Below are 72089 nucleotides of genomic sequence, written 5' to 3'. Positions count from 1 at the left end.
ACACTAACCGGATCTCTAACCCCAGCCCTCAACATAACCCTAACCCTAGGTCCAAGTGTAACCCTAACCGGATCTCTAACCCCAGCCCTCAACATAACCCTAACACTAGGTCCATTCGTAACCCTAACCGGATCTCTAACCCTAGCCCTCAACATAACCCTAACCCTAGGTCCAATTGTAACCCTAACCGGATCTCTAACCCCAGCCCTCAACATAACCCTAACCCTAGGTCCAATCGTAACCCTAACCGGATCTCTAACCCTAGCCCTCAACATAACCCAAACCCTAGGTCCAATTGTAACCCTAACCGGATCTGTAACCCCAGCCCTCAAAATAACCCTAACCCTAGGTCCAATCGTAACCCTAACCGGATCTCTAAACCTAGCCCTCAAGATAACCCTAACCCTAGGTCCAATCGTACCCTAACCGTCTCTCTAACCCTAGCCCTCAACATAAACCTAACCCTAGGTCCAATCGTAACCCTAACCGGATCTCTAACCCTAGCCCACAACATAACCCTAACCCTAGGTCCAATCGTACCCTAACCGTCTCTCTAAACCTAGCCCTCAACATAACCCTAACCCTAGGTCCAATCGTAACCCTAACCGTCTCTCTAAACCTAGCCCTCAACATAACCCTAACCCTAGGTCTAATCGTAACCCTAACTGGATCACTAACCCTAGCCCTCAACATAACCCTAACCCTAGGTCCAATCGTAACCCTAACCGGATCTCTAACCCTTGCCCTCAAGATAAACAGAACCCTAGGTCCAATAGTAACCCTAACCGGATGTCTAACCCTAGCTCTCAACATAACCCTAACCCTAGGTCCAATCGTAACCCTAACAGGATCTATAACCCTAGCTCTCAACATAACCCTAACCCTAGGTCCAATCGTAACTCTAACCGGATCTCTAGCCCTAGCCCTCAACATAATCCTAACCCTAGGTCCAATCGTAACCCTAACCGGATATAGAACCCTAGCCCTCAACATAACCCTAACCCTAGGTCCAATCGTAACCCTAACCGTATCTCTAACCCTAGCATTCTACATAACCCTATCCCTTGGTCCAATCGTAACCCTAACCGGATCTCTAAACCTAGCCCTCAACATAACCCAAACCCTAGCTCCAATCGTAACCCTAACCGGATCTCTAACCCTAGCCCTCAACATACCCCTAACCCTAGGTCCAATCGTAACCCTAACCGGATCTCTAAACCTTGCCCTCAAGATAAACCGAACCCTAGGTCCAATCGTAACCCTAACCGGATCTCTAACCCTAGACCTCAACATAACCCGAACACTAGATTCAATCGTAACCCTAACCGGATCTCTAGCCCTAGCCCTAAACCTAACCCTAACGCTAGGTCCAATCGTAACCCTAAACGGATCTCTAACCCTAGCCCTCAACATAACCCTAACCCTAGGTCCAATCGTAACCCTAACCGGACCTCTAACCCTAGTCCTCAACATAACCCTAACCCTAGGTCCAATCCTAACCCTAACCGGACCTCTAACCCTATCCCTCAACATAACCCTAACCCTAGGTCCAATCGTAACCCTAACCGGACCTCTAACCCTATCCCTCAACATAACCCTAACCCTAGGTCCAATCGTAACCCTAACCGGATCTCTAACCCCAGCCCTCAACATAACCCTAACCCTAGGTCCAATCGTAACCCTAACCGGATCTCTAACCCTAGCCCTCAACATAACCCTAACCCTAAGTCCAATCGTACCCTAACCGTCTCTCTAAACCTAGCCCTCAACATAATCCTAACCCTAGGTCCAATTGTAACCCTAACCGTCTCTCTAAACCTAGCCCTCAACATAACCCTAACACTAGGTCCAATCGTAACCCTAACCGGACCTCTAACACTATCCATCAACATAACCCTAACCCTAGGTCCAATCGCAACCCTGACCGGATCTCTAACCCTAGCCCTCAACATAACCCGAACCCTAGCTCCAATCGTAACCCTAACCGGATCTCTAACCCTAGTCCTCAACATAACCCTAACCCTTGGTCCAATCGTAACCCTAACTGGATCTCTAACCCTAGCCCTCAACATAACCCTAACCCTAGGTCCAATCGTAACCCTAACCGGATCTCTAACCCTTGCCCTCAAGATAAACAGAACCCTAGGTCCAATCGTAACCCTAACCGGATGTCTAACCATAGCCCTCAACATAACCCTAACCCTAGGTCCAATCGTAACCCTAACAGGATCTATAACCCTAGCTCTCAACATAACGCTAACCCTAGGTCCAATCGTAACTCTAACCGGATCTCTAGCCCTAGCCCTCAACATAATCCTAACCCTAGGTCCAATCGTAACCCTAACCGTCTCTCTAAACCTAGCCCTCAACATAACCCTAACCCTAGGTCCAATCGTAACCCTAACCGGATCTCTAACCCTAGCATTCTACATAACCCTATCCCTAGGTCCAATCGCAACCCTGACCGGATCTCTAACCCCAGCCCTCAAAATAACCCTAACCCTAGGTCCAATCGTAACCCTAACCGGATCTCTAACCCTAGTCCTCAACATAACCCTAACCCTTGGACCAATCGTAACCCTAACCGGATCTCTAACCCTAGCTCTCAACATAACCCTAACCCTAGGTCCAATCGTAACCCTAACAGGATCTATAACCCTAGCTCTCAACATAACCCTAACCCTAGGTCCAATCGTAAGTCTAACCGGATCTCTAGCCCTAGCCCTCAACATAATCCTAACCCTAGGTCCAATCGTAACCCTAACCGGATATAGAACCCTAGCCCTCAACATAACCCTAACCCTAGGTCCAATCGTAACCCTAACTGGATCTCTAACCCTAGCATTCTACATAACCCTATCCCTTGGTCCAATCGTAACCCTAACCGGATCTCTAACCCTAGACCTCAACATAACCCGAACACTAGATTCAATCGTAACCCTAACCGGATCTCTAGCCCTAGCCCTAAACATAACCCTAACGCTAGGTCCAATCGTAACCCTAACCGGATTTCTAACCCTAGCCCTCAACATAACCCTAACCCTAGGTCCAATCGTAACCCTAACCGGACCTCTAACCCTAGTCCTCAACATAACCCTAACCCTAGGTCCAATCGTAACCCTAACCGGACCTCTAACCCTATCCCTCAACATAACCCTAACCCTAGGTCCAATCGTAACCCTAACCGGACCTCTAACCCTATCCCTCAACATAACCCTAACCCTATGTCCAATCATAACCCTAACCGGATCTCTAACCCCAGCCCTCAACATAATCCTAACCCTAGGTCCAATCGTAACCCTAACCGAATCTCTAACCCTAGCCCTCAACATAACCCTAACCCTAAGTCCAATCGTACCCTAACCTTCTCTCTAAACCTAGCCCTCAACATAATCCTAACCCTAGGTCCAATTGTAACCCTAAGCGTCTCTCTAAACTTAGCCCTCAACATAACCCTAACACTAGGTCCAATCGTAACCCTAACCGGACCTCTAACACTATCCCTCAACATAACCCTAACCCTAGGTCCAATTGCAACCCTGACCGGATCTCTAACCCTAGCCCTCAACATAACCCGAACCCTAGCTCCAATCGTAACCCTAACCGGATCTCTAACCCTAGTCCTCAACATAACCCTAACCCTTGGTCCAATCGTAACCCTAACCGGATCTCTAACCCTAGCCCTCAACATAACCCTAACCCTAGGTCCAATCGTAACCCTAACCGGATCTCTAACCCTTGCCCTCAAGATAAACAGAACCCTAGGTGCAATCGTAACCCTAACCGGATGTCTAACCCTAGCTCTCAACATAACCGTAACCCTAGGTCCAATCGTAACCCTAACAGGATCTATAACCCTAGCTCTCAACATAACCCTAACCCTAGGTCCAATCGTAACTCTAACCGGATCTCTAGCCCTAGCCCTCAACATAATCCTAACCCTAGGTCCAATCGTAACCCTAACCGGATATAGAACCCTAGCCCTCAACATAACCCTAACCCTAGGTCCAATCGTAACCCTAACCGGATCTCTAACCCTAGCATTCTACATAACCCTATCCCTTGGTCCAATCGTAACCCTAACCGGATCTCTAAACCTAGCCCTCAACATAACAGTAACCCTAGCTCCAATCGTAACCCTAACCGGATCTCTAACCCTAGCCCTCAACATACCCCTAACCCTAGGTCCAATCGTAACCCTAACCGGATCTCTAACCCTAGCCCTCAACATAACCCTATCCCTAGGTCCAATCGTAACCCTAACCGGATCTCTAACCCTAGCCCTCAACATAACCCTAATCCTAGGTCCATCGTAACCCTAACCGGATCTCTAACCCTAGCCCTCAACATAACCCTAACCCTAGGTCCAATCGTAACCCTAACCGGATCTCTAACCCTAGCCCTCAACATACGCCTAACCCTAGATCCAATCGTAACCCTAACAGGATCTCTAACCCTAGCCCTCAACATAACCTTAACCCTAGGTCCAATCATAACCCTATCTGGATCTCTAACCCTAGCCCTCAACATAAACCTAACCCTAGGTCCAATCGTAACCCTAACCGGATCTCTAAACATAGCCCTCAACATAACCCTAACCCTAGGTCCAATTGTAACCCTAACTGGATCTCTAACCCTAGCCCTCAACATAACCCTAACCCTAGGTCCAATCGTAACCCTAACCGGATCTCTAACCCTAGCCCTCAACATAACCCTAATCCTAGGTCCATCGTAACCCTAACCGGATCTCTAACCCTAGCCCTCAACATAACCCTAACCCTAGGTCCAATCGTAACCCTAACCGGATCTCTAACCCTAGCCCTCAACATACGCCTAACCCTAGATCCAATCGTAACCCTAACAGGATCTCTAACCCTAGCCCTCAACATAACCTTAACCCTAGGTCCAATCATAACCCTATCTGGATCTCTAACCCTAGCCCTCAACATAAACCTAACCCTAGGTCCAATCGTAACCCTAACCGGATCTCTAAACATAGCCCTCAACATAACCCTAACCCTAGGTCCAATTGTAACCCTAACTGGATCTCTAACCCTAGCCCTCAACATAACCCTAACCCTAGGTCCAATCGTAACCCTAACCGGACCTCTAACCCTATCTCTCAACATAACCCTAACCCTAGGTCCAATCGTAACCCTAACCGGATCTCTAACCCTAGCCCTCAACATAACCCTAACCCTGGGTCCAATCGTAACCCTAACCGGATCTCTAACCCTAGCCCTCAACATAACCCTAACCCTAGGTCCAATTGTAACCCTAACGGGATCTCTAAACCCAGCCGTCAACATAACCCTAACCCTAGGTTCAATCGTAACCCTAACCGGATCTCTAACCCTAGCCCACAACATAACCCTAACCCTAGGTCCAATCGTACCCTAACCGTCTCTCTAAACCTAGCCCTCAACATAACCCTAACCCTAGGTCCAATCGTAACCCTAACCGGATCTCTAACCCTAGCCCTCAACACAAACCTAACCCTAGATCCAATCGTAACCCTAACCGGATCTCTAACCCTAGCCCTCAACATAACCCTAACCCTAGGTCCAATTGTAACACTAACCGGATCTCTAACCCCAGCCCTCAACATAACCCTAACCCTAGGTCCAATTGTAACCCTAACCGGATCTCTAACCCCAGCCCTCAACATAACCCTAACACTAGGTCCATTCGTAACCCTAACCGGATCTCTAACCCTAGCCCTCAACATAACCCTAACCCTAGGTCCAATTGTAACCCTAACCGGATCTCTAACCCCAGCCCTCAACATAACCCTAACCCTAGGTCCAATCGTAACCCTAACCGGATCTCTAACCCTAGCCCTCAACATAACCCAAACCCTAGGTCCAATTGTAACCCTAACCGGATCTGTAACCCCAGCCCTCAAAATAACCCTAACCCTAGGTCCAATCGTAACCCTAACCGGATCTCTAAACCTAGCCCTCAAGATAACCCTAACCTTAGGTCCAATCGTACCCTAACCGTCTCTCTAACCCTAGCCCTCAACATAAACCTAACCCTAGGTCCAATCGTAACCCTAACCGGATCTCTAACCCTAGCCCACAACATAACCCTAACCCTAGGTCCAATCGTACCCTAACCGTCTCTCTAAACCTAGCCCTCAACATAACCCTAACCCTAGGTCCAATCGTAACCCTAACCGTCTCTCTAAACCTAGCCCTCAACATAACCCTAACCCTAGGTCTAATCGTAACCCTAACTGGATCTCTAACCCTAGCCCTCAACATAACCCTAACCCTAGGTCCAATCAAAACCCTAACCGGATCTCTAACCCTTGCCCTCAAGATAAACAGAACCCTAGGTCCAATCGTAACCATAACCGGATGTCTAACCCTAGCTCTCAACATAACCCTAACCCTAGGTCCAATCGTAACCCTAACAGGATCTATAACCCTAGCTCTCAACATAACCCTAACCCTAGGTCCAATCGTAACCCTAACCGTCTCTCTAAACCTAGCCCTCAACATAACCCTAACCCTAGGGCCAATCGTAACCCTAACCGGATCTCTAACCCTAGAACTCAACATAATCCTAACCCTAGGTCCAATCGTAACCCTAACCGGATCTCTAACCCTAGCCCTCAACATAAACCTAACCCTAGATCCAATCGTAACCCTAACCGGATCTCTAACCCTAGCCCTCAACATAACCCTAACCCTAGGTCCAATTGTAACACTAACCGGATCTCTAACCCCAGCCCTCAACATAACCCTAACCCTAGGTCCAATCGTAACCCTAACCGGATCTCTAACCCTAGCCCTCAACATAACCCTAACCCTAGGTCCAATCGTAACCCTAACCGGATCTCTAACCCTAGCCCTCAACATACGCCTAACCCTAGATCCAATCGTAACCCTAACAGGATCTCTAACCCTAGCCCTCAACATAACCTTAACCCTAGGTCCAATCATAACCCTATCTGGATCTCTAACCCTAGCCCTCAACATAAACCTAACCCTAGGTCCAATCGTAACCCTAACCGGATCTCTAAACATAGCCCTCAACATAACCCTAACCCTAGGTCCAATTGTAACCCTAACTGGATCTCTAACCCTAGCCCTCAACATAACCCTAACCCTAGGTCCAATCGTAACCCTAACCGGACCTCTAACCCTAGTCCTCAACATAACCCTAACCCTAGGTCCAATCGTAACCCTAACCGGACCTCTAACCCTATCTCTCAACATAACCCTAACCCTAGGTCCAATCGTAACCCTAACCGGATCTCTAACCCTAGCCCTCAACATAACCCTAACCCTGGGTCCAATCGTAACCCTAACCGGATCTCTAACCCTAGCCCTCAACATAACCCTAACCCTAGGTCCAATTGTAACCCTAACGGGATCTCTAAACCCAGCCGTCAACATAACCCTAACCCTAGGTTCAATCGTAACCCTAACCGGATCTCTAACCCTAGCCCACAACATAACCCTAACCCTAGGTCCAATCGTACCCTAACCGTCTCTCTAAACCTAGCCCTCAACATAACCCTAACCCTAGGTCCAATCGTAACCCTAACCGGATCTCTAACCCTAGCCCTCAACACAAACCTAACCCTAGATCCAATCGTAACCCTAACCGGATCTCTAACCCTAGCCCTCAACATAACCCTAACCCTAGGTCCAATTGTAACACTAACCGGATCTCTAACCCCAGCCCTCAACATAACCCTAACCCTAGGTCCAATTGTAACCCTAACCGGATCTCTAACCCCAGCCCTCAACATAACCCTAACACTAGGTCCATTCGTAACCCTAACCGGATCTCTAACCCTAGCCCTCAACATAACCCTAACCCTAGGTCCAATTGTAACCCTAACCGGATCTCTAACCCCAGCCCTCAACATAACCCTAACCCTAGGTCCAATCGTAACCCTAACCGGATCTCTAACCCTAGCCCTCAACATAACCCAAACCCTAGGTCCAATTGTAACCCTAACCGGATCTGTAACCCCAGCCCTCAAAATAACCCTAACCCTAGGTCCAATCGTAACCCTAACCGGATCTCTAAACCTAGCCCTCAAGATAACCCTAACCTTAGGTCCAATCGTACCCTAACCGTCTCTCTAACCCTAGCCCTCAACATAAACCTAACCCTAGGTCCAATCGTAACCCTAACCGGATCTCTAACCCTAGCCCACAACATAACCCTAACCCTAGGTCCAATCGTACCCTAACCGTCTCTCTAAACCTAGCCCTCAACATAACCCTAACCCTAGGTCCAATCGTAACCCTAACCGTCTCTCTAAACCTAGCCCTCAACATAACCCTAACCCTAGGTCTAATCGTAACCCTAACTGGATCTCTAACCCTAGCCCTCAACATAACCCTAACCCTAGGTCCAATCAAAACCCTAACCGGATCTCTAACCCTTGCCCTCAAGATAAACAGAACCCTAGGTCCAATCGTAACCATAACCGGATGTCTAACCCTAGCTCTCAACATAACCCTAACCCTAGGTCCAATCGTAACCCTAACAGGATCTATAACCCTAGCTCTCAACATAACCCTAACCCTAGGTCCAATCGTAACTCTAACCGGATCTCTAGCCCTAGCCCTCAACATAATCCTAACCCTAGGTCCAATCGTAACCCTAACCGGATATAGAACCCTAGCCCTCAACATAACCCTAACCCTAGGTCCAATCGTAACCCTAACCGTATCTCTAACCCTAGCATTCTACATAACCCTATCCCTTGGTCCAATCGTAACCCTAACCGGATCTCTAAACCTAGCCCTCAACATAACCCAAACCCTAGCTCCAATCGTAACCCTAACCGGATCTCTAACCCTAGCCCTCAACATACCCCTAACCCTAGGTCCAATTGTAACCCTAACCGGATCTCTAAACCTTGCCCTCAAGATAAACCGAACCCTAGGTCCAATCGTAACCCTAACCGGATATCTAACCCTAGACCTCAACATAACCCGAACACTAGATTCAATCGTAACCCTAACCGGATCTCTAGCCCTAGCCCTAAACATAACCCTAACGCTAGGTCCAATCGTAACCCTAACCGGATCTCTAACCCTAGCCCTCAACATAACCCTAACCCTAGGTCCAATCGTAACCCTAACCGGACCTCTAACCCTAGTCCTCAACATAACCCTAACCCTAGGTCCAATCGTAACCCTAACCGGACCTCTAACCCTATCCCTCAACATAACCCTAACCCTAGGTCCAATCGTAACCCTAACCGGACCTCTAACCCTATCCCTCAACATAACCCTAACCCTAGGTCCAATCGTAACCCTAACCGGATCTCTAAGCCTAGCCCTCAACACAACCCTAACCCTAAGTCCAATCGTACCCTAACCGTCTCTCTAAACCTAGCCCTCAACATAATCCTAACCCTAGGTCCAATTGTAACCCTAACCGTGTCTCTAAACCTAGCCCTCAACATAACCCTAACACTAGGTCCAATCGTAACCCTAACCGGACCTCTAACACTATCCATCAACATAACCCTAACCCTAGGTCCAATCGCAACCCTGATCGGATCTCTAACCCTAGCGCTCAACATAACCCGAACCCTAGCTCCAATCGTAACCCTAACCGGATCTCTAACCCTAGTCCGCAACATAACCCTAACCCTTGGTCCAATCGTAACCCTAACCGGACCTCTAACCCTAGCCCTCAACATAACCCAAACCCTAGGTCCAATTGTAACCCTAACCGGATCTCTAACCCTAGCCCTCAAGATAACCCTAACCCTAGGTCCAATCGTACCCTAACCGTCTCTCTAACCCTAGCCCTCAACATAAACCTAACCCTAGGTCCAATCGTAACCCTAACCGGATCTCTAACCCTAGCCCACAACATAACCCTAACCCTAGGTCCAATCGTACCCTAACCGTCTCTCTAAACCTAGCCCTCAACATAACCCTAACCCTACGTCCAATCGTAACCCTAACCGTCTCTCTAAACCTAGCCCTCAACATAACCCTAACCCTAGGTCCAATCGTAACCCTAACTGGATCTCTAACCCTAGCCCTCAACATAACCCTAACCCTAGGTCCAATCGTAACCCTAACCGGACCTCTAACCCTAGTCCTCAACATAACCCTAACCCTAGATCCATTCGTAACCCTAACCGGACCTCTAACCCTATCCCTAAATATAACCCTAACCCTAGGTCCAATCGTACCCTAACCGGATCTCTAACCCTAGCCCTCAACATAATCCTAACCCTAGGTCCAATCGTAACCCTAACCGGATCTCTAACCCTAGCCCTCAACATAAACCTAACCCTAGATCCAATCGTAACCCTACCGGATCTCTAACCCTAGCCCTCAACATAACCCTAACCCTAGGTCCAATTGTAACACTAACCGGATCTCTAACCCCAGCCCTCAACATAACCCTAACCCTAGGTCCAATCGTAACCCTAACCGGATCTCTAACCCTAGCCCTCAACATAACCCTAACCCTAGGTCCAATCGTAACCCTAACCGGATCTCTAACCCTAGCCCTCAACATACGCCTAACCCTAGATCCAATCGTAACCCTAACAGGATCTCTAACCCTAGCCCTCAACATAACCTTAACCCTAGGTCCAATCATAACCCTAACTGGATCTCTAACCCTAGCCCTCAACATAAACCTAACCCTAGGTCCAATCGTAACCCTAACCGGATCTCTAAACATAGCCCTCAACATAACCCTAACCCTAGGTCCAATTGTAACCCTAACCGGATCTCTAACCCTAGCCCTCAACATAACCCTAACCCTAGGTCCAATCGTAACCCTAACCGGACCTCTAACCCTAGTCCTCAACATAACCCTAACCCTAGGTCCAATCGTAACCCTAACCGGACCTCTAACCCTATCTCTCAACATAACCCTAACCCTAGGTCCAATCGTAACCCTAACCGGATCTCTAACCCTAGCCCTCAACATAACCCTAACCCTAGGTCCAATCGTAACCCTAACCGGATCTCTAACCCTAGCCCTCAACATACGCCTAACCCTAGATCCAATCGTAGCCCTAACAGGATCTCTAACCCTAGCCCTCAACATAACCTTAACCCTAGGTCCAATCATAACCCTAACTGGATCTCTAACCCTAGCCCTCAACATAAACCTAACCCTAGGTCCAATCGTAACCCTAACCGGATCTCTAAACATAGCCCTCAACATAACCCTAACCCTAGGTCCAATTGTAACCCTAACCGGATCTCTAACCCTAGCCCTCAACATAACCCTAACCCTAGGTCCAATCGTAACCCTAACCGGACCTCTAACCCTAGTCCTCAACATAACCCTAACCCTAGGTCCAATCGTAACCCTAACCGGACCTCTAACCCTATCTCTCAACATAACCCTAACCCTAGGTCCAATCGTAACCCTAACTGGATCTCTAACCCTAGCATTCTACATAACCCTATCCCTTGGTCCAATCGTAACCCTAACCGGATCTCTAACCCTAGACCTCAACATAACCCGAACACTAGATTCAATCGTAACCCTAACCGGATCTCTAGCCCTAGCCCTAAACATAACCCTAACGCTAGGTCCAATCGTAACCCTAACCGGACCTCTAACCCTAGCCCTCAACATAACCCTAACCCTAGGTCCAATCGTAACCCTAACCGGATCTCTAACCCTAGCCCTCAACATAACCCTAACCCTAGGTCCAATCGTAACCCTAACCGGATCTCTAAACCTAGCCCTCAACATAATCCTAACCCTAGGTCCAATTGTAACCCTAACCGTCTCTCTAAACCTAGCCCTCAACATAATCCTAACACTAGGTCCAATCGTAACCCTAACCGGACCTCTAACCCTAGCCCTCAACATAACCCAAACCCTAGGTCCAATTGTAACCCTAACCGGATCTCTAACCCTAGCCCTCAAGATAACCCTAACCCTAGGTCCAATCGTACCCTAACCGTCTCTCTAACCCTAGCCCTCAACATAAACCTAACCCTAGGTCCAATCGTAACCCTAACCGGATCTCTAACCCTAGCCCACAACATAACCCTAACCCTAGGTCCAATCATACCCTAACCGTCTCTCTAAACCTAGCCCTCAACATAACCCTAACCCTAGGTCCAATCGTAACCCTAACCGTCTCTCTAAACCTAGCCCTCAACATAACCCTAACCCTAGGTCCAATCGTAACCCTAACTGGATCTCTAACCCTAGCCCTCAACATAACCCTAACCCTAGGTCCAATCGTAATCCTAACCGGACCTCTAACCCTAGTCCTCAACATAGCCCTAACCCTAGGTCCATTCGTAACCCTAACCGGACCTCTAACCCTATCCCTAAATATAACCCTAACCCTAGGTCCAATCGTACCCTAACCGGATCTCTAACCCTAGCCCTCAACATAATCCTAACCCTAGGTCCAATCGTAATCCTAACCGGATCTCTAACCCTAGCCCTCAACATAAACCTAACCCTAGATCAAATCGTAACCCTAACCGGATCTCTAACCCTAGCCCTCAACATAACCCTAACCCTAGGTCCAATTGTAACACTAACCGGATCTCTAACCCCAGCCCTCAACATAACCCTAACCCTAGGTCCAATCGTAACCCTAACCGGATCTCTAACCCTACCCTCAACATAACCCTAACCCTAGGTCCAATCGTAACCCTAACCGGATCTCTAACCTTAGCCCTCAACATACGCCTAACCCTAGATCCAATCGTAACCCTAACAGGATCTCTAACCCTAGCCCTCAACATAACCTTAACCCTAGGTCCAATCATAACCCTAACTGGATCTCTAACCCTAGCCCTCAACATAAACCTAACCCTAGGTCCAATCGTAACCCTAACCGGATCTCTAAACATAGCCCTCAACATAACCCTAACCCTAGGTTCAATTGTAACCCTAACCGGATCTCTAACCCTAGCCCTCAACATAACCCTAACCCTAGGTCCAATCGTAACCCTAACCGGACCTCTAACCCTAGTCCTCAACATAACCCTAACCCTAGGTCAAATCGTAACCCTAACCGGACCTCTAACCCTATCTCTCAACATAACCCTAACCCTAGGTCCAATCGTAACCCTAACCGGATCTCTAACCCTAGCCCTCAACATAACCCTAACCCTAGGTCCAATCGTAACCCTAACCGGACCTCTAACCCTAGTCCTCTACATAACCCTAACCCTAGGTCCAATCGTAACCCTAACCGGACCTCTAACCCTATCTCTCAACATAACCCTAACCCTAGGTCCAATCGTAACCCTAACCGGATCTCTAACCCTAGCCCTCAACATAACCCTAACCCTAGGTCCAATCGTAACCCTAACCGGATCTCTAACCCTAGCCCTCAACATACGCCTAACCCTAGATCCAATCGTAACCCTAACAGGATCTCTAACCCTAGCCCTCAACATAACCTTAACCCTAGGTCCAATCATAACCCTAACTGGATCTCTAACCCTAGCCCTCAACATAAACCTAACCCTAGGTCCAATCGTAACCCTAACCGGATCTCTAAACATAGCCCTCAACATAACCCTAACCCTAGGTCCAATTGTAACCCTAACCGGATCTCTAACCCTAGCCCTCAACATAACCCTAAGCCTAGGTCCAATCGTAACCCTAACCGGACCTCTAACCCTAGTCCTCAACATAACCCTAACCCTAGGTCCAATCGTAACCCTAACCGGACCTCTAACCCTATCTCTCAACATAACCCTAACCCTAGGTCCAATCGTAACCCTAACTGGATCTCTAACCCTAGCATTCTACATAACCCTATCCCTTGGTCCAATCGTAACCCTAACCGGATCTCTAACCCTAGACCTCAACATAACCCGAACACTAGATTCAATCGTAACCCTAACCGGATCTCTAGCCCTAGCCCTAAACATAACCCTAACGCTAGGTCCAATCGTAACCCTAACCGGACCTCTAACCCTAGCCCTCAACATAACCCTAACCCTAGGTCCAATCGTAACCCTAACCGGATCTCTAACCCTAGCCCTCAACATAACCCTAACCCTAGGTCCAATCGTAACCCTAACCGGATCTCTAAACCTAGCCCTCAACATAATCCTAACCCTAGGTCCAATTGTAACCCTAACCGTCTCTCTAAACCTAGCCCTCAACATAATCCTAACACTAGGTCCAATCGTAACCCTAACCGGACCTCTAACCCTAGCCCTCAACATAACCCAAACCCTAGGTCCAATTGTAACCCTAACCGGATCTCTAACCCTAGCCCTCAAGATAACCCTAACCCTAGGTCCAATCGTACCCTAACCGTCTCTCTAACCCTAGCCCTCAACATAAACCTAACCCTAGGTCCAATCGTAACCCTAACCGGATCTCTAACCCTAGCCCACAACATAACCCTAACCCTAGGTCCAATCGTACCCTAACCGTCTCTCTAAACCTAGCCCTCAACATAACCCTAACCCTAGGTCCAATCGTAACCCTAACCGTCTCTCTAAACCTAGCCCTCAACATAACCCTAACCCTAGGTCCAATCGTAACCCTAACTGGATCTCTAACCCTAGCCCTCAACATAACCCTAACCCTAGGTCCAATCGTAACCCTAACCGGACCTCTAACCCTAGTCCTCAACATAGCCCTAACCCTAGGTCCATTCGTAACCCTAACCGGACCTCTAACCCTATCCCTAAATATAACCCTAACCCTAGGTCCAATCGTACCCTAACCGGATCTCTAACCCTAGCCCTCAACATAATCCTAACCCTAGGTCCAATCGTAACCCTAACCGGATCTCTAACCCTAGCCCTCAACATAAACCTAACCCTAGATCCAATCGTAACCCTAACCGGATCTCTAACCCTAGCCCTCAACATAACCCTAACCCTAGGTCCAATTGTAACACTAACCGGATCTCTAACCCCAGCCCTCAACATAACCCTAACCCTAGGTCCAATCGTAACCCTAACCGGATCTCTAACCCTAGCCCTCAACATAACCCTAACCCTAGGTCCAATCGTAACCCTAACCGGATCTCTAACCTTAGCCCTCAACATACGCCTAACCCTAGATCCAATCGTAACCCTAACAGGATCTCTAACCCTAGCCCTCAACATAACCTTAACCCTAGGTCCAATCATAACCCTAACTGGATCTCTAACCCTAGCCCTCAACATAAACCTAACCCTAGGTCCAATCGTAACCCTAACCGGATCTCTAAACATAGCCCTCAACATAACCCTAACCCTAGGTCCAATTGTAACCCTAACCGGATCTCTAACCCTAGCCCTCAACATAACCCTAACCCTAGGTCCAATCGTAACCCTAACCGGACCTCTAACCCTAGTCCTCAACATAACCCTAACCCTAGGTCCAATCGTAACCCTAACCGGACCTCTAACCCTATCTCTCAACATAACCCTAACCCTAGGTCCAATCGTAACCCTAACCGGATCTCTAACCCTAGCCCTCAACATAACCCTAACCCTAGGTCCAATCGTAACCCTAACCGGATCTCTAACCCTAGCCCTCAACATACCTAACCCTAGGTCCAATCGTAACCCTAACCGGATCTCTAACCCTAGCCCTCAACATAACCCTAACCCTAGGTCCAATTGTAACCCTAACGGGATCTCTAAACCCAGCCGTCAACATAACCCTAACCCTAGGTTCAATCGTAACCCTAACCGGATCTCTAACCCTAGCCCACAACATAACCCTAACCCTAGATCCAATCGTAACCCTAACCGGATCTCTAACCCTAGCCCTCAACATAACCCTAACCCTAGGTCCAATTGTAACACTAACCGGATCTCTAACCCCAGCCCTCAACATAACCCTAACCCTAGGTCCAAGTGTAACCCTAACCGGATCTCTAACCCCAGCCCTCAACATAACCCTAACACTAGGTCCATTCGTAACCCTAACCGGATCTCTAACCCTAGCCCTCAACATAACCCTAACCCTAGGTCCAATTGTAACCCTAACCGGATCTCTAACCCCAGCCCTCAACATAACCCTAACCCTAGGTCCAATCGTAACCCTAACCGGATCTCTAACCCTAGCCCTCAACATAACCCAAACCCTAGGTCCAATTGTAACCCTAACCGGATCTGTAACCCCAGCCCTCAAAATAACCCTAACCCTAAGTCCAATCGTAACCCTAACCGGATCTCTAAACCTAGCCCTCAAGATAACCCTAACCCTAGGTCCAATCGTACCCTAACCGTCTCTCTAACCCTAGCCCTCAACATAAACCTAACCCTAGGTCCAATCGTAACCCTAACCGGATCTCTAACCCTAGCCCACAACATAACCCTAACCCTAGGTCCAATCGTACCCTAACCGTCTCTCTAAACCTAGCCCTCAACATAACCCTAACCCTAGGTCCAATCGTAACCCTAACCGTCTCTCTAAACCTAGCCCTCAACATAACCCTAACCCTAGGTCTAATCGTAACCCTAACTGGATCACTAACCCTAGCCCTCAACATAACCCTAACCCTAGGTCCAATCGTAACCCTAACCGGATCTCTAACCCTTGCCCTCAAGATAAACAGAACCCTAGGTCCAATAGTAACCCTAACCGGATGTCTAACCCTAGCTCTCAACATAACCCTAACCCTAGGTCCAATCGTAACCCTAACAGGATCTATAACCCTAGCTCTCAACATAACCCTAACCCTAGGTCCAATCGTAACTCTAACCGGATCTCTAGCCCTAGCCCTCAACATAATCCTAACCCTAGGTCCAATCGTAACCCTAACCGGATATAGAACCCTAGCCCTCAACATAACCCTAACCCTAGGTCCAATCGTAACCCTAACCGTATCTCTAACCCTAGCATTCTACATAACCCTATCCCTTGGTCCAATCGTAACCCTAAGCGGATCTCTAAACCTAGCCCTCAACATAACCCAAACCCTAGCTCCAATCGTAACCCTAACCGGATCTCTAACCCTAGCCCTCAACATACCCCTAACCCTAGGTCCAATCGTAACCCTAACCGGATCTCTAAACCTTGCCCTCAAGATAAACCGAACCCTAGGTCCAATCGTAACCCTAACCGGATCTCTAACCCTAGACCTCAACATAACCCGAACACTAGATTCAATCGTAACCCTAACCGGATCTCTAGCCCTAGCCCTAAACCTAACCCTAACGCTAGGTCCAATCGTAACCCTAAACGGATCTCTAACCCTAGCCCTCAACATAACCCTAACCCTAGGTCCAATCGTAACCCTAACCGGACCTCTAACCCTAGTCCTCAACATAACCCTAACCCTAGGTCCAATCCTAACCCTAACCGGACCTCTAACCCTATCCCTCAACATAACCCTAACCCTAGGTCCAATCGTAACCCTAACCGGACCTCTAACCCTATCCCTCAACATAACCCTAACCCTAGGTCCAATCGTAACCCTAACCGGATCTCTAACCCCAGCCCTCAACATAACCCTAACCCTAGGTCCAATCGTAACCCTAACCGGATCTCTAACCCTAGCCCTCAACATAACCCTAACCCTAAGTCCAATCGTACCCTAACCGTCTCTCTAAACCTAGCCCTCAACATAATCCTAACCCTAGGTCCAATTGTAACCCTAACCGTCTCTCTAAACCTAGCCCTCAACATAACTCTAACACTAGGTCCAATCGTAACCCTAACCGGACCTCTAACACTATCCATCAACATAACCCTAACCCTAGGTCCAATCGCAACCCTGACCGGATCTCTAACCCTAGCCCTCAACATAACCCGAACCCTAGCTCCAATCGTAACCCTAACCGGATCTCTAACCCTAGTCCTCAACATAACCCTAACCCTTGGTCCAATCGTAACCCTAACTGGATCTCTAACCCTAGCCCTCAACATAACCCTAACCCTAGGTCCAATCGTAACCCTAACCGGATCTCTAACCCTTGCCCTCAAGATAAACAGAACCCTAGGTCCAATCGTAACCCTAACCGGATGTCTAACCATAGCCCTCAACATAACCCTAACCCTAGGTCCAATCGTAACCCTAACAGGATCTATAACCCTAGCTCTCAACATAACGCTAACCCTAGGTCCAATCGTAACTCTAACCGGATCTCTAGCCCTAGCCCTCAACATAATCCTAACCCTAGGTCCAATCGTAACCCTAACCGTCTCTCTAAACCTAGCCCTCAACATAACCCTAACCCTAGGTCCAATCGTAACCCTAACCGGATCTCTAACCCTAGCATTCTACATAACCCTATCCCTAGGTCCAATCGCAACCCTGACCGGATCTCTAACCCCAGCCCTCAAAATAACCCTAACCCTAGGTCCAATCGTAACCCTAACCGGATCTCTAACCCTAGTCCTCAACATAACCCTAACCCTTGGACCAATCGTAACCCTAACCGGATCTCTAACCCTAGCCCTCAACATAACCCTAACCCTAGGTCCAATCGTAACCCTAACCGGATCTCTAACCCTTGCCCTCAAGATAAACAGAACCCTAGGTCCAATCGTAACCCTAACCGGATGTCTAACCCTAGCTCTCAACATAACCCTAACCCTAGGTCCAATCGTAACCCTAACAGGATCTATAACCCTAGCTCTCAACATAACCCTAACCCTAGGTCCAATCGTAAGTCTAACCGGATCTCTAGCCCTAGCCCTCAACATAATCCTAACCCTAGGTCCAATCGTAACCCTAACCGGATATAGAACCCTAGCCCTCAACATAACCCTAACCCTAGGTCCAATCGTAACCCTAACTGGATCTCTAACCCTAGCATTCTACATAACCCTATCCCTTGGTCCAATCGTAACCCTAACCGGATCTCTAACCCTAGACCTCAACATAACCCGAACACTAGATTCAATCGTAACCCTAACCGGATCTCTAGCCCTAGCCCTAAACATAACCCTAACGCTAGGTCCAATCGTAACCCTAACCGGATTTCTAACCCTAGCCCTCAACATAACCCTAACCCTAGGTCCAATCGTAACCCTAACCGGACCTCTAACCCTAGTCCTCAACATAACCCTAACCCTAGGTCCAATCGTAACCCTAACCGGACCTCTAACCCTATCCCTCAACATAACCCTAACCCTAGGTCCAATCGTAACCCTAACCGGACCTCTAACCCTATCCCTCAACATAACCCTAACCCTATGTCCAATCATAACCCTAACCGGATCTCTAACCCCAGCCCTCAACATAATCCTAACCCTAGGTCCAATCGTAACCCTAACCGAATCTCTAACCCTAGCCCTCAACATAACCCTAACCCTAAGTCCAATCGTACCCTAACCTTCTCTCTAAACCTAGCCCTCAACATAATCCTAACCCTAGGTCCAATTGTAACCCTAAGCGTCTCTCTAAACTTAGCCCTCAACATAACCCTAACACTAGGTCCAATCGTAACCCTAACCGGACCTCTAACACTATCCCTCAACATAACCCTAACCCTAGGTCCAATTGCAACCCTGACCGGATCTCTAACCCTAGCCCTCAACATAACCCGAACCCTAGCTCCAATCGTAACCCTAACCGGATCTCTAACCCTAGTCCTCAACATAACCCTAACCCTTGGTCCAATCGTAACCCTAACCGGATCTCTAACCCTAGCCCTCAACATAACCCTAACCCTAGGTCCAATCGTAACCCTAACCGGATCTCTAACCCTTGCCCTCAAGATAAACAGAACCCTAGGTGCAATTGTAACCCTAACCGGATGTCTAACCCTAGCTCTCAACATAACCGTAACCCTAGGTCCAATCGTAACCCTAACAGGATCTATAACCCTAGCTCTCAACATAACCCTAACCCTAGGTCCAATCGTAACTCTAACCGGATCTCTAGCCCTAGCCCTCAACATAATCCTAACCCTAGGTCCAATCGTAACCCTAACCGGATATAGAACCCTAGCCCTCAACATAACCCTAACCCTAGGTCCAATCGTAACCCTAACCGGATCTCTAACCCTAGCATTCTACATAACCCTATCCCTTGGTCCAATCGTAACCCTAACCGGATCTCTAAACCTAGCCCTCAACATAACCCTAACCCTAGCTCCAATCGTAACCCTAACCGGATCTCTAACCCTAGCCCTCAACATACCCCTAACCCTAGGTCCAATCGTAACCCTAACCGGATCTCTAACCCTAGCCCTCAACATAACCCTATCCCTAGGTCCAATCGTAACCCTAACCGGATCTCTAACCCTAGCCCTCAACATAACCCTAATCCTAGGTCCATCGTAACCCTAACCGGATCTCTAACCTTAGCCCTCAACATAACACTAACCCTAGGTCCAATCGTAACCCTAACCGGATCTCTAGCCCTAGCGCTCAACATAACCCTAACCCTAGGTCCAATCGTAACCCTAACCGGATCTCTAACCCTAGCCCTCAACAAAACCCTAACCCTAGGTCCAATCGTAATCCTAACCGGATCTCTAACCCTAGCCCTCAACATAACCCTAACCCTAGGTCCAATCGTAACCCTAACCGGAACTCTAACCCTAGCCCTCAACATAACCCTAACCCTAGGTCCAATCGTAACCCTAACAGGACCTCTAACCCTAGCCCTCAACATAACCCTATCCCTTGGTCCAATCGTAACCCTAACCGGATCTCTAACCCTAGCCCTCAACATAACCCTAACCCTAGGTACAATCGTAACCCTAAACGGATCTCTAACCCTAGCCCTCAACATAACCCTAACCCTAGGTCCAATCGTAACCCTAACCGGATCTCTAACACTAGCCCTCAACAGAACCGTAACCCTACGTCCAATCGTAACCCTAACCGGATCTCCTACCCTAGCGCTCAACATAACCCTAACCCTAGCTCCAATTGTAACCCTAACCGGATCTCTAACCATAGCCCTCAACATAACCTGAACCCTAGGTCCAATCGTAAACCTAACTGGATCTCTAACCCTAGCCCTCAACATAACCCGAACCCTAGATCCAATCGTAACCCTAACCGGATATCTAAACCTAGCCCTCAACATAATCCTAACCCTAGGTCCAATCGTAACCCTAACCGGATCTCTAACCCTAGCCCTCAACATAACCCCAACCCTACGTCCATCGTAACCCTAACCGGCGCTGTTTCCTAGTGTCCAGAAAAGCTGCTGCTTGAAACAACACATGCACATCCCCCATACTGGTGTGCTCGTTTCACGACCTAGATTATGGTTACCTCTTCTTTCTTTCAAATGACAAGCCTTCATTCATCATGGTACACACACCTTGTAGCAGTTTCAGTTTTAAGCATTTTCGTGCTCTCAAATCGCTGTGTAACCTGTGTAGAGTGTGTCACTCTCCACCACTGAATACACAACTTAGAGCTCCTTTCGCCACAGACACTCAAAAACAATTTTTGGGAAAGTCCTAACTCAAGTTACTTGGAAATGTAAGGGTTTCATCGAGAACGTGAAGTCAATCATGCTTTGCACCCTGTAAGCGATAGAAATGACTTGTTGTACAAGCCCGTCCGAAATTCACTGCAAAATGCCCTTCTTTTCTGCTTTCTTGAATGTTCTCAGCGCAGTAGGTGAAAGAGTGTTTGAGCAAGTGTGATGCAGTGTGCGTTTTTCTAGATTTCAAGAAATTTGGGAAACATAATCCACGTTTTTCCACGTTATCTTAGAAACAACATGTGTTTTGGAAGAGATTGAAACAATGCATCCCAAAACCTATTACACCAGTGAGAAAAGATGTTTCTAAAAAGACATTGAAGGAGCAAGCAAAAGTATAGTGGCTGAGTCTTCCTTCAGAGAGGAACATGCATTTCCTCCTTCTGGTGTGCGGTTTCAGCCTGGAATGCATATGCATTTTGTACTCTGCAGAATGTAGCTACCTGCTCGGGGGTTGTGTTATTGAAGCAGCTTTCCTGCAGGAGCTTATTGCAAGATTCATTGTTTGGCTAAGTTCTTTAGGGTTGGTTTTGGAAGGTCTTTCAACTTTGACCAAATTTCGCTTCATACGAAATTTTTTCACAGCGCTGTTTCCAAGTGTCCACAAAGAGCCCTTGCTTGAAACTGTACACATGCACATGTCCCATACTGTTGTGCTCCTTTCACTATTGGGATTTTGGTTTCTTCTTCTTTCTTTGAAATGACAAGCCTTCATTCAGCATGCTTCACACACATTGTACCACTTTCAATTTTAAGCATGTTGGTGCTCTCAGAAGGCTGTTTAACCTGTGTAGAGTGTGTCACTCTCCAGCTCTGAATACACAGATTTAAACAATGCATCCCAAAACCTATTCCACCAGTGAAAACACACGTTTCTACAAGGACTTTGAAGGAGCAAGCAAAAGCATAGTGGCTGATTTTTCTTTCAGAGAGAAACACAGGTATTTCACCCTTCTGGAGTAAGTATTCATCCTGGAATTCATATGCATTCTGTACTGTGCAGAATGTAGCTACCTGCTCAGGGGTTGTGTCATATAAACACCTTTCCTGCAGGAGCTTATTGCAACATTCATTGTTTGGCTCAGTTCTTTAGAGTTGGTTTTGGATGGTCTTTCAACTTTGGCAAAACCCGCTTCATAAGAAATTTTTCCCAGCGCTGTTTCCAAGTGTCCACAAAGAGCTGCTGCTTGAAAGTGTACACATGCACATCTACCATACTGGTGTGCTCGTTTCACTACCTGGATTTTAGTTTCCTCCTCCTTCTTTGAAATGACAAGCCTTCTTTCAATATGCTACACACATCTTGTAGCAGTTTCACTTTTAAGCATGTTGGTGCTCTCAAAACGCTGTGTAACCTGTGTAGAGTGAGTCACTCTCCAGCACTGAATACACAACCTAGGTCTCCATTCGCGACAGACACGCAAACACATCTTTTTGGAAAGTCCTAATTCAGGTCACTTGGAAATGTAAGGGTCTCATCGAGAACATGAAGTCAATCATGGTTTGCACTGTGCAACCGATAGAAATTAATTTTTGTACAATCCCGTCCAAAATTGACTGCAAAATGCCCTTCTTTTCTGCTTTTTTGAATGTTCTCAACAAATTAGGTGAAAGAGCGCGTTTTAGCAAGGGTGATGCAGTGTTTGTTTTCCGGGATTTCATGTGATTAGGGAGACATTATCCGCTCTTTTCCACATTGTCTAAGAAACAACATGAGGCTTGCAAGAGATTGAAACAATGCATCCCAAAACGTATTGTAGCAGTGAAGACACACGTTTCTACAAAGACCCAGAAGGAGCAAGCAAAACCATAGTGGCTATGTTGTCTTTCAGAGAGAAACATGCATTTCATCCTTCTGGAGTGAGTTTTCATCCTGGAATTCATTTGCATTCTGTACTGTGGAGAATGTAGCTACCTGCTCGGGGGTTGTGTCATATAAACACCTTTCCTGCAGGAGCTTATTGCAACATTCATTGTTTGGCTCAGTTCTTTAGAGTTGGTTTTGGATGGTCTTTCAACTTTGGCAAAACCCGCTTCGTAAGAAATTTTTCCCAGCGCTATTTCCTAGTGTTCAGAAAAGCTGCTGCTTGAAACAACACATGCACATCCCCCATACTGGTGTGCTCTTTTCACGACCTAGATTATGGTTACCTCTTCTTTCTTTCAAATGACAAGCCTTCATTCATCATGGTACACACACCTTGTAGCAGTTTCAGTTTTAAGCATTTTCGTGCTCTCAAATCGCTGTGTAACCTGTGTAGAGTGTGTCACTCTCCAGCACTGAGTACACAACTTAGAGCTCCTTTCGCCACAGGCACGCAAACACATCTTTTTGGGAAAGTCCTAATTCAGGTCACTTGGAAATGTAAGAGATCATCGAAAACATGAATAAATCATGCCTTTGCACTCTGCAACCGATAGAAATGACTTTTTGTAGTTGCCCGTGTGAATTTCACTGCAAAATGCCCTTCTTTTCTGCTTTCTTGAATGTTCTCAGCGCAGTAGGTGAAAGAGTGTGTTTGAGCCAGAGTTATGCAGTGAGCGTTTTCCTGGATTTCAAGAGATTTGGGAAACATAATCCGCGTTTTTCCACATTGTCTAAGAAACAACATGAGGCTTGCAAGAGATTGAAACAATGCATCCCAAAACGTATTGTAGCAGTGAAGACACACGTTTCTACAAAGACCCAGAAGGAGCAAGCAAAACCATAGTGGCTATGTTGTCTTTCAGAGAGAAACATGCATTTCATCCTTCTGGAGTGAGTTTTCATCCTGGAATTCATTTGCATTCTGTACTGTGGAGAATGTAGCTACCTGCTCGGGGGTTGTGTCATATAAACACCTTTCCTGCAGGAGCTTATTGCAACATTCATTGTTGGGCTCAGTTCTTTAGAGTTGGTTTTGGATGGTCTTTCAACTTTGGCAAAACCCGCTTTGTAAGAAATTTTTCCCAGCGCTGTTTCCAAGTGTCCACAAAGAGCTGCTGCTTGAAAGTGTACACATGCACATCTCCCATACTGGTGTGCTCGTTTCACTACCTGGATTTTAGTTTCCTCCTCCTTCTTTGAAATGACAAGCCTTCTTTCAATATGCTACACACATCTTGTAGCAGTTTCATTTTTAAGCATGTTGGTGCTCTCAAAACGCTGTGTAACCTGTGTAGAGTGAGTCACTCTCCAGCACTGAATACACAACTTATAGCTCCTTTTGGCACAAACACGCAAACATCTTTTTGTGAAAGTCCTAATTCAGGTCACTTGGAAATGTCAGGGTTTCATCGAGAACATGATGTAATACATCCTTTTGCACTCTGCAACCGATAGAAATGACTTTTGTACAAGCCCGTCTGAAATTCACTGCAAAATGCCCTTCTTGTCTGCTTTCTTGAATGTTCTCAACGCATTAGGTCAAAGAGCGTGTTTGAGCATGTGTGATGCACGGTGCGTTTTCCTGGATTTCAGGAGATTTGGGAAACATAATCCACGTTTTTCGACATTGTCTAAGAAACAACATGAGACTTGGAACAGATTGAAACATTGCATCCCAAAACGTATTCAACCAGTGAAAACACACGTTTCTACTAAGATCTTGAAGGAGCAAGCAAAAGCCTAGTGGCTTTCTCTTCTTTCAGAGAGAAACACATGCATTTCATCCTTCAGGAGTAAGTGTTTAGCCTGGAATTTATATGCATTTTGTACTGTGCAGAATGTAGCTACCTGCTCGAGGGTTGTGTCATAGAAGCACCTTTCCTGCAGGAGCTTATTGCAACATTCATTGTTTGGCTAAGCTCTTTAGGGTTGGTTTTAGAAGGTCTTTCATCTTAGGCCAAATCCCGCTTCGTACGAAATTTTTTCACAGCGCTGTTTCCTAGTGTCCAGAAAAGCTGCTGCTTGAAACAACACATGCACATCCCCCATACTGGTGTGCTCTTTTCACGACCTAGATTATGGTTACCTCTTCTTTCTTTCAAATGACAAGCCTTCATTCATCATGGTACACACACCTTGTAGCAGTTTCAGTTTTAAGCATTTTCGTGCTCTCAAATCGCTGTGTAACCTGTGTAGAGTGCGTCACTCTCCAGCACTGAGTACACAACTTAGAGCTCCTTTCGCCACAGGCACGCAAACACATCTTTTTGGGAAAGTCCTAATTCAGGTCACTTGGAAATGTAAGAGATCATCGAAAACATGAATAAATCATGCCTTTGCACTCTGCAACCGATAGAAATGACTTTTTGTAGGGGCCCGTGTGAATTTCACTGCAAAATGCCCTTCTTTTCTGCTTTCTTGAATGTTCTCAGCGCAGTAGGTGAAAGAGTGTGTTTGAGCAAGAGTTATGCAGTGAGCGTTTTCCTGGATTTCAAGAGATTTGGGAAACATAATCCGCGTTTTTCCACAGTGTCTAAGAAACAACATGGGGCTTGCAAGAGATTGAAACAATGCATCCCAAAACGTATTACACCAGTGAAAATACACGTTTCTACAAAGACCTTGAAGGAGAAAGCAAAAGTATAGTGGCTGAGTCTTCCTTCAGAGAGAAACATGCAATTCCTCCTTCTGGTGTGCGGTTTCAGCCTGGAATGCATATGCATTTTGTACTGTGCAGAATGTAGCTACCTGCTCGGGGGTTGTGTTATTGAAGCAGCTTTCCTGCAGGAGCTTATTGCAACATTCATTGTTTGGCTAAGTTCTTTAGGGTTGGTTTTGGAAGGTGTTTCAACTTTGGCCAAATCCCGCTTAGTACAAAATTTTTTCACAGAGCTTTTTCCAAGTATTCACAAAGAGCTGCTGCTTGAAACTGTACACATGCACATCTCCCATACTGGTGTGCTCGTTTCACCACCTGGATTTTTATTTCCACTTCTTTCTTTGAAATGACCAGCCTTCATTCAGCATGATACACACACCTTGTAGCAGTTTCAGTTTTAAGCATATTGGTGCTGTCAAAACACCGTGTAACCTGTGTAGAGTGTGTCATGTCACTCTCCTGCACTAAATACACAACTTGGAGCTCCTTTCGCCACAGGCACGCAAACACATCTTTTTGGGAAAGTCCTAATTCAGGTCACTTGGAAATGTAAGAGATCATCGAAAACATGAATAAATCATGCCTTTGCACTCTGCAACCGATAGAAATGACTTTTTGTAGTTGCCCGTGTGAATTTCACTGCAAAATGCCCTTCTTTTCTGCTTTCTTGAATGTTCTCAGCGCAGTAGGTGAAAGAGTGTGTTTGAGCAAGAGTTATGCAGTGAGCGTTTTCCTGGATTTCAAGAGATTTGGGAAACATAATCCGCGTTTTTCCACATTGTCTAAGAAACAACATGGGGCTTTCAAGAGATTGAAACAATGCATCCCAAAACGTATTACACCAGTGAAAATACACGTTTCTACAAAGACCTTGAAGGAGAAAGCAAAAGTATAGTGGCTGAGTCTTCCTTCAGAGAGGAACATGCATTTCCTCCTTCTGGTGTGCGGTTTCAGCCTGGAATGCATATGCATTTTGTACTCTGCAGAATGTAGCTACCTGCTCGGGGGTTGTGTTATTGAAGCAGCTTTCCTGCAGGAGCTTATTGCAAGATTCATTGTTTGGCTAAGTTCTTTAGGGTTGGTTTTGGAAGGTCTTTCAACTTTGACCAAATTTTGCTTCATACGAAATTTTTTCACAGCGCTATTTCCAAGTGTCCACAAAGAGCCCTTGCTTGAAACTGTACACATGCACATGTCCCATACTGTTGTGCTCCTTTCACTATCGGGATTTTGGTTTCTTCTTCTTTCTTTGAAATGACAAGCCTTCATTCAGCATGCTTCACACACATTGTACCACTTTCAATTTTAAGCATGTTGGTGCTCTCAGAAGGCTGTTTAACCTGTGTAGAGTGTGTCACTCTCCAGCTCTGAATACACAGATTTAAACTATGCATCCCAAAACCTATTCCACCAGTGAAAACACACGTTTCTACAAAGACTTTGAAGGAGCAAGCAAAAGCATAGTGGCTGATTTTTCTTTCAGAGAGAAACACAGGCATTTCACCCTTCTGGAGTAAGTATTCATCCTGGAATTCATATGCATTCTGTACTGTGCAGAATGTAGCTACCTGCTCAGGGGTTGTGTCATATAAACACCTTTCCTGCAGGAGCTTATTGCAACATTCATTGTTTGGCTCAGTTCTTTAGAGTTGGTTTTGGATGGCCTTTCAACTTTGGCAAAACCCGCTTCGTAAGAAATTTTTCCCAGCGCTATTTCCAAGTGTCCACAAAGAGCTGCTGCTTGAAAGTGTACACATGCACATCTCCCATACTGGTGTGCTCGTTTCACTACCTGGATTTTAGTTTCCTCCTCCTTCTTCGAAATGACAAGCCTTCTTTCAATATGCTACACACATCTTGTAGCAGTTTCATTTTTAAGCATGTTGGTGCTCTCAAAACGCTGTGTAACCTGTGTAGAGTGAGTCACTCTCCAGCACTGAATACACAACTTATAGCTCCTTTTGGCACAAACACGCAAACATCTTTTTGTGAAAGTCCTAATTCAGGTCACTTGGAAATGTCAGGGTTTCATCGAGAACATGATGTAATGCATCCTTTTGCACTCTGCAACCGATAGAAATGACTTTTGTACAAGCCCGTCTGAAATTCACTGCAAAATGCCCTTCTTGTCTGCTTTCTTGAATGTTCTCAACGCATTAGGTCAAAGAGCGTGTTTGAGCATGTGTGATGCACGGTGCGTTTTCCTGGATTTCAGGAGATTTGGGAAACATAATCCACGTTTTTCCACATTGTCTAAGAAACAACATGAGACTTGGAACAGATTGAAACATTGCATCCCAAAACGTATTCAACCAGTGAAAACACACGTTTCTACTAAGATCTTGAAGGAGCAAGCAAAAGCCTAGTGGCTTTCTCTTCTTTCAGAGAGAAACACATGCATTTCATCCTTCAGGAGTAAGTGTTTAGCCTGGAATTTATATGCATTTTGTACTGTGCAGAATGTAGCTACCTGCTCGAGGGTTGTGTCATAGAAGCACCTTTCCTGCAGGAGCTTATTGCAACATTCATTGTTTGGCTAAGCTCTTTAGGGTTGGTTTTAGAAGGTCTTTCATCTTAGGCCAAATCCCGCTTCGTACGAAATTTTTTCACAGCGCTGTTTCCTAGTGTCCAGAAAAGCTGCTGCTTGAAACAACACATGCACATCCCCCATACTGGTGTGCTCTTTTCACGACCTAGATTATGGTTACCTCTTCTTTCTTTCAAATGACAAGCCTTCATTCATCATGGTACACACACCTTGTAGCAGTTTCAGTTTTAAGCATTTTCGTGCTCTCAAATCGCTGTGTAACCTGTGTAGAGTGCGTCACTCTCCAGCACTGAGTACACAACTTAGAGCTCCTTTCGCCACAGGCACGCAAACACATCTTTTTGGGAAAGTCCTAATTCAGGTCACTTGGAAATGTAAGAGATCATCGAAAACATGAATAAATCATGCCTTTGCACTCTGCAACCGATAGAAATGACTTTTTGTAGGGGCCCGTGTGAATTTCACTGCAAAATGCCCTTCTTTTCTGCTTTCTTGAATGTTCTCAGCGCAGTAGGTGAAAGAGTGTGTTTGAGCAAGAGTTATGCAGTGAGCGTTTTCCTGGATTTCAAGAGATTTGGGAAACATAATCCGCGTTTTTCCACAGTGTCTAAGAAACAACATGGGGCTTGCAAGAGATTGAAACAATGCATCCCAAAACGTATTACACCAGTGAAAATACACGTTTCTACAAAGACCTTGAAGGAGAAAGCAAAAGTATAGTGGCTGAGTCTTCCTTCAGAGAGAAACATGCAATTCCTCCTTCTGGTGTGCGGTTTCAGCCTGGAATGCATATGCATTTTGTACTGTGCAGAATGTAGCTACCTGCTCGGGGGTTGTGTTATTGAAGCAGCTTTCCTGCAGGAGCTTATTGCAACATTCATTGTTTGGCTAAGTTCTTTAGGGTTGGTTTTGGAAGGTGTTTCAACTTTGGCCAAATCCCGCTTAGTACAAAATTTTTTCACAGAGCTTTTTCCAAGTATTCACAAAGAGCTGCTGCTTGAAACTGTACACATGCACATCTCCCATACTGGTGTGCTCGTTTCACCACCTGGATTTTTATTTCCACTTCTTTCTTTGAAATGACCAGCCTTCATTCAGCATGATACACACACCTTGTAGCAGTTTCAGTTTTAAGCATATTGGTGCTGTCAAAACACCGTGTAACCTGTGTAGAGTGTGTCATGTCACTCTCCTGCACTAAATACACAACTTGGAGCTCCTTTCGCCACAGGCACGCAAACACATCTTTTTGGGAAAGTCCTAATTCAGGTCACTTGGAAATGTAAGAGATCATCGAAAACATGAATAAATCATGCCTTTGCACTCTGCAACCGATAGAAATGACTTTTTGTAGTTGCCCGTGTGAATTTCACTGCAAAATGCCCTTCTTTTCTGCTTTCTTGAATGTTCTCAGCGCAGTAGGTGAAAGAGTGTGTTTGAGCAAGAGTTATGCAGTGAGCGTTTTCCTGGATTTCAAGAGATTTGGGAAACATAATCCGCGTTTTTCCACATTGTCTAAGAAACAACATGGGGCTTTCAAGAGATTGAAACAATGCATCCCAAAACGTATTACACCAGTGAAAATACACGTTTCTACAAAGACCTTGAAGGAGAAAGCAAAAGTATAGTGGCTGAGTCTTCCTTCAGAGAGGAACATGCATTTCCTCCTTCTGGTGTGCGGTTTCAGCCTGGAATGCATATGCATTTTGTACTCTGCAGAATGTAGCTACCTGCTCGGGGGTTGTGTTATTGAAGCAGCTTTCCTGCAGGAGCTTATTGCAAGATTCATTGTTTGGCTAAGTTCTTTAGGGTTGGTTTTGGAAGGTCTTTCAACTTTGACCAAATTTTGCTTCATACGAAATTTTTTCACAGCGCTATTTCCAAGTGTCCACAAAGAGCCCTTGCTTGAAACTGTACACATGCACATGTCCCATACTGTTGTGCTCCTTTCACTATCGGGATTTTGGTTTCTTCTTCTTTCTTTGAAATGACAAGCCTTCATTCAGCATGCTTCACACACATTGTACCACTTTCAATTTTAAGCATGTTGGTGCTCTCAGAAGGCTGTTTAACCTGTGTAGAGTGTGTCACTCTCCAGCTCTGAATACACAGATTTAAACTATGCATCCCAAAACCTATTCCACCAGTGAAAACACACGTTTCTACAAAGACTTTGAAGGAGCAAGCAAAAGCATAGTGGCTGATTTTTCTTTCAGAGAGAAACACAGGCATTTCACCCTTCTGGAGTAAGTATTCATCCTGGAATTCATATGCATTCTGTACTGTGCAGAATGTAGCTACCTGCTCAGGGGTTGTGTCATATAAACACCTTTCCTGCAGGAGCTTATTGCAACATTCATTGTTTGGCTCAGTTCTTTAGAGTTGGTTTTGGATGGCCTTTCAACTTTGGCAAAACCCGCTTCGTAAGAAATTTTTCCCAGCGCTATTTCCAAGTGTCCACAAAGAGCTGCTGCTTGAAAGTGTACACATGCACATCTCCCATACTGGTGTGCTCGTTTCACTACCTGGATTTTAGTTTCCTCCTCCTTCTTCGAAATGACAAGCCTTCTTTCAATATGCTACACACATCTTGTAGCAGTTTCATTTTTAAGCATGTTGGTGCTCTCAAAACGCTGTGTAACCTGTGTAGAGTGAGTCACTCTCCAGCACTGAATACACAACTTATAGCTCCTTTTGGCACAAACACGCAAACATCTTTTTGTGAAAGTCCTAATTCAGGTCACTTGGAAATGTCAGGGTTTCATCGAGAACATGATGTAATGCATCCTTTTGCACTCTGCAACCGATAGAAATGACTTTTGTACAAGCCCGTCTGAAATTCACTGCAAAATGCCCTTCTTGTCTGCTTTCTTGAATGTTCTCAACGCATTAGGTCAAAGAGCGTGTTTGAGCATGTGTGATGCACGGTGCGTTTTCCTGGATTTCAGGAGATTTGGGAAACATAATCCACGTTTTTCCACATTGTCTAAGAAACAACATGAGACTTGGAACAGATTGAAACATTGCATCCCAAAACGTATTCAACCAGTGAAAACACACGTTTCTACTAAGATCTTGAAGGAGCAAGCAAAAGCCTAGTGGCTTTCTCTTCTTTCAGAGAGAAACACATGCATTTCATCCTTCAGGAGTAAGTGTTTAGCCTGGAATTTATATGCATTTTGTACTGTGCAGAATGTAGCTACCTGCTCGAGGGTTGTGTCATAGAAGCACCTTTCCTGCAGGAGCTTATTGCAACATTCATTGTTTGGCTAAGCTCTTTAGGGTTGGTTTTAGAAGGTCTTTCATCTTAGGCCAAATCCCGCTTCGTACGAAATTTTTTCACAGCGCTGTTTCCTAGTGTCCAGAAAAGCTGCTGCTTGAAACAACACATGCACATCCCCCATACTGGTGTGCTCTTTTCACGACCTAGATTATGGTTACCTCTTCTTTCTTTCAAATGACAAGCCTTCATTCATCATGGTACACACACCTTGTAGCAGTTTCAGTTTTAAGCATTTTCGTGCTCTCAAATCGCTGTGTAACCTGTGTAGAGTGCGTCACTCTCCAGCACTGAGTACACAACTTAGAGCTCCTTTCGCCACAGGCACGCAAACACATCTTTTTGGGAAAGTCCTAATTCAGGTCACTTGGAAATGTAAGAGATCATCGAAAACATGAATAAATCATGCCTTTGCACTCTGCAACCGATAGAAATGACTTTTTGTAGGGGCCCGTGTGAATTTCACTGCAAAATGCCCTTCTTTTCTGCTTTCTTGAATGTTCTCAGCGCAGTAGGTGAAAGAGTGTGTTTGAGCAAGAGTTATGCAGTGAGCGTTTTCCTGGATTTCAAGAGATTTGGGAAACATAATCCGCGTTTTTCCACAGTGTCTAAGAAACAACATGGGGCTTTCAAGAGATTGAAACAATGCATCCCAAAACGTATTACACCAGTGAAAATACACGTTTCTACAAAGACCTTGAAGGAGAAAGCAAAAGTATAGTGGCTGAGTCTTCCTTCAGAGAGAAACATGCAATTCCTCCTTCTGGTGTGCGGTTTCAGCCTGGAATGCATATGCATTTTGTACTGTGCAGAATGTAGCTACCTGCTCGGGGGTTGTGTTATTGAAGCAGCTTTCCTGCAGGAGCTTATTGCAACATTCATTGTTTGGCTAAGTTCTTTAGGGTTGGTTTTGGAAGGTGTTTCAACTTTGGCCAAATCCCGCTTAGTACAAAATTTTTTCACAGAGCTTTTTCCAAGTATTCACAAAGAGCTGCTGCTTGAAACTGTACACATGCACATCTCCCATACTGGTGTGCTCGTTTCACCACCTGGATTTTTATTTCCACTTCTTTCTTTGAAATGACCAGCCTTCATTCAGCATGATACACACACCTTGTAGCAGTTTCAGTTTTAAGCATATTGGTGCTGTCAAAACACCGTGTAACCTGTGTAGAGTGTGTCATGTCACTCTCCTGCACTAAATACACAACTTGGAGCTCCTTTCGCCACAGGCACGCAAACACATCTTTTTGGGAAAGTCCTAATTCAGGTCACTTGGAAATGTAAGAGATCATCGAAAACATGAATAAATCATGCCTTTGCACTCTGCAACCGATAGAAATGACTTTTTGTAGTTGCCCGTGTGAATTTCACTGCAAAATGCCCTTCTTTTCTGCTTTCTTGAATGTTCTCAGCGCAGTAGGTGAAAGAGTGTGTTTGAGCAAGAGTTATGCAGTGAGCGTTTTCCTGGATTTCAAGAGATTTGGGAAACATAATCCGCGTTTTTCCACATTGTCTAAGAAACAACATGGGGCTTTCAAGAGATTGAAACAATGCATCCCAAAACGTATTACACCAGTGAAAATACACGTTTCTACAAAGACCTTGAAGGAGAAAGCAAAAGTATAGTGGCTGAGTCTTCCTTCAGAGAGGAACATGCATTTCCTCCTTCTGGTGTGCGGTTTCAGCCTGGAATGCATATGCATTTTGTACTCTGCAGAATGTAGCTACCTGCTCGGGGGTTGTGTTATTGAAGCAGCTTTCCTGCAGGAGCTTATTGCAAGATTCATTGTTTGGCTAAGTTCTTTAGGGTTGGTTTTGGAAGGTCTTTCAACTTTGACCAAATTTTGCTTCATACGAAATTTTTTCACAGCGCTATTTCCAAGTGTCCACAAAGAGCCCTTGCTTGAAACTGTACACATGCACATGTCCCATACTGTTGTGCTCCTTTCACTATCGGGATTTTGGTTTCTTCTTCTTTCTTTGAAATGACAAGCCTTCATTCAGCATGCTTCACACACATTGTACCACTTTCAATTTTAAGCATGTTGGTGCTCTCAGAAGGCTGTTTAACCTGTGTAGAGTGTGTCACTCTCCAGCTCTGAATACACAGATTTAAACTATGCATCCCAAAACCTATTCCACCAGTGAAAACACACGTTTCTACAAAGACTTTGAAGGAGCAAGCAAAAGCATAGTGGCTGATTTTTCTTTCAGAGAGAAACACAGGCATTTCACCCTTCTGGAGTAAGTATTCATCCTGGAATTCATATGCATTCTGTACTGTGCAGAATGTAGCTACCTGCTCAGGGGTTGTGTCATATAAACACCTTTCCTGCAGGAGCTTATTGCAACATTCATTGTTTGGCTCAGTTCTTTAGAGTTGGTTTTGGATGGCCTTTCAACTTTGGCAAAACCCGCTTCGTAAGAAATTTTTCCCAGCGCTATTTCCAAGTGTCCACAAAGAGCTGCTGCTTGAAAGTGTACACATGCACATCTCCCATACTGGTGTGCTCGTTTCACTACCTGGATTTTAGTTTCCTCCTCCTTCTTCGAAATGACAAGCCTTCTTTCAATATGCTACACACATCTTGTAGCAGTTTCATTTTTAAGCATGTTGGTGCTCTCAAAACGCTGTGTAACCTGTGTAGAGTGAGTCACTCTCCAGCACTGAATACACAACTTATAGCTCCTTTTGGCACAAACACGCAAACATCTTTTTGTGAAAGTCCTAATTCAGGTCACTTGGAAATGTCAGGGTTTCATCGAGAACATGATGTAATGCATCCTTTTGCACTCTGCAACCGATAGAAATGACTTTTGTACAAGCCCGTCTGAAATTCACTGCAAAATGCCCTTCTTGTCTGCTTTCTTGAATGTTCTCAACGCATTAGGTCAAAGAGCGTGTTTGAGCATGTGTGATGCACGGTGCGTTTTCCTGGATTTCAGGAGATTTGGGAAACATAATCCACGTTTTTCCACATTGTCTAAGAAACAACATGAGACTTGGAACAGATTGAAACATTGCATCCCAAAACGTATTCAACCAGTGAAAACACACGTTTCTACTAAGATCTTGAAGGAGCAAGCAAAAGCCTAGTGGCTTTCTCTTCTTTCAGAGAGAAACACATGCATTTCATCCTTCAGGAGTAAGTGTTTAGCCTGGAATTTATATGCATTTTGTACTGTGCAGAATGTAGCTACCTGCTCGAGGGTTGTGTCATAGAAGCACCTTTCCTGCAGGAGCTTATTGCAACATTCATTGTTTGGCTAAGCTCTTTAGGGTTGGTTTTAGAAGGTCTTTCATCTTAGGCCAAATCCCGCTTCGTACGAAATTTTTTCACAGCGCTGTTTCCTAGTGTCCAGAAAAGCTGCTGCTTGAAACAACACATGCACATCCCCCATACTGGTGTGCTCTTTTCACGACCTAGATTATGGTTACCTCTTCTTTCTTTCAAATGACAAGCCTTCATTCATCATGGTACACACACCTTGTAGCAGTTTCAGTTTTAAGCATTTTCGTGCTCTCAAATCGCTGTGTAACCTGTGTAGAGTGCGTCACTCTCCAGCACTGAGTACACAACTTAGAGCTCCTTTCGCCACAGGCACGCAAACACATCTTTTTGGGAAAGTCCTAATTCAGGTCACTTGGAAATGTAAGAGATCATCGAAAACATGAATAAATCATGCCTTTGCACTCTGCAACCGATAGAAATGACTTTTTGTAGGGGCCCGTGTGAATTTCACTGCAAAATGCCCTTCTTTTCTGCTTTCTTGAATGTTCTCAGCGCAGTAGGTGAAAGAGTGTGTTTGAGCAAGAGTTATGCAGTGAGCGTTTTCCTGGATTTCAAGAGATTTGGGAAACATAATCCGCGTTTTTCCACAGTGTCTAAGAAACAACATGGGGCTTGCAAGAGATTGAAACAATGCATCCCAAAACGTATTACACCAGTGAAAATACACGTTTCTACAAAGACCTTGAAGGAGAAAGCAAAAGTATAGTGGCTGAGTCTTCCTTCAGAGAGAAACATGCAATTCCTCCTTCTGGTGTGCGGTTTCAGCCTGGAATGCATATGCATTTTGTACTGTGCAGAATGTAGCTACCTGCTCGGGGGTTGTGTTATTGAAGCAGCTTTCCTGCAGGAGCTTATTGCAACATTCATTGTTTGGCTAAGTTCTTTAGGGTTGGTTTTGGAAGGTGTTTCAACTTTGGCCAAATCCCGCTTAGTACAAAATTTTTTCACAGAGCTTTTTCCAAGTATTCACAAAGAGCTGCTGCTTGAAACTGTACACATGCACATCTCCCATACTGGTGTGCTCGTTTCACCACCTGGATTTTTATTTCCACTTCTTTCTTTGAAATGACCAGCCTTCATTCAGCATGATACACACACCTTGTAGCAGTTTCAGTTTTAAGCATATTGGTGCTGTCAAAACACCGTGTAACCTGTGTAGAGTGTGTCATGTCACTCTCCTGCACTAAATACACAACTTGGAGCTCCTTTCGCCACAGGCACGCAAACACATCTTTTTGGGAAAGTCCTAATTCAGGTCACTTGGAAATGTAAGAGATCATCGAAAACATGAATAAATCATGCCTTTGCACTCTGCAACCGATAGAAATGACTTTTTGTAGTTGCCCGTGTGAATTTCACTGCAAAATGCCCTTCTTTTCTGCTTTCTTGAATGTTCTCAGCGCAGTAGGTGAAAGAGTGTGTTTGAGCAAGAGTTATGCAGTGAGCGTTTTTCTAGATTTCAAGAAATTTGGGAAACATAATCCGCGTTTTTCCACATTGTCTAAGAAACAACATGGGGCTTTCAAGAGATTGAAACAATGCATCCCAAAACGTATTACACCAGTGAAAATACACGTTTCTACAAAGACCTTGAAGGAGAAAGCAAAAGTATAGTGGCTGAGTCTTCCTTCAGAGAGGAACATGCATTTCCTCCTTCTGGTGTGCGGTTTCAGCCTGGAATGCATATGCATTTTGTACTCTGCAGAATGTAGCTACCTGCTCGGGGGTTGTGTTATTGAAGCAGCTTTCCTGCAGGAGCTTATTGCAAGATTCATTGTTTGGCTAAGTTCTTTAGGGTTGGTTTTGGAAGGTCTTTCAACTTTGACCAAATTTCGCTTCATACGAAATTTTTTCACAGCGCTATTTCCAAGTGTCCACAAAGAGCCCTTGCTTGAAACTGTACACATGCACATGTCCCATACTGTTGTGCTCCTTTCACTATCGGGATTTTGGTTTCTTCTTCTTTCTTTGAAATGACAAGCCTTCATTCAGCATGCTTCACACACATTGTACCACTTTCAATTTTAAGCATGTTGGTGCTCTCAGAAGGCTGTTTAACCTGTGTAGAGTGTGTCACTCTCCAGCTCTGAATACACAGATTTAAACTATGCATCCCAAAACCTATTCCACCAGTGAAAACACACGTTTCTACAAAGACTTTGAAGGAGCAAGCAAAAGCATAGTGGCTGATTTTTCTTTCAGAGAGAAACACAGGCATTTCACCCTTCTGGAGTAAGTATTCATCCTGGAATTCATATGCATTCTGTACTGTGCAGAATGTAGCTACCTGCTCAGGGGTTGTGTCATATAAACACCTTTCCTGCAGGAGCTTATTGCAACATTCATTGTTTGGCTCAGTTCTTTAGAGTTGGTTTTGGATGGCCTTTCAACTTTGGCAAAACCCGCTTCGTAAGAAATTTTTCCCAGCGCTATTTCCAAGTGTCCACAAAGAGCTGCTGCTTGAAAGTGTACACATGCACATCTCCCATACTGGTGTGCTCGTTTCACTACCTGGATTTTAGTTTCCTCCTCCTTCTTCGAAATGACAAGCCTTCTTTCAATATGCTACACACATCTTGTAGCAGTTTCATTTTTAAGCATGTTGGTGCTCTCAAAACGCTGTGTAACCTGTGTAGAGTGAGTCACTCTCCAGCACTGAATACACAACTTATAGCTCCTTTTGGCACAAACACGCAAACATCTTTTTGTGAAAGTCCTAATTCAGGTCACTTGGAAATGTCAGGGTTTCATCGAGAACATGATGTAATGCATCCTTTTGCACTCTGCAACCGATAGAAATGACTTTTGTACAAGCCCGTCTGAAATTCACTGCAAAATGCCCTTCTTGTCTGCTTTCTTGAATGTTCTCAACGCATTAGGTCAAAGAGCGTGTTTGAGCATGTGTGATGCACGGTGCGTTTTCCTGGATTTCAGGAGATTTGGGAAACATAATCCACGTTTTTCCACATTGTCTAAGAAACAACATGAGACTTGGAACAGATTGAAACATTGCATCCCAAAACGTATTCAACCAGTGAAAACACACGTTTCTACTAAGATCTTGAAGGAGCAAGCAAAAGCCTAGTGGCTTTCTCTTCTTTCAGAGAGAAACACATGCATTTCATCCTTCAGGAGTAAGTGTTTAGCCTGGAATTTATATGCATTTTGTACTGTGCAGAATGTAGCTACCTGCTCGAGGGTTGTGTCATAGAAGCACCTTTCCTGCAGGAGCTTATTGCAACATTCATTGTTTGGCTAAGCTCTTTAGGGTTGGTTTTAGAAGGTCTTTCATCTTAGGCCAAATCCCGCTTCGTACGAAATTTTTTCACAGCGCTGTTTCCTAGTGTCCAGAAAAGCTGCTGCTTGAAACAACACATGCACATCCCCCATACTGGTGTGCTCTTTTCACGACCTAGATTATGGTTACCTCTTCTTTCTTTCAAATGACAAGCCTTCATTCATCATGGTACACACACCTTGTAGCAGTTTCAGTTTTAAGCATTTTCGTGCTCTCAAATCGCTGTGTAACCTGTGTAGAGTGCGTCACTCTCCAGCACTGAGTACACAACTTAGAGCTCCTTTCGCCACAGGCACGCAAACACATCTTTTTGGGAAAGTCCTAATTCAGGTCACTTGGAAATGTAAGAGATCATCGAAAACATGAATAAATCATGCCTTTGCACTCTGCAACCGATAGAAATGACTTTTTGTAGGGGCCCGTGTGAATTTCACTGCAAAATGCCCTTCTTTTCTGCTTTCTTGAATGTTCTCAGCGCAGTAGGTGAAAGAGTGTGTTTGAGCAAGAGTTATGCAGTGAGCGTTTTCCTGGATTTCAAGAGATTTGGGAAACATAATCCGCGTTTTTCCACAGTGTCTAAGAAACAACATGGGGCTTGCAAGAGATTGAAACAATGCATCCCAAAACGTATTACACCAGTGAAAATACACGTTTCTACAAAGACCTTGAAGGAGAAAGCAAAAGTATAGTGGCTGAGTCTTCCTTCAGAGAGAAACATGCAATTCCTCCTTCTGGTGTGCGGTTTCAGCCTGGAATGCATATGCATTTTGTACTGTGCAGAATGTAGCTACCTGCTCGGGGGTTGTGTTATTGAAGCAGCTTTCCTGCAGGAGCTTATTGCAACATTCATTGTTTGGCTAAGTTCTTTAGGGTTGGTTTTGGAAGGTGTTTCAACTTTGGCCAAATCCCGCTTAGTACAAAATTTTTTCACAGAGCTTTTTCCAAGTATTCACAAAGAGCTGCTGCTTGAAACTGTACACATGCACATCTCCCATACTGGTGTGCTCGTTTCACCACCTGGATTTTTATTTCCACTTCTTTCTTTGAAATGACCAGCCTTCATTCAGCATGATACACACACCTTGTAGCAGTTTCAGTTTTAAGCATATTGGTGCTGTCAAAACACCGTGTAACCTGTGTAGAGTGTGTCATGTCACTCTCCTGCACTAAATACACAACTTGGAGCTCCTTTCGCCACAGGCACGCAAACACATCTTTTTGGGAAAGTCCTAATTCAGGTCACTTGGAAATGTAAGAGATCATCGAAAACATGAATAAATCATGCCTTTGCACTCTGCAACCGATAGAAATGACTTTTTGTAGTTGCCCGTGTGAATTTCACTGCAAAATGCCCTTCTTTTCTGCTTTCTTGAATGTTCTCAGCGCAGTAGGTGAAAGAGTGTGTTTGAGCAAGAGTTATGCAGTGAGCGTTTTTCTAGATTTCAAGAAATTTGGGAAACATAATCCGCGTTTTTCCACATTGTCTAAGAAACAACATGGGGCTTTCAAGAGATTGAAACAATGCATCCCAAAACGTATTACACCAGTGAAAATACACGTTTCTACAAAGACCTTGAAGGAGAAAGCAAAAGTATAGTGGCTGAGTCTTCCTTCAGAGAGGAACATGCATTTCCTCCTTCTGGTGTGCGGTTTCAGCCTGGAATGCATATGCATTTTGTACTCTGCAGAATGTAGCTACCTGCTCGGGGGTTGTGTTATTGAAGCAGCTTTCCTGCAGGAGCTTATTGCAAGATTCATTGTTTGGCTAAGTTCTTTAGGGTTGGTTTTGGAAGGTCTTTCAACTTTGACCAAATTTCGCTTCATACGAAATTTTTTCACAGCGCTATTTCCAAGTGTCCACAAAGAGCCCTTGCTTGAAACTGTACACATGCACATGTCCCATACTGTTGTGCTCCTTTCACTATCGGGATTTTGGTTTCTTCTTCTTTCTTTGAAATGACAAGCCTTCATTCAGCATGCTTCACACACATTGTACCACTTTCAATTTTAAGCATGTTGGTGCTCTCAGAAGGCTGTTTAACCTGTGTAGAGTGTGTCACTCTCCAGCTCTGAATACACAGATTTAAACTATGCATCCCAAAACCTATTCCACCAGTGAAAACACACGTTTCTACAAAGACTTTGAAGGAGCAAGCAAAAGCATAGTGGCTGATTTTTCTTTCAGAGAGAAACACAGGCATTTCACCCTTCTGGAGTAAGTATTCATCCTGGAATTCATATGCATTCTGTACTGTGCAGAATGTAGCTACCTGCTCAGGGGTTGTGTCATATAAACACCTTTCCTGCAGGAGCTTATTGCAACATTCATTGTTTGGCTCAGTTCTTTAGAGTTGGTTTTGGATGGCCTTTCAACTTTGGCAAAACCCGCTTCGTAAGAAATTTTTCCCAGCGCTATTTCCAAGTGTCCACAAAGAGCTGCTGCTTGAAAGTGTACACATGCACATCTCCCATACTGGTGTGCTCGTTTCACTACCTGGATTTTAGTTTCCTCCTCCTTCTTCGAAATGACAAGCCTTCTTTCAATATGCTACACACATCTTGTAGCAGTTTCATTTTTAAGCATGTTGGTGCTCTCAAAACGCTGTGTAACCTGTGTAGAGTGAGTCACTCTCCAGCACTGAATACACAACTTATAGCTCCTTTTGGCACAAACACGCAAACATCTTTTTGTGAAAGTCCTAATTCAGGTCACTTGGAAATGTCAGGGTTTCATCGAGAACATGATGTAATGCATCCTTTTGCACTCTGCAACCGATAGAAATGACTTTTGTACAAGCCCGTCTGAAATTCACTGCAAAATGCCCTTCTTGTCTGCTTTCTTGAATGTTCTCAACGCATTAGGTCAAAGAGCGTGTTTGAGCATGTGTGATGCACGGTGCGTTTTCCTGGATTTCAGGAGATTTGGGAAACATAATCCACGTTTTTCCACATTGTCTAAGAAACAACATGAGACTTGGAACAGATTGAAACATTGCATCCCAAAACGTATTCAACCAGTGAAAACACACGTTTCTACTAAGATCTTGAAGGAGCAAGCAAAAGCCTAGTGGCTTTCTCTTCTTTCAGAGAGAAACACATGCATTTCATCCTTCAGGAGTAAGTGTTTAGCCTGGAATTTATATGCATTTTGTACTGTGCAGAATGTAGCTACCTGCTCGAGGGTTGTGTCATAGAAGCACCTTTCCTGCAGGAGCTTATTGCAACATTCATTGTTTGGCTAAGCTCTTTAGGGTTGGTTTTAGAAGGTCTTTCATCTTAGGCCAAATCCCGCTTCGTACGAAATTTTTTCACAGCGCTGTTTCCTAGTGTCCAGAAAAGCTGCTGCTTGAAACAACACATGCACATCCCCCATACTGGTGTGCTCTTTTCACGACCTAGATTATGGTTACCTCTTCTTTCTTTCAAATGACAAGCCTTCATTCATCATGGTACACACACCTTGTAGCAGTTTCAGTTTTAAGCATTTTCGTGCTCTCAAATCGCTGTGTAACCTGTGTAGAGTGCGTCACTCTCCAGCACTGAGTACACAACTTAGAGCTCCTTTCGCCACAGGCACGCAAACACATCTTTTTGGGAAAGTCCTAATTCAGGTCACTTGGAAATGTAAGAGATCATCGAAAACATGAATAAATCATGCCTTTGCACTCTGCAACCGATAGAAATGACTTTTTGTAGGGGCCCGTGTGAATTTCACTGCAAAATGCCCTTCTTTTCTGCTTTCTTGAATGTTCTCAGCGCAGTAGGTGAAAGAGTGTGTTTGAGCAAGAGTTATGCAGTGAGCGTTTTCCTGGATTTCAAGAGATTTGGGAAACATAATCCGCGTTTTTCCACAGTGTCTAAGAAACAACATGGGGCTTGCAAGAGATTGAAACAATGCATCCCAAAACGTATTACACCAGTGAAAATACACGTTTCTACAAAGACCTTGAAGGAGAAAGCAAAAGTATAGTGGCTGAGTCTTCCTTCAGAGAGAAACATGCAATTCCTCCTTCTGGTGTGCGGTTTCAGCCTGGAATGCATATGCATTTTGTACTGTGCAGAATGTAGCTACCTGCTCGGGGGTTGTGTTATTGAAGCAGCTTTCCTGCAGGAGCTTATTGCAACATTCATTGTTTGGCTAAGTTCTTTAGGGTTGGTTTTGGAAGGTGTTTCAACTTTGGCCAAATCCCGCTTAGTACAAAATTTTTTCACAGAGCTTTTTCCAAGTATTCACAAAGAGCTGCTGCTTGAAACTGTACACATGCACATCTCCCATACTGGTGTGCTCGTTTCACCACCTGGATTTTTATTTCCACTTCTTTCTTTGAAATGACCAGCCTTCATTCAGCATGATACACACACCTTGTAGCAGTTTCAGTTTTAAGCATATTGGTGCTGTCAAAACACCGTGTAACCTGTGTAGAGTGTGTCATGTCACTCTCCTGCACTAAATACACAACTTGGAGCTCCTTTCGCCACAGGCACGCAAACACATCTTTTTGGGAAAGTCCTAATTCAGGTCACTTGGAAATGTAAGAGATCATCGAAAACATGAATAAATCATGCCTTTGCACTCTGCAACCGATAGAAATGACTTTTTGTAGTTGCCCGTGTGAATTTCACTGCAAAATGCCCTTCTTTTCTGCTTTCTTGAATGTTCTCAGCGCAGTAGGTGAAAGAGTGTGTTTGAGCAAGAGTTATGCAGTGAGCGTTTTTCTAGATTTCAAGAAATTTGGGAAACATAATCCGCGTTTTTCCACATTGTCTAAGAAACAACATGGGGCTTGCAAGAGATTGAAACAATGCATCCCAAAACGTATTACACCAGTGAAAATACACGTTTCTACAAAGACCTTGAAGGAGAAAGCAAAAGTATAGTGGCTGAGTCTTCCTTCAGAGAGGAACATGCATTTCCTCCTTCTGGTGTGCGGTTTCAGCCTGGAATGCATATGCATTTTGTACTCTGCAGAATGTAGCTACCTGCTCGGGGGTTGTGTTATTGAAGCAGCTTTCCTGCAGGAGCTTATTGCAAGATTCATTGTTTGGCTAAGTTCTTTAGGGTTGGTTTTGGAAGGTCTTTCAACTTTGACCAAATTTCGCTTCATACGAAATTTTTTCACAGCGCTATTTCCAAGTGTCCACAAAGAGCCCTTGCTTGAAACTGTACACATGCACATGTCCCATACTGTTGTGCTCCTTTCACTATCGGGATTTTGGTTTCTTCTTCTTTCTTTGAAATGACAAGCCTTCATTCAGCATGCTTCACACACATTGTACCACTTTCAATTTTAAGCATGTTGGTGCTCTCAGAAGGCTGTTTAACCTGTGTAGAGTGTGTCACTCTCCAGCTCTGAATACACAGATTTAAACTATGCATCCCAAAACCTATTCCACCAGTGAAAACACACGTTTCTACAAAGACTTTGAAGGAGCAAGCAAAAGCATAGTGGCTGATTTTTCTTTCAGAGAGAAACACAGGCATTTCACCCTTCTGGAGTAAGTATTCATCCTGGAATTCATATGCATTCTGTACTGTGCAGAATGTAGCTACCTGCTCAGGGGTTGTGTCATATAAACACCTTTCCTGCAGGAGCTTATTGCAACATTCATTGTTTGGCTCAGTTCTTTAGAGTTGGTTTTGGATGGCCTTTCAACTTTGGCAAAACCCGCTTCGTAAGAAATTTTTCCCAGCGCTATTTCCAAGTGTCCACAAAGAGCTGCTGCTTGAAAGTGTACACATGCACATCTCCCATACTGGTGTGCTCGTTTCACTACCTGGATTTTAGTTTCCTCCTCCTTCTTCGAAATGACAAGCCTTCTTTCAATATGCTACACACATCTTGTAGCAGTTTCATTTTTAAGCATGTTGGTGCTCTCAAAACGCTGTGTAACCTGTGTAGAGTGAGTCACTCTCCAGCACTGAATACACAACTTATAGCTCCTTTTGGCACAAACACGCAAACATCTTTTTGTGAAAGTCCTAATTCAGGTCACTTGGAAATGTCAGGGTTTCATCGAGAACATGATGTAATGCATCCTTTTGCACTCTGCAACCGATAGAAATGACTTTTGTACAAGCCCGTCTGAAATTCACTGCAAAATGCCCTTCTTGTCTGCTTTCTTGAATGTTCTCAACGCATTAGGTCAAAGAGCGTGTTTGAGCATGTGTGATGCACGGTGCGTTTTCCTGGATTTCAGGAGATTTGGGAAACATAATCCACGTTTTTCCACATTGTCTAAGAAACAACATGAGACTTGGAACAGATTGAAACATTGCATCCCAAAACGTATTCAACCAGTGAAAACACACGTTTCTACTAAGATCTTGAAGGAGCAAGCAAAAGCCTAGTGGCTTTCTCTTCTTTCAGAGAGAAACACATGCATTTCATCCTTCAGGAGTAAGTGTTTAGCCTGGAATTTATATGCATTTTGTACTGTGCAGAATGTAGCTACCTGCTCGAGGGTTGTGTCATAGAAGCACCTTTCCTGCAGGAGCTTATTGCAACATTCATTGTTTGGCTAAGCTCTTTAGGGTTGGTTTTAGAAGGTCTTTCATCTTAGGCCAAATCCCGCTTCGTACGAAATTTTTTCACAGCGCTGTTTCCTAGTGTCCAGAAAAGCTGCTGCTTGAAACAACACATGCACATCCCCCATACTGGTGTGCTCTTTTCACGACCTAGATTATGGTTACCTCTTCTTTCTTTCAAATGACAAGCCTTCATTCATCATGGTACACACACCTTGTAGCAGTTTCAGTTTTAAGCATTTTCGTGCTCTCAAATCGCTGTGTAACCTGTGTAGAGTGCGTCACTCTCCAGCACTGAGTACACAACTTAGAGCTCCTTTCGCCACAGGCACGCAAACACATCTTTTTGGGAAAGTCCTAATTCAGGTCACTTGGAAATGTAAGAGATCATCGAAAACATGAATAAATCATGCCTTTGCACTCTGCAACCGATAGAAATGACTTTTTGTAGGGGCCCGTGTGAATTTCACTGCAAAATGCCCTTCTTTTCTGCTTTCTTGAATGTTCTCAGCGCAGTAGGTGAAAGAGTGTGTTTGAGCAAGAGTTATGCAGTGAGCGTTTTCCTGGATTTCAAGAGATTTGGGAAACATAATCCGCGTTTTTCCACGTTGTCTAAGAAACAACATGGGGCTTGCAAGAGATTGAAACAATGCATCCCAAAACGTATTACACCAGTGAAAATACACGTTTCTACAAAGACCTTGAAGGAGAAAGCAAAAGTATAGTGGCTGAGTCTTCCTTCAGAGAGGAACATGCATTTCCTCCTTCTGGTGTGCGGTTTCAGCCTGGAATGCATATGCATTTTGTACTCTGCAGAATGTAGCTACCTGCTCGGGGGTTGTGTTATTGAAGCAGCTTTCCTGCAGGAGCTTATTGCAAGATTCATTGTTTGGCTAAGTTCTTTAGGGTTGGTTTTGGAAGGTCTTTCAACTTTGACCAAATTTCGCTTCATACGAAATTTTTTCACAGCGCTATTTCCAAGTGTCCACAAAGAGCCCTTGCTTGAAACTGTACACATGCACATGTCCCATACTGTTGTGCTCCTTTCACTATCGGGATTTTGGTTTCTTCTTCTTTCTTTGAAATGACAAGCCTTCATTCAGCATGCTTCACACACATTGTACCACTTTCAATTTTAAGCATGTTGGTGCTCTCAGAAGGCTGTTTAACCTGTGTAGAGTGTGTCACTCTCCAGCTCTGAATACACAGATTTAAACTATGCATCCCAAAACCTATTCCACCAGTGAAAACACACGTTTCTACAAAGACTTTGAAGGAGCAAGCAAAAGCATAGTGGCTGATTTTTCTTTCAGAGAGAAACACAGGCATTTCACCCTTCTGGAGTAAGTATTCATCCTGGAATTCATATGCATTCTGTACTGTGCAGAATGTAGCTACCTGCTCAGGGGTTGTGTCATATAAACACCTTTCCTGCAGGAGCTTATTGCAACATTCATTGTTTGGCTCAGTTCTTTAGAGTTGGTTTTGGATGGCCTTTCAACTTTGGCAAAACCCGCTTCGTAAGAAATTTTTCCCAGCGCTATTTCCAAGTGTCCACAAAGAGCTGCTGCTTGAAAGTGTACACATGCACATCTCCCATACTGGTGTGCTCGTTTCACTACCTGGATTTTAGTTTCCTCCTCCTTCTTCGAAATGACAAGCCTTCTTTCAATATGCTACACACATCTTGTAGCAGTTTCATTTTTAAGCATGTTGGTGCTCTCAAAACGCTGTGTAACCTGTGTAGAGTGAGTCACTCTCCAGCACTGAATACACAACTTATAGCTCCTTTTGGCACAAACACGCAAACATCTTTTTGTGAAAGTCCTAATTCAGGTCACTTGGAAATGTCAGGGTTTCATCGAGAACATGATGTAATGCATCCTTTTGCACTCTGCAACCGATAGAAATGACTTTTGTACAAGCCCGTCTGAAATTCACTGCAAAATGCCCTTCTTGTCTGCTTTCTTGAATGTTCTCAACGCATTAGGTCAAAGAGCGTGTTTGAGCATGTGTGATGCACGGTGCGTTTTCCTGGATTTCAGGAGATTTGGGAAACATAATCCACGTTTTTCCACATTGTCTAAGAAACAACATGAGACTTGGAACAGATTGAAACATTGCATCCCAAAACGTATTCAACCAGTGAAAACACACGTTTCTACTAAGATCTTGAAGGAGCAAGCAAAAGCCTAGTGGCTTTCTCTTCTTTCAGAGAGAAACACATGCATTTCATCCTTCAGGAGTAAGTGTTTAGCCTGGAATTTATATGCATTTTGTACTGTGCAGAATGTAGCTACCTGCTCGAGGGTTGTGTCATAGAAGCACCTTTCCTGCAGGAGCTTATTGCAACATTCATTGTTTGGCTAAGCTCTTTAGGGTTGGTTTTAGAAGGTCTTTCATCTTAGGCCAAATCCCGCTTCGTACGAAATTTTTTCACAGCGCTGTTTCCTAGTGTTCAGAAAAGCTGCTGCTTGAAACAACACATGCACATCCCCCATACTGGTGTGCTCTTTTCACGACCTAGATTATGGTTACCTCTTCTTTCTTTCAAATGACAAGCCTTCATTCATCATGGTACACACACCTTGTAGCAGTTTCAGTTTTAAGCATTTTCGTGCTCTCAAATCGCTGTGTAACCTGTGTAGAGTGTGTCACTCTCCAGCACTGAGTACACAACTTAGAGCTCCTTTCGCCACAGGCACGCAAACACATCTTTTTGGGAAAGTCCTAATTCAGGTCACTTGGAAATGTAAGAGATCATCGAAAACATGAATAAATCATGCCTTTGCACTCTGCAACCGATAGAAATGACTTTTTGTAGTTGCCCGTGTGAATTTCACTGCAAAATGCCCTTCTTTTCTGCTTTCTTGAATGTTCTCAGCGCAGTAGGTGAAAGAGTGTGTTTGAGCAAGAGTTATGCAGTGAGCGTTTTCCTGGATTTCAAGAGATTTGGGAAACATAATCCGCGTTTTTCCACATTGTCTAAGAAACAACATGGGGCTTGCAAGAGATTGAAACAATGCATCCCAAAACGTATTACACCAGTGAAAATACACGTTTCTACAAAGACCTTGAAGGAGAAAGCAAAAGTATAGTGGCTGAGTCTTCCTTCAGAGAGGAACATGCATTTCCTCCTTCTGGTGTGCGGTTTCAGCCTGGAATGCATATGCATTTTGTACTCTGCAGAATGTAGCTACCTGCTCGGGGGTTGTGTTATTGAAGCAGCTTTCCTGCAGGAGCTTATTGCAAGATTCATTGTTTGGCTAAGTTCTTTAGGGTTGGTTTTGGAAGGTCTTTCAACTTTGACCAAATTTCGCTTCATACGAAATTTTTTCACAGCGCTATTTCCAAGTGTCCACAAAGAGCCCTTGCTTGAAACTGTACACATGCACATGTCCCATACTGTTGTGCTCCTTTCACTATCGGGATTTTGGTTTCTTCTTCTTTCTTTGAAATGACAAGCCTTCATTCAGCATGCTTCACACACATTGTACCACTTTCAATTTTAAGCATGTTGGTGCTCTCAGAAGGCTGTTTAACCTGTGTAGAGTGTGTCACTCTCCAGCTCTGAATACACAGATTTAAACTATGCATCCCAAAACCTATTCCACCAGTGAAAACACACGTTTCTACAAAGACTTTGAAGGAGCAAGCAAAAGCATAGTGGCTGATTTTTCTTTCAGAGAGAAACACAGGCATTTCACCCTTCTGGAGTAAGTATTCATCCTGGAATTCATATGCATTCTGTACTGTGCAGAATGTAGCTACCTGCTCAGGGGTTGTGTCATATAAACACCTTTCCTGCAGGAGCTTATTGCAACATTCATTGTTTGGCTCAGTTCTTTAGAGTTGGTTTTGGATGGCCTTTCAACTTTGGCAAAACCCGCTTCGTAAGAAATTTTTCCCAGCGCTATTTCCAAGTGTCCACAAAGAGCTGCTGCTTGAAAGTGTACACATGCACATCTCCCATACTGGTGTGCTCGTTTCACTACCTGGATTTTAGTTTCCTCCTCCTTCTTCGAAATGACAAGCCTTCTTTCAATATGCTACACACATCTTGTAGCAGTTTCATTTTTAAGCATGTTGGTGCTCTCAAAACGCTGTGTAACCTGTGTAGAGTGAGTCACTCTCCAGCACTGAATACACAACTTATAGCTCCTTTTGGCACAAACACGCAAACATCTTTTTGTGAAAGTCCTAATTCAGGTCACTTGGAAATGTCAGGGTTTCATCGAGAACATGATGTAATGCATCCTTTTGCACTCTGCAACCGATAGAAATGACTTTTGTACAAGCCCGTCTGAAATTCACTGCAAAATGCCCTTCTTGTCTGCTTTCTTGAATGTTCTCAACGCATTAGGTCAAAGAGCGTGTTTGAGCATGTGTGATGCACGGTGCGTTTTCCTGGATTTCAGGAGATTTGGGAAACATAATCCACGTTTTTCCACATTGTCTAAGAAACAACATGAGACTTGGAACAGATTGAAACATTGCATCCCAAAACGTATTCAACCAGTGAAAACACACGTTTCTACTAAGATCTTGAAGGAGCAAGCAAAAGCCTAGTGGCTTTCTCTTCTTTCAGAGAGAAACACATGCATTTCATCCTTCAGGAGTAAGTGTTTAGCCTGGAATTTATATGCATTTTGTACTGTGCAGAATGTAGCTACCTGCTCGAGGGTTGTGTCATAGAAGCACCTTTCCTGCAGGAGCTTATTGCAACATTCATTGTTTGGCTAAGCTCTTTAGGGTTGGTTTTAGAAGGTCTTTCATCTTAGGCCAAATCCCGCTTCGTACGAAATTTTTTCACAGCGCTGTTTCCTAGTGTTCAGAAAAGCTGCTGCTTGAAACAACACATGCACATCCCCCATACTGGTGTGCTCTTTTCACGACCTAGATTATGGTTACCTCTTCTTTCTTTCAAATGACAAGCCTTCATTCATCATGGTACACACACCTTGTAGCAGTTTCAGTTTTAAGCATTTTCGTGCTCTCAAATCGCTGTGTAACCTGTGTAGAGTGTGTCACTCTCCAGCACTGAGTACACAACTTAGAGCTCCTTTCGCCACAGGCACGCAAACACATCTTTTTGGGAAAGTCCTAATTCAGGTCACTTGGAAATGTAAGAGATCATCGAAAACATGAATAAATCATGCCTTTGCACTCTGCAACCGATAGAAATGACTTTTTGTAGTTGCCCGTGTGAATTTCACTGCAAAATGCCCTTCTTTTCTGCTTTCTTGAATGTTCTCAGCGCAGTAGGTGAAAGAGTGTGTTTGAGCAAGAGTTATGCAGTGAGCGTTTTCCTGGATTTCAAGAGATTTGGGAAACATAATCCGCGTTTTTCCACATTGTCTAAGAAACAACATGGGGCTTGCAAGAGATTGAAACAATGCATCCCAAAACGTATTACACCAGTGAAAATACACGTTTCTACAAAGACCTTGAAGGAGAAAGCAAAAGTATAGTGGCTGAGTCTTCCTTCAGAGAGGAACATGCATTTCCTCCTTCTGGTGTGCGGTTTCAGCCTGGAATGCATATGCATTTTGTACTCTGCAGAATGTAGCTACCTGCTCGGGGGTTGTGTTATTGAAGCAGCTTTCCTGCAGGAGCTTATTGCAAGATTCATTGTTTGGCTAAGTTCTTTAGGGTTGGTTTTGGAAGGTCTTTCAACTTTGACCAAATTTCGCTTCATACGAAATTTTTTCACAGCGCTATTTCCAAGTGTCCACAAAGAGCCCTTGCTTGAAACTGTACACATGCACATGTCCCATACTGTTGTGCTCCTTTCACTATCGGGATTTTGGTTTCTTCTTCTTTCTTTGAAATGACAAGCCTTCATTCAGCATGCTTCACACACATTGTACCACTTTCAATTTTAAGCATGTTGGTGCTCTCAGAAGGCTGTTTAACCTGTGTAGAGTGTGTCACTCTCCAGCTCTGAATACACAGATTTAAACTATGCATCCCAAAACCTATTCCACCAGTGAAAACACACGTTTCTACAAAGACTTTGAAGGAGCAAGCAAAAGCATAGTGGCTGATTTTTCTTTCAGAGAGAAACACAGGCATTTCACCCTTCTGGAGTAAGTATTCATCCTGGAATTCATATGCATTCTGTACTGTGCAGAATGTAGCTACCTGCTCAGGGGTTGTGTCATATAAACACCTTTCCTGCAGGAGCTTATTGCAACATTCATTGTTTGGCTCAGTTCTTTAGAGTTGGTTTTGGATGGCCTTTCAACTTTGGCAAAACCCGCTTCGTAAGAAATTTTTCCCAGCGCTATTTCCAAGTGTCCACAAAGAGCTGCTGCTTGAAAGTGTACACATGCACATCTCCCATACTGGTGTGCTCGTTTCACTACCTGGATTTTAGTTTCCTCCTCCTTCTTCGAAATGACAAGCCTTCTTTCAATATGCTACACACATCTTGTAGCAGTTTCATTTTTAAGCATGTTGGTGCTCTCAAAACGCTGTGTAACCTGTGTAGAGTGAGTCACTCTCCAGCACTGAATACACAACTTATAGCTCCTTTTGGCACAAACACGCAAACATCTTTTTGTGAAAGTCCTAATTCAGGTCACTTGGAAATGTCAGGGTTTCATCGAGAACATGATGTAATGCATCCTTTTGCACTCTGCAACCGATAGAAATGACTTTTGTACAAGCCCGTCTGAAATTCACTGCAAAATGCCCTTCTTGTCTGCTTTCTTGAATGTTCTCAACGCATTAGGTCAAAGAGCGTGTTTGAGCATGTGTGATGCACGGTGCGTTTTCCTGGATTTCAGGAGATTTGGGAAACATAATCCACGTTTTTCCACATTGTCTAAGAAACAACATGAGACTTGGAACAGATTGAAACATTGCATCCCAAAACGTATTCAACCAGTGAAAACACACGTTTCTACTAAGATCTTGAAGGAGCAAGCAAAAGCCTAGTGGCTTTCTCTTCTTTCAGAGAGAAACACATGCATTTCATCCTTCAGGAGTAAGTGTTTAGCCTGGAATTTATATGCATTTTGTACTGTGCAGAATGTAGCTACCTGCTCGAGGGTTGTGTCATAGAAGCACCTTTCCTGCAGGAGCTTATTGCAACATTCATTGTTTGGCTAAGCTCTTTAGGGTTGGTTTTAGAAGGTCTTTCATCTTAGGCCAAATCCCGCTTCGTACGAAATTTTTTCACAGCGCTGTTTCCTAGTGTTCAGAAAAGCTGCTGCTTGAAACAACACATGCACATCCCCCATACTGGTGTGCTCTTTTCACGACCTAGATTATGGTTACCTCTTCTTTCTTTCAAATGACAAGCCTTCATTCATCATGGTACACACACCTTGTAGCAGTTTCAGTTTTAAGCATTTTCGTGCTCTCAAATCGCTGTGTAACCTGTGTAGAGTGTGTCACTCTCCAGCACTGAGTACACAACTTAGAGCTCCTTTCGCCACAGGCACGCAAACACATCTTTTTGGGAAAGTCCTAATTCAGGTCACTTGGAAATGTAAGAGATCATCGAAAACATGAATAAATCATGCCTTTGCACTCTGCAACCGATAGAAATGACTTTTTGTAGTTGCCCGTGTGAATTTCACTGCAAAATGCCCTTCTTTTCTGCTTTCTTGAATGTTCTCAGCGCAGTAGGTGAAAGAGTGTGTTTGAGCAAGAGTTATGCAGTGAGCGTTTTCCTGGATTTCAAGAGATTTGGGAAACATAATCCGCGTTTTTCCACATTGTCTAAGAAACAACATGGGGCTTGCAAGAGATTGAAACAATGCATCCCAAAACGTATTACACCAGTGAAAATACACGTTTCTACAAAGACCTTGAAGGAGAAAGCAAAAGTATAGTGGCTGAGTCTTCCTTCAGAGAGGAACATGCATTTCCTCCTTCTGGTGTGCGGTTTCAGCCTGGAATGCATATGCATTTTGTACTCTGCAGAATGTAGCTACCTGCTCGGGGGTTGTGTTATTGAAGCAGCTTTCCTGCAGGAGCTTATTGCAAGATTCATTGTTTGGCTAAGTTCTTTAGGGTTGGTTTTGGAAGGTCTTTCAACTTTGACCAAATTTCGCTTCATACGAAATTTTTTCACAGCGCTATTTCCAAGTGTCCACAAAGAGCCCTTGCTTGAAACTGTACACATGCACATGTCCCATACTGTTGTGCTCCTTTCACTATCGGGATTTTGGTTTCTTCTTCTTTCTTTGAAATGACAAGCCTTCATTCAGCATGCTTCACACACATTGTACCACTTTCAATTTTAAGCATGTTGGTGCTCTCAGAAGGCTGTTTAACCTGTGTAGAGTGTGTCACTCTCCAGCTCTGAATACACAGATATAAACAATGCATCCCAAAACCTATTCCACCAGTGAAAACACACGTTTCTACAAAGACTTTGAAGGAGCAAGCAAAAGCATAGTGGCTGATTTTTCTTTCAGAGAGAAACACAGGCATTTCACCCTTCTGGAGTAAGTATTCATCCTGGAATTCATATGCATTCTGTACTGTGCAGAATGTAGCTACCTGCTCAGGGGTTGTGTCATATAAACACCTTTCCTGCAGGAGCTTATTGCAACATTCATTGTTTGGCTCAGTTCTTTAGAGTTGGTTTTGGATGGCCTTTCAACTTTGGCAAAACCCGCTTCGTAAGAAATTTTTCCCAGCGCTATTTCCAAGTGTCCACAAAGAGCTGCTGCTTGAAAGTGTACACATGCACATCTCCCATACTGGTGTGCTCGTTTCACTACCTGGATTTTAGTTTCCTCCTCCTTCTTCGAAATGACAAGCCTTCTTTCAATATGCTACACACATCTTGTAGCAGTTTCATTTTTAAGCATGTTGGTGCTCTCAAAACGCTGTGTAACCTGTGTAGAGTGAGTCACTCTCCAGCACTGAATACACAACTTATAGCTCCTTTTGGCACAAACACGCAAACATCTTTTTGTGAAAGTCCTAATTCAGGTCACTTGGAAATGTCAGGGTTTCATCGAGAACATGATGTAATGCATCCTTTTGCACTCTGCAACCGATAGAAATGACTTTTGTACAAGCCCGTCTGAAATTCACTGCAAAATGCCCTTCTTGTCTGCTTTCTTGAATGTTCTCAACGCATTAGGTCAAAGAGCGTGTTTGAGCATGTGTGATGCACGGTGCGTTTTCCTGGATTTCAGGAGATTTGGGAAACATAATCCACGTTTTTCCACATTGTCTAAGAAACAACATGAGACTTGGAACAGATTGAAACATTGCATCCCAAAACGTATTCAACCAGTGAAAACACACGTTTCTACTAAGATCTTGAAGGAGCAAGCAAAAGCCTAGTGGCTTTCTCTTCTTTCAGAGAGAAACACATGCATTTCATCCTTCAGGAGTAAGTGTTTAGCCTGGAATTTATATGCATTTTGTACTGTGCAGAATGTAGCTACCTGCTCGAGGGTTGTGTCATAGAAGCACCTTTCCTGCAGGAGCTTATTGCAACATTCATTGTTTGGCTAAGCTCTTTAGGGTTGGTTTTAGAAGGTCTTTCATCTTAGGCCAAATCCCGCTTCGTACGAAATTTTTTCACAGCGCTGTTTCCTAGTGTTCAGAAAAGCTGCTGCTTGAAACAACACATGCACATCCCCCATACTGGTGTGCTCTTTTCACGACCTAGATTATGGTTACCTCTTCTTTCTTTCAAATGACAAGCCTTCATTCATCATGGTACACACACCTTGTAGCAGTTTCAGTTTTAAGCATTTTCGTGCTCTCAAATCGCTGTGTAACCTGTGTAGAGTGTGTCACTCTCCAGCACTGAGTACACAACTTAGAGCTCCTTTCGCCACAGGCACGCAAACACATCTTTTTGGGAAAGTCCTAATTCAGGTCACTTGGAAATGTAAGAGATCATCGAAAACATGAATAAATCATGCCTTTGCACTCTGCAACCGATAGAAATGACTTTTTGTAGTTGCCCGTGTGAATTTCACTGCAAAATGCCCTTCTTTTCTGCTTTCTTGAATGTTCTCAGCGCAGTAGGTGAAAGAGTGTGTTTGAGCAAGAGTTATGCAGTGAGCGTTTTCCTGGATTTCAAGAGATTTGGGAAACATAATCCGCGTTTTTCCACATTGTCTAAGAAACAACATGGGGCTTGCAAGAGATTGAAACAATGCATCCCAAAACGTATTACACCAGTGAAAATACACGTTTCTACAAAGACCTTGAAGGAGAAAGCAAAAGTATAGTGGCTGAGTCTTCCTTCAGAGAGGAACATGCATTTCCTCCTTCTGGTGTGCGGTTTCAGCCTGGAATGCATATGCATTTTGTACTCTGCAGAATGTAGCTACCTGCTCGGGGGTTGTGTTATTGAAGCAGCTTTCCTGCAGGAGCTTATTGCAAGATTCATTGTTTGGCTAAGTTCTTTAGGGTTGGTTTTGGAAGGTCTTTCAACTTTGACCAAATTTCGCTTCATACGAAATTTTTTCACAGCGCTATTTCCAAGTGTCCACAAAGAGCCCTTGCTTGAAACTGTACACATGCACATGTCCCATACTGTTGTGCTCCTTTCACTATCGGGATTTTGGTTTCTTCTTCTTTCTTTGAAATGACAAGCCTTCATTCAGCATGCTTCACACACATTGTACCACTTTCAATTTTAAGCATGTTGGTGCTCTCAGAAGGCTGTTTAACCTGTGTAGAGTGTGTCACTCTCCAGCTCTGAATACACAGATATAAACAATGCATCCCAAAACCTATTCCACCAGTGAAAACACACGTTTCTACAAAGACTTTGAAGGAGCAAGCAAAAGCATAGTGGCTGATTTTTCTTTCAGAGAGAAACACAGGCATTTCACCCTTCTGGAGTAAGTATTCATCCTGGAATTCATATGCATTCTGTACTGTGCAGAATGTAGCTACCTGCTCAGGGGTTGTGTCATATAAACACCTTTCCTGCAGGAGCTTATTGCAACATTCATTGTTTGGCTCAGTTCTTTAGAGTTGGTTTTGGATGGCCTTTCAACTTTGGCAAAACCCGCTTCGTAAGAAATTTTTCCCAGCGCTATTTCCAAGTGTCCACAAAGAGCTGCTGCTTGAAAGTGTACACATGCACATCTCCCATACTGGTGTGCTCGTTTCACTACCTGGATTTTAGTTTCCTCCTCCTTCTTCGAAATGACAAGCCTTCTTTCAATATGCTACACACATCTTGTAGCAGTTTCATTTTTAAGCATGTTGGTGCTCTCAAAACGCTGTGTAACCTGTGTAGAGTGAGTCACTCTCCAGCACTGAATACACAACTTATAGCTCCTTTTGGCACAAACACGCAAACATCTTTTTGTGAAAGTCCTAATTCAGGTCACTTGGAAATGTCAGGGTTTCATCGAGAACATGATGTAATGCATCCTTTTGCACTCTGCAACCGATAGAAATGACTTTTGTACAAGCCCGTCTGAAATTCACTGCAAAATGCCCTTCTTGTCTGCTTTCTTGAATGTTCTCAACGCATTAGGTCAAAGAGCGTGTTTGAGCATGTGTGATGCACGGTGCGTTTTCCTGGATTTCAGGAGATTTGGGAAACATAATCCACGTTTTTCCACATTGTCTAAGAAACAACATGAGACTTGGAACAGATTGAAACATTGCATCCCAAAACGTATTCAACCAGTGAAAACACACGTTTCTACTAAGATCTTGAAGGAGCAAGCAAAAGCCTAGTGGCTTTCTCTTCTTTCAGAGAGAAACACATGCATTTCATCCTTCAGGAGTAAGTGTTTAGCCTGGAATTTATATGCATTTTGTACTGTGCAGAATGTAGCTACCTGCTCGAGGGTTGTGTCATAGAAGCACCTTTCCTGCAGGAGCTTATTGCAACATTCATTGTTTGGCTAAGCTCTTTAGGGTTGGTTTTAGAAGGTCTTTCATCTTAGGCCAAATCCCGCTTCGTACGAAATTTTTTCACAGCGCTGTTTCCTAGTGTTCAGAAAAGCTGCTGCTTGAAACAACACATGCACATCCCCCATACTGGTGTGCTCTTTTCACGACCTAGATTATGGTTACCTCTTCTTTCTTTCAAATGACAAGCCTTCATTCATCATGGTACACACACCTTGTAGCAGTTTCAGTTTTAAGCATTTTCGTGCTCTCAAATCGCTGTGTAACCTGTGTAGAGTGTGTCACTCTCCACCACTGAGTACACAACTTAGAGCTCCTTTCGCCACAGGCACGCAAACACATCTTTTTGGGAAAGTCCTAATTCAGGTCACTTGGAAATGTAAGAGATCATCGAAAACATGAATAAATCATGCCTTTGCACTCTGCAACCGATAGAAATGACTTTTTGTAGTTGCCCGTGTGAATTTCACTGCAAAATGCCCTTCTTTTCTGCTTTCTTGAATGTTCTCAGCGCAGTAGGTGAAAGAGTGTGTTTGAGCAAGAGTTATGCAGTGAGCGTTTTCCTGGATTTCAAGAGATTTGGGAAACATAATCCGCGTTTTTCCACATTGTCTAAGAAACAACATGGGGCTTGCAAGAGATTGAAACAATGCATCCCAAAACGTATTACACCAGTGAAAATACACGTTTCTACAAAGACCTTGAAGGAGAAAGCAAAAGTATAGTGGCTGAGTCTTCCTTCAGAGAGGAACATGCATTTCCTCCTTCTGGTGTGCGGTTTCAGCCTGGAATGCATATGCATTTTGTACTCTGCAGAATGTAGCTACCTGCTCGGGGGTTGTGTTATTGAAGCAGCTTTCCTGCAGGAGCTTATTGCAAGATTCATTGTTTGGCTAAGTTCTTTAGGGTTGGTTTTGGAAGGTCTTTCAACTTTGACCAAATTTCGCTTCATACGAAATTTTTTCACAGCGCTATTTCCAAGTGTCCACAAAGAGCCCTTGCTTGAAACTGTACACATGCACATGTCCCATACTGTTGTGCTCCTTTCACTATCGGGATTTTGGTTTCTTCTTCTTTCTTTGAAATGACAAGCCTTCATTCAGCATGCTTCACACACATTGTACCACTTTCAATTTTAAGCATGTTGGTGCTCTCAGAAGGCTGTTTAACCTGTGTAGAGTGTGTCACTCTCCAGCTCTGAATACACAGATATAAACAATGCATCCCAAAACCTATTCCACCAGTGAAAACACACGTTTCTACAAAGACTTTGAAGGAGCAAGCAAAAGCATAGTGGCTGATTTTTCTTTCAGAGAGAAACACAGGCATTTCACCCTTCTGGAGTAAGTATTCATCCTGGAATTCATATGCATTCTGTACTGTGCAGAATGTAGCTACCTGCTCAGGGGTTGTGTCATATAAACACCTTTCCTGCAGGAGCTTATTGCAACATTCATTGTTTGGCTCAGTTCTTTAGAGTTGGTTTTGGATGGCCTTTCAACTTTGGCAAAACCCGCTTCGTAAGAAATTTTTCCCAGCGCTATTTCCAAGTGTCCACAAAGAGCTGCTGCTTGAAAGTGTACACATGCACATCTCCCATACTGGTGTGCTCGTTTCACTACCTGGATTTTAGTTTCCTCCTCCTTCTTCGAAATGACAAGCCTTCTTTCAATATGCTACACACATCTTGTAGCAGTTTCATTTTTAAGCATGTTGGTGCTCTCAAAACGCTGTGTAACCTGTGTAGAGTGAGTCACTCTCCAGCACTGAATACACAACTTATAGCTCCTTTTGGCACAAACACGCAAACATCTTTTTGTGAAAGTCCTAATTCAGGTCACTTGGAAATGTCAGGGTTTCATCGAGAACATGATGTAATGCATCCTTTTGCACTCTGCAACCGATAGAAATGACTTTTGTACAAGCCCGTCTGAAATTCACTGCAAAATGCCCTTCTTGTCTGCTTTCTTGAATGTTCTCAACGCATTAGGTCAAAGAGCGTGTTTGAGCATGTGTGATGCACGGTGCGTTTTCCTGGATTTCAGGAGATTTGGGAAACATAATCCACGTTTTTCCACATTGTCTAAGAAACAACATGAGACTTGGAACAGATTGAAACATTGCATCCCAAAACGTATTCAACCAGTGAAAACACACGTTTCTACTAAGATCTTGAAGGAGCAAGCAAAAGCCTAGTGGCTTTCTCTTCTTTCAGAGAGAAACACATGCATTTCATCCTTCAGGAGTAAGTGTTTAGCCTGGAATTTATATGCATTTTGTACTGTGCAGAATGTAGCTACCTGCTCGAGGGTTGTGTCATAGAAGCACCTTTCCTGCAGGAGCTTATTGCAACATTCATTGTTTGGCTAAGCTCTTTAGGGTTGGTTTTAGAAGGTCTTTCATCTTAGGCCAAATCCCGCTTCGTACGAAATTTTTTCACAGCGCTGTTTCCTAGTGTTCAGAAAAGCTGCTGCTTGAAACAACACATGCACATCCCCCATACTGGTGTGCTCTTTTCACGACCTAGATTATGGTTACCTCTTCTTTCTTTCAAATGACAAGCCTTCATTCATCATGGTACACACACCTTGTAGCAGTTTCAGTTTTAAGCATTTTCGTGCTCTCAAATCGCTGTGTAACCTGTGTAGAGTGTGTCACTCTCCAGCACTGAGTACACAACTTAGAGCTCCTTTCGCCACAGGCACGCAAACACATCTTTTTGGGAAAGTCCTAATTCAGGTCACTTGGAAATGTAAGAGATCATCGAAAACATGAATAAATCATGCCTTTGCACTCTGCAACCGATAGAAATGACTTTTTGTAGTTGCCCGTGTGAATTTCACTGCAAAATGCCCTTCTTTTCTGCTTTCTTGAATGTTCTCAGCGCAGTAGGTGAAAGAGTGTGTTTGAGCAAGAGTTATGCAGTGAGCGTTTTCCTGGATTTCAAGAGATTTGGGAAACATAATCCGCGTTTTTCCACATTGTCTAAGAAACAACATGGGGCTTGCAAGAGATTGAAACAATGCATCCCAAAACGTATTACACCAGTGAAAATACACGTTTCTACAAAGACCTTGAAGGAGAAAGCAAAAGTATAGTGGCTGAGTCTTCCTTCAGAGAGGAACATGCATTTCCTCCTTCTGGTGTGCGGTTTCAGCCTGGAATGCATATGCATTTTGTACTCTGCAGAATGTAGCTACCTGCTCGGGGGTTGTGTTATTGAAGCAGCTTTCCTGCAGGAGCTTATTGCAAGATTCATTGTTTGGCTAAGTTCTTTAGGGTTGGTTTTGGAAGGTCTTTCAACTTTGACCAAATTTCGCTTCATACGAAATTTTTTCACAGCGCTATTTCCAAGTGTCCACAAAGAGCCCTTGCTTGAAACTGTACACATGCACATGTCCCATACTGTTGTGCTCCTTTCACTATCGGGATTTTGGTTTCTTCTTCTTTCTTTGAAATGACAAGCCTTCATTCAGCATGCTTCACACACATTGTACCACTTTCAATTTTAAGCATGTTGGTGCTCTCAGAAGGCTGTTTAACCTGTGTAGAGTGTGTCACTCTCCAGCTCTGAATACACAGATATAAACAATGCATCCCAAAACCTATTCCACCAGTGAAAACACACGTTTCTACAAAGACTTTGAAGGAGCAAGCAAAAGCATAGTGGCTGATTTTTCTTTCAGAGAGAAACACAGGCATTTCACCCTTCTGGAGTAAGTATTCATCCTGGAATTCATATGCATTCTGTACTGTGCAGAATGTAGCTACCTGCTCAGGGGTTGTGTCATATAAACACCTTTCCTGCAGGAGCTTATTGCAACATTCATTGTTTGGCTCAGTTCTTTAGAGTTGGTTTTGGATGGCCTTTCAACTTTGGCAAAACCCGCTTCGTAAGAAATTTTTCCCAGCGCTATTTCCAAGTGTCCACAAAGAGCTGCTGCTTGAAAGTGTACACATGCACATCTCCCATACTGGTGTGCTCGTTTCACTACCTGGATTTTAGTTTCCTCCTCCTTCTTCGAAATGACAAGCCTTCTTTCAATATGCTACACACATCTTGTGTAGCAGTTTCACTTTTAAGCATGTTGGTGCTCTCAAAACGCTGTGTAACCTGTGTAGAGTGAGTCACTCTCCAGCACTGAATACACAACCTAGGTCTCCATTCGCCACAGACACGCAAACACATCTTTTTGGAAAGTCCTAATTCAGGTCACTTGGAAATGTAAGGGTCTCATCGAGAACATGAAGTCAATCATGGTTTGCACTGTGCAACCGATAGAAATTAATTTTTGTACAATCCCGTCCAAAATTGACTGCAAAATGCCCTTCTTTTCTGCTTTGTTGAATGTTCTCAACAAATTAGGTGAAAGAGCGCGTTTTAGCAAGGGTGATGCAGTGTTTGTTTTCCGGGATTTCATGTGATTAGGGAAACATTATCCGCTCCTTTCCACATTGTCTAAGAAACAACATGAGGCTTGCAAGAGATTGAAACAATGCATCCCAAAACGTATTGTAGCAGTGAAGACACACGTTTCTACAAAGACCCAGAAGGAGCAAGCAAAACCATAGTGGCTATGTTGTCTTTCAGAGAGAAACATGCATTTCATCCTTCTGGAGTGAGTTTTCATCCTGGAATTCATTTGCATTCTGTACTGTGGAGAATGTAGCTACCTGCTCGCGGGTTGTGTCATATAAACACCTTTCCTGCAGGAGCTTATTGCAACATTCATTGTTGGGCTCAGTTCTTTAGAGTTGGTTTTGGATGGTCTTTCAACTTTGGCAAAACCCGCTTCATAAGAAATTTTTCCCAGCGCTATTTCCAAGTGTCCACAAAGAGCTGCTGCTTGAAAGTGTACACATGCACATCTCCCATACTGGTGTGCTCGTTTCACTACCTGGATTTTAGTTTCCTCCTCCTTCTTCGAAATGACAAGCCTTCTTTCAATATGCTACACACATCTTGTGTAGCAGTTTCACTTTTAAGCATGTTGGTGCTCTCAAAACGCTGTGTAACCTGTGTAGAGTGAGTCACTCTCCAGCACTGAATACACAACTTATAGCTCCTTTTGGCACAAACACGCAAACATCTTTTTGTGAAAGTCCTAATTCAGGTCACTTGGAAATGTCAGGGTTTCATCGAGAACATGATGTAATGCATCCTTTTGCACTCTGCAACCGATAGAAATGACTTTTGTACAAGCCCGTCTGAAATTCACTGCAAAATGCCCTTCTTGTCTGCTTTCTTGAATGTTCTCAACGCATTAGGTGAAAGAGCGTGTTTGAGCATGTGTGATGCACGGTGCGTTTTCCTGGATTTCAGGAGATTTGGGAAACATAATCCACGTTTTTCCACATTGTCTAAGAAACAACATGAGACTTGTAACAGATTGAAACATTGCATCCCAAAACGTATTCAACCAGTGAAAACACACGTTTCTACTAAGATCTTGAAGGAGCAAGCAAAAGCCTAGTGGCTTTCTCTTCTTTCAGAGAGAAACACATGCATTTCATCCTTCAGGGGTAAGTGTTTAGCCTGGAATTTATATGCATTTTGTACTGTGCAGAATGTAGCTACCTGCTCGAGGGTTGTGTCATAGAAGCACCTTTCCTGCAGGGGCTTATTGCAACATTCATTGTTTGGCTAAGCTCTTTAGGGTTGGTTTTAGAAGGTCTTTCATCTTAGGCCAAATCCCGCTTCGTACGAAATTTTTTCACAGCGCTGTTTCCTAGTGTCCAGAAAAGCTGCTGCTTGAAACAACACATGCACATCCCCCATACTGGTGTGCTCTTTTCACGACCTAGATTATGGTTACCTCTTCTTTCTTTCAAATGACAAGCCTTCATTCATCATGGTACACACACCTTGTAGCAGTTTCAGTTTTAAGCATTTTCGTGCTCTCAAATCGCTGTGTAACCTGTGTAGAGTGTGTCACTCTCCACCACTGAATACACAACTTAGAGCTCCTTTCGCCACAGACACTCAAACACAATTTTTGGGAAAGTCCTAACTCAAGTTACTTGGAAATGTAAGGGTTTCATCGAGAACGTGAAGTCAATCATGCTTTGCACCCTGTAAGCGATAGAAATGACTTGTTGTACAAGCCCGTCTGAAATTCACTGCAAAATGCCCTTCTTTTCTACTTTCGTGAATGTTATCAACGCATTAGATCCAAGAGCGTTTTTGAGCAAGAGTGATTCACGGTGCCTTTTCCTGGATTTCAAGTGATTTGGGAAACATAATCCACGCTTTTCCACATTGTCTAAGAAACAACATGGGGCCTGCAAGAGATTGAAACAATGCATCCCAAAACCTATTCCACCAGTGAAAACACACTTTTCTACAAAGACTTTGAAGCTACAAGCAACAGAATAGTGGCTGAATCTTCCTTCAGAGGGAAACACATGCATTTCATCCTGCTGGAGTGAGTTTTTAGCCTGGAATTCATATCCATTTTGTACTGTGCAGAATGTAGCTACCTTCTCGGGGGTTGTGTCATAGAAGCACCTTTCCTGCAAGAGCTTATTGCAACATTCATTGTTTGGCTAAGTTCTTTAGGGTTGGTTTTGGAAGGTCTTTCAAATTTGGCCAAATCCATCTCGTACGAAATTTCATCACAACGCCGTTTCCAAGTGTCCACAAAGAGCTCTTGCTTGAAACTGAAACATGCACATCCCCATACTGGTGTGCTCGTTTCACCACCTGGATTTTGGTTTCCACGTCTTTCTTTGAAATGACAAGCCTTCATTCAGCATGCTACACACACCTTGTAGCAGTTTCAGTTTTAAGCATATTGGTGCTCTCAAAACACTGTGTAACCTGTGTAGAGTGTGTCACTCTCCAGCACTGAGTACACAACTTAGAGCTCCTTTCGCCACAGGCACGCAAACACATCTTTTTGGGAAAGTCCTAATTCAGGTCACTTGGAAATGTAAGAGATCATCGAAAACATGAATAAATCATGCCTTTGCACTCTGCAACCGATAGAAATGACTTTTTGTAGTTGCCCGTGTGAATTTCACTGCAAAATGCCCTTCTTTTCTGCTTTCTTGAATGTTCTCAGCGCAGTAGGTGAAAGAGTGTTTGAGCAAGTGTGATGCAGTGAGCGTTTTCCTGGATTTCAAGAGATTTGGGAAACATAATCCGCGTTTTTCCACATTATCTTAGAAACAACATGTGTTTTGCAAGAGATTGAAACAATGCATCCCAAAACCTATTACACCAGTGAAAAAAGACGTTTCTAAAAAGACATTGAAGGAGCAAGCAAAAGTATAGTGGCTGAGTCTTCCTTCAGAGAGAAACATGCATTTCATCATTCTGGACTGAGGTTTCAGCATGGAATGCGTATGCATTTTGTACTGTGCAGAATGTAGCTACCTGCTCGGGGGTTGTGTCATTGAAGCACTTTTCCTGCAGGAGCTTATTGCAACATTCATTGTTTGTCTAAGTTCTTTAGTGTTGGTTTTGGAAGGTCTTTCAACTTTGGCCAAATTTCGCTTCATACGAAATTTTTTCACAGCGCTGTTTCCAAGTGTCCACAAAGAGCCCTTGCTTGAAACTGTACACATGCACATGTCCCATACTGTTGTGCTCGTTTCACTATCGGGATTTTGGTTTCTTCTTCTTTCTTTGAAATGACAAGCCACACACATTGTACCACTTTCAATTTTAAGCATGTTGGTGCTTTCAGAAGGCTGTTTAACCTGTGTAGAGTGTGTCACTCTCCAGCTCTGAATACACAGATTTAAACAATGCATCCCAAAACCTATTCCACCAGTGAAAACACACGTTTCTACAAAGACCTTGAAGGAGCAAGCAAAAGCATAGTGGCTGATTTTTCTTTCAGAGAGAAACACAGGCATTTCACCCTTCTGGAGTAAGTATTCATCCTGGAATTCATATGCATTCTGTACTGTGCAGAATGTAGCTTCCTGCTCAGGGTTTGTGTCATATAAACACCTTTCCTGCAGGAGCTTATTGCAACATTCATTGTTTGGCTCAGTTCTTTAGAGTTGGTTTTGGATGGTCTTTCAACTTTGGCAAAACCCGCTTCATAAGAAATTTTTCCCAGCGCTGTTTCCAAGTGTCCACAAAGAGCTGCTGCTTGAAAGTGTACACATGCACATCTCCCATACTGGTGTGCTCGTTTCACTACCTGGATTTTAGTTTCCTCCTCCTTCTTTGAAATGACAAGCCTTCTTTCAATATGCTACACACATCTTGTAGCAGTTTCACTTTTAAGCATGTTGGTGCTCTCAAAACGCTGTGTAACCTGTGTAGAGTGAGTCACTCTCCAGCACTGAATACACAACCTAGGTCTCCATTCACCACAGACACTCAAACACATCTTTTTGGAAAGTCCTAATTCAGGTCACTTGGAAATGTAAGGGTCTCATCGAGAACATGAAGTCAATCATGGTTTGCACTGTGCAACCGATAGAAATTAATTTTTGTACAGTCCCGTCCAAAATTGACTGCAAAATGCCCTTCTTTTCTGCTTTGTTGAATGTTCTCAACAAATTAGGTGAAAGAGCGCGTTTTAGCAAGGGTGATGCAGTGTTTGTTTTCCGGGATTTCATGTGATTAGGGAAACATTATCCGCTCTTTTCCACATTGTCTAAGAAACAACATGAGGCTTGCAAGAGATTGAAACAATGCATCCCAAAACGTATTCTAGCAGTGAAAACACACGTTTCTACAAAGACCCAGAAGGAGCAAGCAAAACCATAGTGGCTATGTTGTCTTTCAGAGAGAAACATGCATTTCATCCTTCTGGAGTGAGTTTTCATCCTGGAATTCATTTGCATTCTGTACTGTGGAGAATGTAGCTACCTGCTCGCGGGTTGTGTCATATAAACACCTTTCCTGCAGGAGCTTATTGCAACATTCATTGTTGGGCTCAGTTCTTTAGAGTTGGTTTTGGATGGTCTTTCAACTTTGGCAAAACCCGCTTCGTAAGAAATTTTTCCCAGCGCTGTTTCCAAGTGTCCACAAAGAGCTCTTGCTTGAAACTGTACACATGCACATCTCCCATACTGGTGTGCTCGTTTCACTACCTGGATTTTAGTTTCCTCCTCCTTCTTTGAAATGAGAAGCCTTCATTCAATATGCCTCACACATCTTGTAGCAGTTTCACTTTTAAGCATGTTGGTGCTCTCAAAACGCTGTGTAACCTGTGTAGAGTGAGTCACTCTCTAGCACTGAATACACAACCTATAGCTCCTTTTGGCATAAACACGCAAACATCTTTTTGTGAAAGTCCTAATTCAGGTCACTTGGAAATGTCAGGGTTTCATCGAGAACATGATGTAATACATCCTTTTGCACTCTGCAACCGATAGAAATGACTTTTTGTACAAGCCTGTCTGAAATTCACTGCAAAATGCCCTTCTTGTCTGCTTTCTTGAATGTTCTCAACAAATTAGGTGAAAGAGCGTGTTTGAGCATGTGTGATGCACGGTGCATTTTCCTGGATTTCAGGAGATTTGGGAAACATAATCCGCGTTTTTCCACATTGTCTAAGAAACAACAAGAGACTTGGAACAGATTGAAACATTGCATCCCAAAACGTATTCAACCAGTGAAAACACACGTTTCTACTAAGATCTTGAAGGAGCAAGCAAAAGCCTAGTGGCTTTCTCTTCTTTCAGAGAGAAACACATGCATTTCATCCTTCGGGAGTAAGTGTTTAGCCTGGAATTTATATGCATTTTGTACTGTGCAGAATGTAGCTACCTGCTCTAGGGTTGTGTCATAGAAGCACCTTTCCTGCAGGAGCTTATTGCAACATTCATTGTTTGGCTAAGCTCTTTAGGGTTGGTTTTGGAAGGTGTTTCAACTTTGGCCATATCCCGCTTAGTACAAAATTTTTTCACAGAGCTTTTTCCAAGTATTCACAAAGAGCTCTTGCTTGAAACTGAAACATGCACATCCCCATACTGGTGTGCTCGTTTCACCACCTGGATTTTGGTTTCCACGTCTTTCTTTGAAATGACAAGCCTTCATTCAGCATGCTACACACACCTTGTAGCAGTTTCAGTTTTAAGCATATTGGTGCTCTCAAAACACTGTGTAACCTGTGTAGAGTGTGTCACTCTCCAGCACTGAGTACACAACTTAGAGCTCCTTTCGCCACAGGCACGCAAACACATCTTTTTGGGAAAGTCCTAATTCAGGTCACTTGGAAATGTAAGAGATCATCGAAAACATGAATAAATCATGCCTTTGCACTCTGCAACCGATAGAAATGACTTTTTGTAGTTGCCCGTGTGAATTTCACTGCAAAATGCCCTTCTTTTCTGCTTTCTTGAATGTTCTCAGCGCAGTAGGTGAAAGAGTGTTTGAGCAAGTGTGATGCAGTGAGCGTTTTCCTGGATTTCAAGAGATTTGGGAAACATAATCCGCGTTTTTCCACATTATCTTAGAAACAACATGTGTTTTGCAAGAGATTGAAACAATGCATCCCAAAACCTATTACACCAGTGAAAAAAGACGTTTCTAAAAAGACATTGAAGGAGCAAGCAAAAGTATAGTGGCTGAGTCTTCCTTCAGAGAGAAACATGCATTTCATCATTCTGGACTGAGGTTTCAGCATGGAATGCGTATGCATTTTGTACTGTGCAGAATGTAGCTACCTGCTCGGGGGTTGTGTCATTGAAGCACTTTTCCTGCAGGAGCTTATTGCAACATTCATTGTTTGTCTAAGTTCTTTAGTGTTGGTTTTGGAAGGTCTTTCAACTTTGGCCAAATTTCGCTTCATACGAAATTTTTTCACAGCGCTGTTTCCAAGTGTCCACAAAGAGCCCTTGCTTGAAACTGTACACATGCACATGTCCCATACTGTTGTGCTCGTTTCACTATCGGGATTTTGGTTTCTTCTTCTTTCTTTGAAATGACAAGCCACACACATTGTACCACTTTCAATTTTAAGCATGTTGGTGCTTTCAGAAGGCTGTTTAACCTGTGTAGAGTGTGTCACTCTCCAGCTCTGAATACACAGATTTAAACAATGCATCCCAAAACCTATTCCACCAGTGAAAACACACGTTTCTACAAAGACCTTGAAGGAGCAAGCAAAAGCATAGTGGCTGATTTTTCTTTCAGAGAGAAACACAGGCATTTCACCCTTCTGGAGTAAGTATTCATCCTGGAATTCATATGCATTCTGTACTGTGCAGAATGTAGCTTCCTGCTCAGGGTTTGTGTCATATAAACACCTTTCCTGCAGGAGCTTATTGCAACATTCATTGTTTGGCTCAGTTCTTTAGAGTTGGTTTTGGATGGTCTTTCAACTTTGGCAAAACCCGCTTCATAAGAAATTTTTCCCAGCGCTGTTTCCAAGTGTCCACAAAGAGCTGCTGCTTGAAAGTGTACACATGCACATCTCCCATACTGGTGTGCTCGTTTCACTACCTGGATTTTAGTTTCCTCCTCCTTCTTTGAAATGACAAGCCTTCTTTCAATATGCTACACACATCTTGTAGCAGTTTCACTTTTAAGCATGTTGGTGCTCTCAAAACGCTGTGTAACCTGTGTAGAGTGAGTCACTCTCCAGCACTGAATACACAACCTAGGTCTCCATTCACCACAGACACTCAAACACATCTTTTTGGAAAGTCCTAATTCAGGTCACTTGGAAATGTAAGGGTCTCATCGAGAACATGAAGTCAATCATGGTTTGCACTGTGCAACCGATAGAAATTAATTTTTGTACAGTCCCGTCCAAAATTGACTGCAAAATGCCCTTCTTTTCTGCTTTGTTGAATGTTCTCAACAAATTAGGTGAAAGAGCGCGTTTTAGCAAGGGTGATGCAGTGTTTGTTTTCCGGGATTTCATGTGATTAGGGAAACATTATCCGCTCTTTTCCACATTGTCTAAGAAACAACATGAGGCTTGCAAGAGATTGAAACAATGCATCCCAAAACGTATTCTAGCAGTGAAAACACACGTTTCTACAAAGACCCAGAAGGAGCAAGCAAAACCATAGTGGCTATGTTGTCTTTCAGAGAGAAACATGCATTTCATCCTTCTGGAGTGAGTTTTCATCCTGGAATTCATTTGCATTCTGTACTGTGGAGAATGTAGCTACCTGCTCGCGGGTTGTGTCATATAAACACCTTTCCTGCAGGAGCTTATTGCAACATTCATTGTTGGGCTCAGTTCTTTAGAGTTGGTTTTGGATGGTCTTTCAACTTTGGCAAAACCCGCTTCGTAAGAAATTTTTCCCAGCGCTGTTTCCAAGTGTCCACAAAGAGCTCTTGCTTGAAACTGTACACATGCACATCTCCCATACTGGTGTGCTCGTTTCACTACCTGGATTTTAGTTTCCTCCTCCTTCTTTGAAATGAGAAGCCTTCATTCAATATGCCTCACACATCTTGTAGCAGTTTCACTTTTAAGCATGTTGGTGCTCTCAAAACGCTGTGTAACCTGTGTAGAGTGAGTCACTCTCTAGCACTGAATACACAACCTATAGCTCCTTTTGGCATAAACACGCAAACATCTTTTTGTGAAAGTCCTAATTCAGGTCACTTGGAAATGTCAGGGTTTCATCGAGAACATGATGTAATACATCCTTTTGCACTCTGCAACCGATAGAAATGACTTTTTGTACAAGCCTGTCTGAAATTCACTGCAAAATGCCCTTCTTGTCTGCTTTCTTGAATGTTCTCAACAAATTAGGTGAAAGAGCGTGTTTGAGCATGTGTGATGCACGGTGCATTTTCCTGGATTTCAGGAGATTTGGGAAACATAATCCGCGTTTTTCCACATTGTCTAAGAAACAACAAGAGACTTGGAACAGATTGAAACATTGCATCCCAAAACGTATTCAACCAGTGAAAACACACGTTTCTACTAAGATCTTGAAGGAGCAAGCAAAAGCCTAGTGGCTTTCTCTTCTTTCAGAGAGAAACACATGCATTTCATCCTTCGGGAGTAAGTGTTTAGCCTGGAATTTATATGCATTTTGTACTGTGCAGAATGTAGCTACCTGCTCTAGGGTTGTGTCATAGAAGCACCTTTCCTGCAGGAGCTTATTGCAACATTCATTGTTTGGCTAAGCTCTTTAGGGTTGGTTTTGGAAGGTGTTTCAACTTTGGCCATATCCCGCTTAGTACAAAATTTTTTCACAGAGCTTTTTCCAAGTATTCACAAAGAGCTCTTGCTTGAAACTGAAACATGCACATCCCCATACTGGTGTGCTCGTTTCACCACCTGGATTTTGGTTTCCACGTCTTTCTTTGAAATGACAAGCCTTCATTCAGCATGCTACACACACCTTGTAGCACTTTCAGTTTTAAGCATGTTGGTACTCTCAGAAGGCTATGTAACGTGTAGAGTTTGTCACTCTCCAGCACTGAATACACAACTTAGAGCTCCTTTCCCCACAGACAAACAAACACATCTTTTTGGGAAAGTCCTAATTCAGGTCACTGGGAAATGTAAGGTGTTTCATCCAGAACATGAATAAATCATGCTTTTGCACTCTGCAACCGATAGAAATGCCTTTTTGTACATGCCCATCTGAATTTCACTGCAAAATGCCGTTCTTTTCTGCTTTCTTGAATGTTCTTAACGCATTTGGTGAGACAGCGAATTTGAGCAAGAGTGATGCAGTGTGCGTTTTCCTGGATTTCAAGTGATTTGGGAAACATACTCCTTGTTTTTCCACATTGTCTAAGAAACAACATGAGGCTTGCAAGAGATTGAAACAATGATCCCAAAAGGGATTCCACCAGTGAAAACACGTTTCTAGAAAGACTTTGAAGGAGAAAGCAAAAGAATAGTGGCTGAGTGTTCTTTCAGAGAGAAGCACCTTTCCTGCAGGAGCTGATTGCAACATTCATTGCTTGGCTAAGTTCTTTAGGGTTGGTTTTGGAAGGTCTTTCAAAGTTGGCCAAATCCGGCTTCTTAGGAAATTTTTTCACAGCGCTGTTTCCAAGTGTCCACAAAGAGCTCCTGCTTGAAACTGTACACATGCACATCGTCCATAGTGGTGAGCTCTTCTCACTACCTGGACTTTGGTTTCCTCTTCTTTCTTTGAAATGACAAGCCTTCATTCAGCATGCTACACACACCTTGTAGCACTTTCAGTTTTAAGCATGTTGGTGCCTTCAAAATGCTGTGTAACCTGTGTAGAGTGTGTCACTCTCTAGCACTGAATACACAACTTAGAGCTCCTTTCGCCACAGACACTCAAACATAATTTTTGGGAAAGTCCTAATTCAAGTCACTTGGAAATGTGACGGTTTCATCAAGAATGTGAGGTCAATTATGCTTTGCACTCTGCAACCGATAGAAATAATTTTTTTTACAAGCCCGTGTGAAATTCACTGCAAAATGGCCTCCTTTTCTGCATTGTTGAATATTCTGAACGCATTAGGTGAAAGAGCGTGTTTGAGCAAGAGTGATGCAGGGTGCGTTTTCCTGGATTTCAAGTGATTTGGGAAACAGAATCTGCGTTTTTCCACATTGTCCAAGAAACAACATGAGGTGTGCAAGACATTGAAACAATGCATCCCAAAACGTATTCCACCAGTGAAAACACACGTTTCTACAAAGACCTTGAAGGACCAAGCAAAAACCTCGTGGCTGAGTGTTCTTTCAGAGAGAAACATGCATTTTTCTTCCTCCTTCGGTGAGATTTCAGCCTTTAATTCATATGCATTTTGTACTGTCCAGGATGTAGCTAACGGTTCGGAGGTTGTGTCATAGAAGCACCTTTCCTGCGTGAGCTTATTGTGACATTCATTGTTTGGCTAAGTTCTTTAGGGTTGGTTTTGGAAGGTCTTTCAACTTTGGCCAAATCCCGCTTTGCACGAAATTTTTTCACAGCGCTGTTTCCAAGTATCCACAAAGAGCTGCTGCTTGAAACTGTACACATGCACATCTCCCATACTGGTGTGCTCGTTTCACTACCTGTATTTTGGTTTCCTCATCTTTCTTTGAAATGACAAGCCTTCATTAAGCATGCTACACACATCTTATAGCAGTTTCAGTTTTAAGCATGTTGGTGCTCTCAAAAGGCTTTGTAACCTATGTTAGAGTGTGTCACTCTCCAGCATTGAATACATAACTTAGAGCTCCTTTTGCCACAGACACGGAAACACATCTTATTGGGAAAGTCCTAATTCAGGTCACCTGGAAATGTAAGGGTCATTTGAGAATATGAAGTCTATCATGGTTTTGCACTCTGCAACCCAAAGAAATGGCTTTTTCTACATGCCCGTGTGAATTTCCCTGCAAAATGCCCTTCTTTTCTGCTTTCTTGAATGTTCTCAACGCAGTAGGTGAAAGAGTGTGTTTGAGCAAGAGTGATGCAGGGAGCGTTTTCTTGGATTTCAAGAGATTTGGGAAACATAATCCGCCTTTTTCCACATTGTCTAAGAAACAATA

Source organism: Miniopterus natalensis, chromosome 2, assembly GCF_054644295.1.
Source record: "Miniopterus natalensis isolate mMinNat1 chromosome 2, mMinNat1.hap1, whole genome shotgun sequence".
Classification (NCBI taxonomy): domain Eukaryota; kingdom Metazoa; phylum Chordata; class Mammalia; order Chiroptera; family Miniopteridae; genus Miniopterus; species Miniopterus natalensis.
The sequence above is the reverse complement of the archived record's forward strand: the minus strand, read 5'-3'. Positions refer to the sequence as shown.